This window comes from Ziziphus jujuba, chromosome 1 (assembly GCF_031755915.1).
Source record: "Ziziphus jujuba cultivar Dongzao chromosome 1, ASM3175591v1".
NCBI classification, from domain to species: domain Eukaryota; kingdom Viridiplantae; phylum Streptophyta; class Magnoliopsida; order Rosales; family Rhamnaceae; genus Ziziphus; species Ziziphus jujuba.
Window position 1 is genome coordinate 32,713,178 of NC_083379.1, and position 58,567 is coordinate 32,771,744.

General features: G+C 28.7%; 5 protein-coding genes across 9 annotated transcripts in view; 3 read left to right on the forward strand and 2 right to left on the reverse strand.

Moving 5' to 3' along the window:
* The first annotated feature begins 15,915 nt into the window (after window positions 1-15,915).
* On the forward strand, window positions 15,916-18,573 carry LOC125423696 (auxin-responsive protein IAA29-like). The gene is made up of 4 exons (XM_048478574.2): window positions 15,916-16,442; window positions 16,724-16,983; window positions 17,157-17,241; window positions 18,143-18,573. The coding sequence occupies exons 1-4, from the start codon at window positions 16,072-16,074 to the stop codon at window positions 18,192-18,194; spliced, it is 768 nt and encodes a 255-aa protein (XP_048334531.2). The 5' UTR covers window positions 15,916-16,071; the 3' UTR covers window positions 18,195-18,573.
* Window positions 18,574-19,648: 1,075 nt separating this feature from the next.
* LOC125423699 (AP-3 complex subunit mu-like) lies at window positions 19,649-20,859 on the reverse strand. Its single transcript, XM_048478588.2, has 3 exons — window positions 20,137-20,859; window positions 19,940-20,019; window positions 19,649-19,812 (listed from the first exon to the last, which is right to left on the reverse strand). The coding sequence occupies exons 1-3, from the start codon at window positions 20,290-20,292 to the stop codon at window positions 19,686-19,688; spliced, it is 363 nt and encodes a 120-aa protein (XP_048334545.1). The 5' UTR covers window positions 20,293-20,859; the 3' UTR covers window positions 19,649-19,685.
* Window positions 20,860-20,995: 136 nt separating this feature from the next.
* LOC125423698 (Golgi apparatus membrane protein-like protein ECHIDNA) lies at window positions 20,996-23,631 on the reverse strand. The gene is made up of 6 exons (XM_048478583.2): window positions 23,477-23,631; window positions 22,420-22,476; window positions 22,124-22,327; window positions 21,943-22,002; window positions 21,515-21,641; window positions 20,996-21,355 (listed from the first exon to the last, which is right to left on the reverse strand). Exons 1-6 carry the CDS (start codon window positions 23,489-23,491, stop codon window positions 21,267-21,269), a joined length of 552 nt encoding a protein of 183 aa, XP_048334540.1. The 5' UTR covers window positions 23,492-23,631; the 3' UTR covers window positions 20,996-21,266.
* A 10,445-nt stretch (window positions 23,632-34,076) lies between these two features.
* On the forward strand, window positions 34,077-38,515 carry LOC107428371 (uncharacterized). Of its 3 annotated transcripts, XM_016038901.4 has the most exons (3): window positions 34,077-34,301; window positions 36,553-37,769; window positions 38,222-38,515. In XM_016038901.4, exon 2 carries the CDS (start codon window positions 36,646-36,648, stop codon window positions 37,735-37,737), a length of 1,092 nt encoding a protein of 363 aa, XP_015894387.1. In that variant the 5' UTR covers window positions 34,077-34,301; window positions 36,553-36,645; the 3' UTR covers window positions 37,738-37,769; window positions 38,222-38,515. The 3 variants fall into 3 exon arrangements, with proteins under 3 accessions (XP_015894387.1, XP_024924821.1, XP_048334526.1); XM_025069053.3 differs by lacking the exon at window positions 38,222-38,515 and having other exon boundaries at window positions 34,079-34,301; window positions 36,553-37,957; XM_048478569.2 differs by lacking the exons at window positions 34,077-34,301; window positions 38,222-38,515 and having other exon boundaries at window positions 36,611-36,980; window positions 37,070-37,957.
* Window positions 38,516-52,658: 14,143 nt separating this feature from the next.
* Window positions 52,659-58,567, forward strand: part of LOC107428444 (topless-related protein 4-like) — a 10,843-nt gene continuing 4,934 nt past the window's right edge. Inside the window, exons 1-17 of one of the 3 annotated variants that reach the window (XM_016038982.4) lie at window positions 52,659-52,856; window positions 53,046-53,174; window positions 53,309-53,488; window positions 53,638-53,751; window positions 53,851-54,009; window positions 54,105-54,282; window positions 54,387-54,507; window positions 55,079-55,194; window positions 55,833-56,001; window positions 56,093-56,202; window positions 56,307-56,376; window positions 56,557-56,630; window positions 56,792-56,887; window positions 56,963-57,058; window positions 57,657-57,784; window positions 57,918-58,152; window positions 58,424-58,567. The exon at window positions 58,424-58,567 is cut by the window's right edge and continues 21 nt beyond it. In XM_016038982.4, coding sequence (XP_015894468.3) covers window positions 53,095-53,174; window positions 53,309-53,488; window positions 53,638-53,751; window positions 53,851-54,009; window positions 54,105-54,282; window positions 54,387-54,507; window positions 55,079-55,194; window positions 55,833-56,001; window positions 56,093-56,202; window positions 56,307-56,376; window positions 56,557-56,630; window positions 56,792-56,887; window positions 56,963-57,058; window positions 57,657-57,784; window positions 57,918-58,152; window positions 58,424-58,567 — 2,070 coding nt within the window. In that variant the 5' untranslated portion in view covers window positions 52,659-52,856; window positions 53,046-53,094. The remainder of the gene's footprint in view (window positions 52,857-53,045; window positions 53,175-53,308; window positions 53,489-53,637; window positions 53,752-53,850; window positions 54,010-54,104; window positions 54,283-54,386; window positions 54,508-55,078; window positions 55,195-55,832; window positions 56,002-56,092; window positions 56,203-56,306; window positions 56,377-56,556; window positions 56,631-56,791; window positions 56,888-56,962; window positions 57,059-57,656; window positions 57,785-57,917; window positions 58,153-58,423) is intronic. The other 2 variants (XM_025075871.3, XM_016038975.4) reach the window with 2 other exon arrangements.

Sequence of the window (58,567 nt, forward strand, 5' to 3'; positions counted from 1 at the left end):
TTAGAATTGTAAAAAAAAATTTATTTATAAGAGATATGTAATTTTGGTATGGTATGAATTAAGGATATTTTAGAAATAAATAATATTGCATTAAGTAATTTTATATTTTTTATATATTTATATAGTAGTATATAAAGAATGGAACTGTAAAAAATTATTTTAAAATTGTAAAAAGAACCACTCTTTTTTTAATTTATTTTTAAGATTTTTCTATTTAAAATTTTTTTAAAAAAATCCAAGAGCCCAAAAAAAAAAAAAATACTTAATGTTGCAAAAATATCCAAGAGCCTAAAAAAGTAGTAGATGGTAAACAAAATTTTGAATGCATGATAAAAAATACTAAATGTTCAAAAAAATTTCAAGATCACAAATAGATACCATATGGTTAAAAAGAATTTTGCGTGCTTAAAAAATATCATATATTCAAAAAATTCTAAAAACCCCAAAAAATATCATATGTTAAAAAAAATCTAAAAGCCAAAAAACAATTTCAAACAGTAAAAAAATTCTGAGTGCAGATAAAATTATTAGATGGTAAAAAAAGACTGAAAACCTAAAAAAAAATACAAATATTCAAAATAAATCTAAAAGACTCAAAAAAATATCAGATGATTAAAAAGATTCCAAGTGCCAAAAAGAAACCAGATATTCAAAAAAATTTGAGAAAAAAAAATAGATATTCAAAAAAAAAATTAGATGGTTAAAAAAAAAAATTGAGAGCACAATAAAAATACTCTATGGTAAAAACAATTCTTGAGGACCTGAAAAAAGTACAAGATAGTTAAAAAAATTTCAAGTACCCAAAAAAATAATATCGTAAAAAAAAAAAATTCCTAGAGCTAGATAAAAATACCAAATGTTTTTTGGACTCTCAATATTTTTTTTAACATTTGATTTTTTTTTTTAAGCTTTTGGAACTTTTTTACCATTTGGTATTTTTTCTGACACTTGAAATTTTTTATAATCATTAGGTATTTTTTTAGGCTCTCAAATTTTTTTTTTTTGAACATATGTTTTTTTTAGCTTTGAGAATTATTTTTTCCAAATGAGTTTTTTTTGAGTACTCAAAATTGTTTTGACCATCTATTATTTTTTTGGGCTTTCAAAATTTTTTTAAAGATCTTGTATTTTTCTCAGTTTTAAAATTTTTTTTTTTATTATCTGGTATATTTTTTGGGCATTCGGAATTTTTTTGACCATTTAGTATTTTTTTGGGGTTCCCAAAATTTTTTTTATACATCTGATACTTTTTTTGAACTCTTTGATTTTTTATTGAATATCTATTTTTTGGGCTTTCAAAATTTTTTTTAAACATATGGTACTTTTTCTCGCTCAATTGTTTTTTTAATTATCTTGTATTTTTTTCCTAAGTTCTTAATTTTTTTTAAATATCTGATTTTTTTATTGTGCATATATATATATATATATATATTTTTTTTTTTTTACATTTGGTATTTTTGAATTTTTTTCAAACATCTGGTATTTGTTTTTGGATTCTTATTTTTTTTTTAATTTTTTTAAATGGGAAAATTTGAAAAATAAATTAAAAAATAAAACATATTGGAAGTAACATAAGCTGCACATAACCCCTATTTGATGGTTTCCATCAATTTTAATCGAATTAGGCTAGTTTGTAAGAATTTTGAAAATAGAGAGTATTAATGTGATAAAATTGATTTGAAAGCACTTAAAACAAAATTAGATGATTTTAAATGGTATTAAAATGCAATTATCTTTTTAAAAAATTATTGATGAAGCATATTCTAGACTCTCAAACACAATATCAATAAGTTTACTTGTCTTTTCACAAGATTTTTTGCATTTAGTATTGTTTTTGACAACAACTTCTCCAATTATATCTTCAATAAAATTGAAAAAAAAAAATCAGTTATAAAGGCATAAATCGTTGCATAGTCAACGTTATATTTACCAATCAATTCATTTCTATTAAGTTTAACCACACTCAGAATACTAGAAACATTTGAAGATAAAATTTTGTGTTGGAGAACTTTCATCCATAACATTTACAATATTAGTCTTTTGCATGACACCTATATTTATGTCAATATTTTTTTATACACTTTCTTTTTTTTTTTCTTTTTCTTTTTCTCTTATCTATATTTTTTAGCCTTTTCCATTATTTTTCCAACCTTTTTTTTTTTTTTTGGGCTTCCCTTCTATTTATAGAGGTGAAAGACTCCGGACAAAACATAATTTTGAATTTAAAGTTGATTTTTTTTTAAATTTAATTTTTTACTTTTGAATTTTAATTTTTCAAATTTATATTTTGAAATATAAATTTTTATCTCTCCATCAAAATATAAGTTTCAAATGTAATCTCTTCATATAAACGATTTAATTTGATAAGATAAAGTATTTGATTTAAATGGAATTATTATATTCCACTAAGTTTGTTTCATTATCTAATCACTATTTTTCTTTTAATTTTAGGGATCTTTCTTTTAATATATATTTTAAAATGTTTTTATTAAGAATAATTATTTTCATGACACTGTACAACTTATTGTTTCTATTTACAATTATTTGTACCATATATAGAATATCTTACATTGTAGACATTAGTCAAACCCATGTATTAATATGTATATCTATTATTAAAAAAATCATGTCTTGACATATTTTTCTTAAAAATCTTTAATTCTCTCTTATATTAAATATTAGATATTTAAAAAATTAATATTAAGAAATATCAATTTGTAAATCTAAATTTAAATTTAATATATTAAATTTAATAATTATCATTCTAACTCGAGTTTATCCACTTTCAACATTGAGAATATAATAATATAATTATAAATAAAAAGACAAAATAATTATTTAATAATATTGTTATTCTTGTTAAGGAAATAAAATTAGCATATAATAGCAATCAAAATTCGAGATTGAATTAAGATCACAGAAGTCAACACAATTATAATTTCAAATCAAATTGATGATCATTAGTCTTATACAATTTACATAACATTGTATAACTCATTGTTTCCATTTACAGTTATTTGTACCATATATAGAATATCTTAATTTGTAGGCATTAGTCAAACCCATATATAAATATGTAACTCTATGATTAATAAAAGTTATGGCTTGATATATTTTCTTGAAAAATCTTCAATTCCCTTATATATTAAATATTAGATATTAGATAATTTAATATTAACCATTAAATATTAACATTATAGATTATTATCCAATTTTCAATTTAAATTTTATATATGAAATTTAATAATTATCATTCTAACTCTTTTATATTAAATATTAGATAATATCTAATATTTAAAATGAAAATTATAGATTGTTATTAATTTTTCAATTTAAATTTCTTTATTCAATTTTCAATAATATTATCTACTATTAATTATCTATATTGGAACTTGCATTAAAAAAAATTATAGATAATATTTAATATATTAAATGTTATGAATACTTATCAGTTTTTTCAATTTAAATTTCCTTATTCTATTTTCAATAATTAATATTATCTTCTATAAAATATTGGAAGTTGACATATTTTTTAAAAAATTATAGATAATATTTCATTTAAACAGTTTATTATTGATTGCCATTTGATAAAACTATCCAACTTTAATATATTATATAGTTTTTAAGGAAAAACAATTAACCATTGATTGTCATTTGGCAAAATACTTCGACAAACTATCTTACTTAAAAATATTAATAAGATAAGTTAAAATAAAGAGATCCTTGGAGTTCTTTTTAAATGCATAACTTTTTAAAATAAATAACATGATAAATTTAAAGAGTCATTTAGAGATGCTTTAATCTTAGATAATCTAAAGGTGTGAGTTTCTTTTTTGTAATATCTTAAAAAAAAAAATTTTCTAATATTGATATCTAAACATCCTCTATTTAAAGTTAAAAACAAAAAAAAAGGAAAAAAAAAGATATTTATTTTCCCACAGATAATCAATCTCTAATCATATTTCTCTCTCCTTCCATTTTAATTTTTTTTTTGAATGCACATTTCAATTATTTCTTAACCAATTGAGTTTCTTTTTTTTTTTTTCAACAAAAAAATAAACAAGTTTCCTTTTATTTTTTTTAATTTTTTTTTTATGAAACTCTCAAGCAACAGTTATTGAAGAAAAAATTACAAATCCTTAATGATGTTGATTTTCAAAAAAAAAAAAAAAACTTTAATTCGCTTCCCTCTCCATTAAACACATTTATCTTTCAAGTTTCATCATAATTTTTTTTTTTTCATCTTACAATCTTTATTAGAATTTAGGTTTCTTCAAAAAATAAAACTAAAAACTGATCCCTAAAAAGAAAATATAAAAGTATCAAATTATATATCACTATCTTTTTCTTTTTCTTTTTTTCTCCTTTCACTAGAAAAGAAAAATTAAGCTATAATTATTATAGATTTGTTCATCATGTTCCAAAAGCAATAAAACACACAAAATTGAAATTCATAAAGTTTTTGTTTTTTTTCCAAACCATTGCTTAAGATTGTTTGAAAACAAAAATGTGTTTGCTTAAGAGGAATTAATATCATTGGGGAGTGAATAACTTCTTTATACACACTCATTTTTCCTCCCAAATCTTTTCTTTTAAAATCATACTTGTAGCGATTTTCTTTCTGTTAAAAAAAAAAAAAAAAACAAAAAAACTCATACTACACCACTTAAATCATGGAAGCTCAAAAAATGAAAAAGTAATGTTTGTCTCTCTTTTTTTCCTTTTTTCATTTTGCATTAATTAATTTCGTTTTGGAAACTTTAAAAAACATTGGGAAGTACAAGATCGAAGTCCAAAAATATTCAATTAAACAATTTAAGGCATTCAAAATTATTGATCAAACGCACCAAAATAATATATTATAATTTTAAAAATATTCATAAATATATAATTAAACAATTTTAAAAATATTTAAAAATACATGATTAAATATTTTAGAATTTCTAAAAAAGTCAAGGACTGAATATTCTAAAATAATATAATTTTAAAAATATTAAAAAATACATAATTCAAAAATTTTAAAAATATACAACTGATTATCTTAGAAATTATTTAGAAATTTACTACCAAAAACTAAAAAATTTGATCTCTGACAACGTTCTTAATGTGAAGATAGTCAATATCAATAGAAAATCCTTGACGGAGAATCAATGAGAAAAGGCCTTTTTTGGGCTATCAAAGGAGGAAGAATAGTTTTGATTGATTTGTAAAAGTAGTCAAAAGAAAAATATATATACATATATATTGGAAAAAGTGTACGAATCTAGGGTATTGGGTATTTCGATTATTAAAAATATTGTATAAAATTTTTTTATATTTTTTTACATATTTTAATGATGGTGTGTAAAGATATTTTGGAATTGCGAAAAAAATCGCTCAAAACTTAATTGGAGATTTATTTTGTGTATAAAAAAATAAATATCAATTATGATTTTTTTTAACTTAAAATAAATAGTGTTTCGATACGACTATAAAGGTTTGAAGCTATTACTTAAAAACAAAAACAAAAAAAACAAAAAAAAAGTTTGAAACTATTTTAAAAGAATAATTTATACCGTTAGATTAGAAAATTTTAAAGCCAAGATCGTTTGTCAAAAACTTTTGTATAGGAAATGTCTCTATTTATATATAGATATACATAGGAAAATGCTCATGCCGAAACGATATGACTTTTCTAAAATCAATTTTTAAAGTTATGACTTTTGATTTTTTTACACTTTGATCGAACTTTTACCCTTTTTTTCAGCTGAAGTGACAGAACCAGATGTCATGATTTAAGACTTGATTAAAAATAATAATAATAATTTGTCTTGACCTAAAATTAACTAATTATATACATATATTTATATATATTAGAAATGGAGAGATTTAAACTAGGATCGTTGTCAAAAAAACAAAAAGAAAAAAGTTTTTTACCATTAGGCTTCATAGGTACAATCAATATGTTATTTATATTTAAAACAATCACTTTTATTATTGGACTTTGTCATATCTTTTTGGGTCATTCTTTTTACATGACTAAAATTTCTCCTCCCACTGTATTTTTGTGTTTACATTGCTTTAAGAAGTATTGGGTGATACTATTCACAATATAAAAATTCATAACCACATTGCATTTTTAATTATATTTTTATATTTCAAACTACCTGTTAATAAAAGGTCATGAATAACCTTAATGACTTAGACGAAATAAAAATAAAATATTATGTACACATTTTACAACTTAGGAAAAATAATAATTTCGTACAATAGAGTTTAGCGATGAAGAGGAAAGGATAAACAAGAATTATTGGTAGATCATTATTTTCAATACTTAAAATTTTTATGATTTATTTTTTTCTTTGCTTTTTATTTTTTGTTTTTATTTTTTTAATATTCATGCCATCTCTTCTTCACATTAGTTGCTTTCAAATTCCTATATTATCAAGTTTATACAAAGTCAGTATACATAATTCAAATGTTTTAAAGTTATGTAGGTTAGTAATATAGAATAACTAAAAGGATCTTGTTTATAAAAACCAAACAATAATTCAATAATAAGTGAGGTAGTGCAGTATACATAGTTTGAATGTTTTGAATTCATTTAAATTATATATTGGATAATATAATATATATTCCAAACAATAATTCAATAAGAAGTAAAGTAGTTCCGTATACATAATCTGAATGTTTTGAATTCATTTGAATTATATATATTAGATAATACAATATATATACATAATGCAGACATTTTAAATTAGTCTAAATTATGTATATCCAAGAAGATATTTGGATTTAGTTTATATAAACTGAATAGAAATTTAATGATAAATGAAATTATTTGGAATACAAAATATAAACTTTTAAAGTCGTATGAGTAGAGAATATAAAGTACTTTGATAGATATAAACCGAATAGAAATTCAATAATTTATATAGATGTCGTTGAAGATGTATATATGTGAAGAGTCATATGGGAATAAGGCGTAAAAGGATGAATGACAAGGTTGTTGAACAGACTAGACCAATTTCAATAGGAGGCCACTGATTTCAATGGGAATTAAGGGCACAAAATATATAGTGTATGTAATTTTATTTTATTTTATTGTAAGAGTAAATTAAGTATATTTTGTTGGTGTAAAAAGTAAAAGTTAAATTAAACACTACATGTGTATTTAGAATATAGTATGGCTATTAATTTTTGTAGTACGGATAGAAACACCCAAAGCTTTTACTCTAAAACATCTATTCACACTTCTTTTAATACCTGATAAACCCCTAAAAACTCCCTTTAAAAGCAAAAAGCACATGCTTTTTATACTTTCATTTAAAAGTATTGTGCGAAGTACATAGAAGGAACGAATTGTGCAAAAAATACAGAGGGGACGAGTGACAAAGAAGCTTTTTCCATTTCTAACTTTGTGTTTGATACAAATATAATTTTTAAATCTTTAATTTTTATTTCTTATTTCATGTTTTTTTTTTTCCTTCATATTTTTGTTAATTTTTTTATGTGTTTAAATAAGATTATGGGCTTTAGGTTTTAATTTTGGATGTTGATGGGATTGTGATATATTTTTTGATTTCTACTATTGGGATTCTCCAACTGTTAATTTTCCTTCTCATTTTCAGTTTTAACATAGTATTTGTTGAGTTTTTTTAAACGTAATTTTAGATAAAATTTTGGATTTTGAGTGTTAGTGAGATCGTGATTCATTCTATCAACGCTAGTTAGGAACGATCTAGCCTTTGTTTTTTGAACAATCTACCCATAGAGATGTTTTTTTAATTTTTTTTTATTTTTTATCAAGTGTTTTGTTGAAAAACCCCAAAGAATGTTTATGATGCTCAAATGAGTACAATTGAACGTCATAAAGGTTGTTTAGATGTGTAAGTCCAAACCCTTATAATATTTGAATGTGTGCAACTAAACATTCCTTGATTATTACATTTAAACAACCAAATGTATGTAATAATAAAATAATAAAATGAAAAAAGGTCCACAAAGAAGATAGTTTTAGTAATTAAACATCTCTACCTCTACCTATATTACAAGAGCATGGAAATGGAATTTGGGATAACTTTTAAAATGTCCCTTTTTTCAAATACAGGAAAAGAAATCATTTAAGGTGTATAATAAAAAAGAAGAGAAATTCTAATTTGTAATGCAAAAATAATTCTAAGCAATCCCAAAAAATTTATATTATCACAAGACACTTATTAAATATTTTTTCTACTTTTAACTTTGAAAAGATCAAACTTTTAATTTATTCTGGGACATTGGCATTGTTGTATCTCAAACTATATCAAATCTTATACATTGCATTTTAAACAATATTTACTAGCATTTTGCACCCCGAATTATTAACATCCTTGCACTACTAGTTCTTCTGTCGAAATAATAAACAAAAACAATCGCGTGCTATGCCTCAAAGGCTAAAATAGGATACAAATTGTAATTTTATATAGTTTAAAAGTGTAAAATATCTAATTTTCCAAATGAAAATTAATGAAAAATGAAAAAAAAAAAAATAAAAAGGATTATTATTTTTTTAATAAGTGAGTAAAAAATGTTAAAAAAAATTTGCAAATTTGATTTTTCAAAAATAAAAAATAAAAATCTTTACATATAATAAATACTCTAAAAATAAATAAAGAAAGAATCAATAAAAAATTTGAACATGTAAAAGAAAATTTTGGAAAATTATTTATATAAAACATGTTCTTTAATTTATTACATTTATTTTTTATATTTACATTTATTATTTTAAAAATTACTTATAAGATTTTCCTATATGAATTTTTTTTCATAAACTTTTTACTTTATCAAATTTGTTATGTATTTTCTAATGCACGTCCAAATTTATTTATTGGTATTTATTTATTTATTATTTTAGAATATCTATTTTTTGAAAAATTACATGTTCTAATTTATAATTATCTCTAATAATTTTTTTCCTTTTTTTTTTTTTTTTGAAATTTTTCCTTTTTGCACCATGAATTATACAGTTGTATTTTGTACCCTCACTTTAGCCTCACCGTGTAGCACATAATCATCTCCACTTAGTACTTTGACAAAAGGGGTAACAGTGCAAGAATTATCTAAGTTTAGGATGTAAAATATCAAAAAAATTATTTAATATATAATATGCAAGATATGATATAGTTTATGGTGCAACATGCTAATTTCCCATTTGTTTTACAAGACAATGGAACTACTAGAGGTAGCCGTTAGGCTCGACTACGTTGTCGGTGGTTTTCTGTTATCGAAATATTATTATTATTATTATCATCATCATCATCATCATCAGCATGAGCATCATCATCATCAATTTGTTTAAGTTTTAAATTTTTGGCGTATGCTAACCTAGTTAGGATGCCTTCATTTTCTCTTGTATCACAAATAATCTATTTTGGTTCTTATCATAATCATCATATAAAAGTTTAAAATTTTCAATTTTCTTTTAAAAAACTTTTAACTAGCAGCGGTCGCTTACGCCATCAAAAGTTGCGGGTGACGGTCGATGGTTCTTAGATGATCTAGTTGGCAGCCTAAGCGAGTAAAAATAGCTTCGGCTAGCCATAGTTCTTTTTAAAAATAGTAATAATATTAATAATTAAAATTTTCAAATCTTAAAAAAAATAATAATTATAATAATAAATAATGGGCACTCAAGAGTGTTGAAAGCCTGTTGGAGGTTTGGTGGCTAACTCAATAGGTTATCGATCTTCCTTTGGCGTCGACAAAGTGATTTTCGTTTTAAAAAAAAAAAAAAGAAAAAAAAAGAAAAAAAAAAGTGTTATTTTGGTCCTTTAGATGCCTATAGGACTGTATAAGAGTTTTTTTTTGCATTGTAAATTAACTTCTCAAATAAATATTGGAGAAATAGTCCTTTTAACTAAATTTTATATAGGATAAGAATTGCAAATGAAAAAATTAGAGAAATTGCAGTGAGGAAAGGAATTGTGGGTCAAAAGAACCATCCTGTCTTATTAACACTTTTTGGACTTGGTGTTGGCTGATGGGCTTGACAAAACTTATTATACTAAAAAGGCCTTGATGCAAACCTACAGCAAAAACAGGATAGGAGCCTAGTTTTTGGAGCCGCATTTTCACTTCTCTTTATTGTGGGCCCATAAAAATATAACAAAATCTTTGCAAACAGAATTCTTGTTTCATCTATAAAAACAAGAGTAATTCTTCTCGTAAATATAAAACAAAATTAACTTTATAGTATACTCCAATTTTTCTTAAATCTTTATATATTAGGAAGAATCCGAATGCACAATGGTGTTTTATTTTTTTTAATCTTAAAATTCTTGCAAAATTATTGCACAAAGGAAGGGTGATAAGCAAAACAAAATACTTTAAAACATTATTTTTGGTTGGTTTGGAAACCTAGAGGCAAGCTATCATGTACAGTTGGAGATGGATTAACAAGTCTTTCCATTTTGTTTCATTTTGATCTGTATAAGATTATGGAATTATAACAAGTTAACATGTTTCTTTTTATTTTACATTTTCTCCCCAAAAATAAATAAGGAAAATGATCATCATGAATTTTTTTCAAGTTATGTTTCCTTTTATTTTATTTTTTTCCAAACTATAAATAAATAAATTTTGATCATCATAATTTTTAATTTTTTTTATGTTATATTCCAAAAAAAGAAGAGTTCATCTTGAATAATGAATCACCATGGATTATTGGCATTTGGATATTAAGATTTTCAATAACAAAAAATGATAATAAATAAAAAGAAGAAGAAGAAGAAGAAAAGATAATGAAGAAAAAGAAAACCACTGATCGAAGAATAACCAAAAGAGATGCATTTAGCTCCAACAGCATGTAGCTTTATGCTAGAATTAACCTATGTATTATATATGAATGAGCTAAATTAGACAGCTATGCCTAGCCTAAGGTCTGGCCCTTATTTGCACCACTTTCGTTTCATTATTGATGGTCACAGAAACACCACCCAACCCCCATGAATATAGACCATATCTGACAGAACAGATCCAGATGGTCCATTTTTTCCAAGTTTGGCTTCTCTATTCAAACACACAGAGCCATAAAATCATGATTTTGATCTTTGGCCATTATGGAAATACTGACAAAAACTCCAGCTTTTGAAAAGCTTTACTGTCTCTAAATTTATGGGCATGACTAACCCATTAATTGTTTTAGCTATCTTGCCTACATTCTCACTGCTATATGTTTGAATCAAATGAAGGATTGGCTCCCCAAAATGGGCTTTTGAATTATTTCATTAATTGGGGGATTTTTTGCACTTTCCTGGAAGCCCCATTTTGAAAATCATAGTTTTGCATTGGATTCTATCAAACAAGTGGTGTTTTCGGACAACTTGGTTTTGTGACCATTGTGGTGTGGTTAGAAAAGGGCTTGTCTGAAATAATTCAAAGTTGAATCCTATTGAGTATAAGGAGAAAAAAAGAAAAAAAAACACATAGCTCGGATTCTACTTTCTACATTTAAACAAAAAGAAAGAGACAGAGGAAAAGCAGGATTGAAAAAATGCAAATCAATGCGTAAGCAATTCTAGAAATTAAAGCTATTTTTCTAATTTGTGTTGATATAAACCCCATTCTGACCCACAAATGAAATTATTCATTAGAAAAGACTCCAAGTTACAAGTTAGATCAGATTGGACTTATTTGGTAAAACCAGAGAGGACCACATTGTCACGAGGAAGGAAAAAAGAAAAACAAAAAAAGATTAACTTCCCATCTAAAATGATGGAAGTGACTAACAATTCCGCTTTATTTTTAGTCCTACTTGGACCACTTTCCTCACGTGCGTTGCAAATTGCAATCTAGATGGAAACAGTACAAATTTTTTTGATTAATTTCAAAGTGAATGAGTGAAAATGAATGATGAATATAGTGTTATGTGTGTGTGTGTGTGTGTGTGTGTGTGTGTGTGTGTGTGGTGGAGGTCCCCATCTGATGAGAGACTTGCGTATCTTGAAGGAAAATAAAAAGCGCTGTGAAACTCAACCGACAATGAGATTTTAGCCATATCCACCACAAACACACATACCAAGGGAGGGAAAAAAAAAAAAATAGTTGTGAATCAAAAATTAAAGTAACTATTCATGATGGCTGGCCGATATGTATAATTCAACCCAGTAGTAGTGTAATGAAAACTCAACTGAAAAACCAGCTATTACTTAAAGTGATCTGGGTTTTATTGTCTGTTGAATATCCTTTATAATTAGCAATCAAATTGATAAGCCAATAAGCCTCTTCAACTAATAAACTACTGACATGTGATGTAAAATTACACCCTTCTCAATGAAGACAAATTAATTTTAGATTGGCAACCAAATTCAAATTAGTGAGTTTTTATCATGTAAAATTATCATTGTTAAACAGGAAGGGATCAAAAAAACATTAATAAATAGGATTTGGAAAATTCAACCCCGACCCATTTGTTATGAATGCATTTAGTACGTGTCTAAGTTGTATCGGTGTCGAATTTCTTGAGCATGTTCAAAAGCATGGGAAAATCATGAGACTATTAGGTTGCTGATAATAATTAAAGGTTATTAATATTATTCCTTTGTTAGCGATATTATGAATTATTCCAAAAGTCTAATCTAAAACCACGTGTTTGGCCAAGGTGTTTTTGCTTCATCAGACAACTTTGGCCAACAGCAATATTATCAAAGAAAACAAAAAACTTAAAACCATGTCCAGCAGGATTATCATGGTGGCCCTTTTAGCGGACGACCCAAATGACAGCAATACCCACTCCATTTGAAAAATCCCACGTCTGCACGTGTACGTACTGCAATCAAAATCCAAATAATAGAGAATAATATTTTGGTGCTATATAATAATCAGAACGAGTGAGATTCAGTGAAAGTACTGTTAAACAAACTATTTAATAACGAGGGAGATTCAGTGAAAGTACTGTTAAACAAACTATTTGAATCAGACACTGCATGGATGAGTCTCTTTCTCTCTCTCTCACTCTTTCTTTTCTCCCTAAGAGACATGCCATTTCTTATCTCAAATTGTTGGGAAACTCAAATCCGACAACTTCATTTTGACAATGTTTAACGTGTATATACATTAAAATCAAAGCAATAATATGTTTCTTCTAAATCCAGCAATATAAACAAAACTTTTTTTAGAAAAGCTTAGTATATATTAAAATTCTATTCCACATTTTTATATATATATATATATATATATACATATAGTAATTCTCTTACAAACATATTTTTATATTAGATTATTCAAAACAAAATAAATAAAAATATGGTGTTATAGCAAAATTTATACATCATATTTAGTGTGATGTTATTTTAGATGATCATGAATGAAAAATTCATAATTAAGAGAATTTCTGTATATATATATATAAATTTCTGGCTGATGTTGACCACCACATTAACACGAGTCTCATAATATATATATATATATATATAAAACCGAATCACATTTTTTTCTCGTTGATAAAGATACGATGAATCCCTACCTCAATTAGAAGGACAAAAAAAAACTAGGCTTAAGCATTCATTTTCACTAGACTGTCCCCTCCCTAGCTACAAAATTGACTCATTGAACCAAAACGTTAACAGCTTGAACACCATTAGCCACGCAATCTTATAGATTTTGAATGGAAGAAAATTCCATTCCATTCTTCACCATACAAATTTTTATTTCTCGAAAGAAAAATATTATACTATTTGGGTACTATTAATTTAGACTCGGTTCATTGACATTGCTAGCTCAACATAGCGTGTGGTGGGTTAGAAAACTCACTCTTTGTTGGGTGAGTTGGGTGTGGTCCTGTCTAGTGTATTTGGACCAGAAACACTGAAACACACACACACACACACACTGACTCGAACGTTGCAGAGAGAAAGAGAAATAGATAAAGACAGAGAGAGATGGGACTCATCGTGCTCGAACAGAGACAACAAAATGGTTGTTAAGAGTGAGTAGTTGCAGAGAGATTGGCACCACAACAAAAAACAATGCCTCTCGTGCGTGTTGCCCGGAGAAAGTTCCTAGTGGCTTTGCCGGGCTTATCACGTGAAATCACCGTGGCTTTTTCTTCAATTTTTTTATATCAATTTACAAAAACTTAGGACAGGGTACAGAAACCTGCAAAGGAAGGCAGTGTTTGTTTGTTTGTTTTTTTTTTAAGGTTTGAATTTGTTGGGACTATAGTTTAGATTTCAATGGTGAATAACAGACCATGCAAAAATTTTAAAAAATATATATATTTAGTTTATTTTTCAATATAGAAATGCTTCACAAACATGACCAAAACAAAAACTCATAGGGAACATACATATGTTTTTCTTTTTTCCAATTAATTTCGTATTATTTTTTGTGCTTATCCGTATCTTTTTGGGATTACCCATATCAACATTATTTGTTTTTTTGGTTGCATCATAGAGAATATCTTTACCTACCTTGGTTAATTTTTATTATTTGTCTCATGAGTTTCACAAACCCACAAACAAAATGCATATGATAAAAATATTTCATTGTTGATTATAAATCAAAGACATATGATATGGTTCTAATATGTCTAGATACATTAATTCTAATTTCAAACAATACTTTATAAAATAAAAAAGCTAGTTTTGTCACTTTGAGTTGTTCCCCTTAAGACATATCCATATAGAATATGTTGTTGTATTATAAGAAATTAAACACAGCTTTTTTCGTTTGGTATACTGTTCAGAATTAAAGCAGAAAAAAGTAAAGAAATGTTTGGTATGAAAAAGCTTAATAAATATTTTTTAAGTTTCATGGTCAAATCAGATTCCTTACAAATCTTCTGCTGAGTTTATACCTTCCATCTTTAATTCAGTGCCTACTCCCAAATAGAAAACGAAGAAGAAAAAAAGAAAAAGTAAAAACAGAAAGTGAAAATTCGTATAAATGGAAACCCCCCAAAAAACTCCAAAGCAGATCATGCTGAAGATTTTGAAAACAGAGACGTTAAGTAAGTTGTCCTTTAGGTTTGACTATCATGTGTCTGGTACCCCACTAGGGAAGTTCAGCTCCTATATTTACTTTTCTCTGTAATGGACCCCACATAGACCCCACCATACGAACATAGAATAAACAACTCTACTGGTATCGCACCACCATTCACGCCACGTATAAACCACGCTCTATGTGCTAATTACTATCTTCTTCTTTTTTTTTTTTTATAGTTACTAGCTCATTCAAAAGTTTAAATTTTGCTTCTTAAATTCCATGCAACATCTTTAACTATTTACATTGACTTGAGATAATATTACATGCATTTTTCAATATATCTATGAAAAATACAGATATTATTATATTTATATTTTCAAAATTTATTTATCTATTTTTAATTTTAAATTATATTATAGGGTGATTTTTTTTAGATCTTTTGATGCATCCATTTGATATAATTTTAACTATATATATATATATATATATGATGATATTTTTGAAATTAAAATGGTGGATTTGAATTTAAACCAATTTCTATATGAAGGAAAGAGAGTGGGATAATTTATTTTTATTATATGGATGAGAAAATGGGAAGGGAGAATAGAAGGCGTAAAGTAAGGAGAGAAAAACTAAGAAAATAAATATGAAAAAAGAAAAGAAAAAGAAGGTAAGAGGAAGAGGCGCGTGAGTAGGGGGGTTAGAAAGAAAGGAAGCGTTGGAAGGAAGGTTGAGACGATGAGAAAACAATGAAAGAGAGAAGGAACAGGAGGCCAAAATTGGGTCGGCAAAAAGGGTGGCAATGATACGGACACATTAGCTAATGTTCCCCCCAACACACTGTCCCACTCCCGCCCACCCCGGGGGCTCTTCTTCAATCTTTCACCACCCTCTTTGTCCCTCCCCCTATTTTGGATTTTGGGCCCCACTCACCCTTTCTCTCTATTAAAACCCAAACACCCCTTTCCACTTTCACCACCGAGTTTAGCTTACAAATAATTTAAAAAAAAAAAAAACACCCAAATCCCTTCAAACCCAAAGCTCAATCTCTCTCTCTTTCTTTTATTTTATTTTATTTATATTTGTTTGTTTTGTTGCTGTTTGTTTGCCTTGGTTTTTTACACCATGGAGCTTCAACTGTGTCTCGCTCTTCCAGGCATTAATCCCGTCAAGAAATTCGACCTTAACAACAACTTTGTTTTCGATCCTCAAGACCACCACCTCATCACCAACCAATCCTCCTCAAACCCATATTGCTTTCTACTACCAACACACACTGCTACTACTACTACTGCTACTACTACTACTGCTGCTACTTTTGAAGACGTTAACACCAAGAAAAAACGCAGCTTTTGCCAAGCTTTTCTCGACCACAACGAAACCGTGCCTCCTCCAACACTACCTCTGCTTCCCTGGAACAACCATCCTAACGACGATGAAGACGACCTCCCCAAACACCTCCATAACTTCAGCTCCCAATCTTCCATTAATATCAAGTACGTTTATTACAATATTTTTTACATACAAAAATTCAATTTCTACTAGGCATCATTTATTATTATTATTATTTTCTTTCTGTATTCTAATTCTATTGCCGATAATAAGATGCTGAACCCTAGCATAATCTAGATGACGTACAGCACCCAGTAGAATAAAATAATTAATTAATTATGTATATATGTTAAATTAGGATTTTGATTTTGGAATTTTAATTATTACCAAAAAATATATATATAGAAATTGATTTTGGAATTTTATTATTGGGTGGTTTGAACAGAGAGGAGGGAGATGGAGATGGTGTGGTGGGTTGGCCACCGGTTAAGCCGTGGAGGAAGAAATGCGTTTGGTGGCATGGGTTTAACAATGGCAGTGGAAGGACGACGGTGGGGAATGGGTGTGGGTGTGGAGGTAGAGTTTCCAACTCTATGTACGTCAAGGTCAAAATGGATGGAGTAGCAATTGCAAGAAAGGTTAATTTGAGCCTCCACCATTCCTTTCAAACACTCTTACACACCTTGATGAACATGTTTGCAAAATGTAAGGTTTTTTTTTTCTCCACAAATTCTATAATATAATATAGTAATATATTATATTATTATTATATACATTTATTGATATAGTTTCTGAGTTAATTTTTTTCAAGGTGGAAACTAAACTTTGTGATTCCTTTGTTTTTTTTTTTTTTTTTTTGGGGTTTTGTTTGGGAACAGGTCAAGAGGACTCCGATAATTATAAACTCACTTATCAAGACAGAGAAGGAGACTGGTTATTCGCTGATCAGGATGTTCCTTGGAGGTATATATATATATATATAATATATGTATGTATATACAAAATTAATCATGTTATTTCATTATGTTTTCTCTTTTAAAAAAAATTACTTAATTCCCTAATAATTAGTCTATTTCTATATAAACAATTAAGCATATTCTAACTATATAAAAAAAATACCAAAAAAAAATGTTTAAATTATTGATGGATCCATACAGCATCAAACAAAGAATCCATCAATGCCGCTTGAAATTAACTTGAGTAATTTTTAATTCTCTTTAAATATGTATCTTTTTTAACAATATTAATTAGATTCACTTTCAAAACATAGTCTAGAATAAAGAATCAACCTATGTCTCACTTGAAATTTTAGTTTGTTTTTATTTATTATTTTCCCTTATGTATTTGAGGTCTAGAAGATATAGTATTTTAATATAGAAAATTCACAACAAAAAATGAACCCCAAAAAAATTGAAATAATGCATGAATTTTCTATTCATATATATTATATCCATAGATCCAAAATTATAAAGTCACATAAGATTACTTGAATTTAAATAGTCTAGCCGTATCCCGTTTAATATAATACAACCAATACTTTTATATATACGATTACATCTCATGATAGAGATAATATAATAAATTGGTGTAAATAAACTTAATTGTAGTATTAATTATCTTTTACTTAAAAGTCTTTTTAGTGTTTTTTTCAAAAGCCAAAAAAACAGTATTTTTAGAACATATGAAAATGAAACTTCATTGTTTATTAATTAGATATGCCATTATTATTATAAGACTAAAAAATTGAACAGAATGAACCATCCAAAAACTATGAGCCACATCATATGAACATATACATACATATATATATACGCATAAATTTAAAATTTACTAATTGGACCCACTGAATATTTTGATTATGTAGGACATTTACAAGGTCGGTGCAACGTCTGAAATTGGTGAAGAGGAGCCACTGATATATGAAAGTGACACAAGTAGCTAGTGCCGGTTCATCAGATTCAGCTCCTTTAATTTGCTCTAGCTACATTCCTTAATATTGGACCCATATTATATATATATATATATATCTATATATATATGGGGATTACTTAATCTCCTTTTTTCACATGAATTTTGAATGACTCTAGTATTATGTGTATGTAAAATATAGGTTACCTAGAAATCCTAATCATGTCAGTTGTATTGTATATTTATATTTATGTTTACTACCTTTCTAGACTATATAAGGGCAACAATATTAATAGAATTAGACTTGCTTACATTGTTGCTAACCATTTTCAGAGCATTTTGTCAAATAATTTATTTATTATTTATTTTTGTTATTATTATTATTCTTATTATTTTTGGAAAAAAAATTTTTTCCTCTCTAATCTATTATATATATTAATTTCGGAGAAATCTGATAAACAAGGGTGATGGATTAAGCATACCATATATATAAAAATATATATAATATATATATATATATAATATAAAAAGAAAAATATACATTTTGTGTCAGCAGTCACTGGTAAAATTTCTGCAGCAATTTGGTTCTCAGAATATTATATATATAAATTGAAGGAAAATTAATATTAAAGGTAAATATTAATGACAAATAATAATGATAACAACGTAGTTATAATCTATAATTTACCCAAAAAAAAAAAAAGGTAGTTATAATCTAAAAAATAATAAAAGCTCTAATTTTTCTGCTCAGCGGCTGAACGCAGCATGTCCAAACAGCTGAATGGAGTGGCTTTTTCTTTTTTTTTTTTTTTTTTTTTTTTTTTTTTTTTTTTTGGTGAGTAACAACTAGAGATGACAATTTAAGTTATGACACGACGACACGATTCGAAAACGATTTGAAATAAATGGATTTGGGTTTATCATAAATGAATTTGGATTATAATCGGATCAACCCGTTTAACATGATTATTAATCGTGTCATTTTCGGATTGATCCATTTAACTCGAAATTGACCTGTTATGATCTATTTATTAAACGTGTCAATTTCAATCCGACACGATTATATAACTATTACAATCCATTTAAATTATAATTTTACTCATAATATAATATTTAATAACTAAAAAATATTATAAATTAAATATTTTATAAAAATAATTTTCTATTATTAATTTTTTAAAGATAAAAAAGAAATTTTTAATAAAATAAAAATAAACAGATTAATTTTCGGATTAACGGATCAATTTCAAATTAACAGATTAATAGGTCAACACGACCCGTTAAAGTAATCGTGTGAAACGGATTGTGTCGTGTTAACCTATTTATAAACGGATCGGGTTACTATTTTAGGTACTTGACACGATTAATAAATATATCGTATTCGAATTAGATATTTTTGACATGATTATTAAACAGATTGACACAAACATGATCCATGAACACAAATTGTTAGATCTAGTAACAACTGAATGGAGTTGAGAACACGGCTTGTTATGCCATTATGTTACTGAAATGGGCCTACAATAAACAATCCACTGCTTCGAAAGCCCAACAAAAATACACGACAGATATTGTCTCAACTTGTCGTACGATTTCCTAGCTATTTTGCAGCAAGACTTGAATAATCTGTAGTTTGTTTTTGTTCTCAATGAATGCAAACTTAGCATTGACGAAAAGTGAGAAAATTAAAAAAAAAAAAGACAAATAAATAAAAAGATTATCTACAAAAGTAAATATAAATTGACACAATTACCTCATAAAGGTATCTTTTATCAAGTCTTCGTTTAGTCTTCGAAGGTAATCAGACAGGACATCAGCCACCCTGGAAAGGAACTAGACATCAAATAGTTAGACTGTCAAGCTGTTCAATCATGTTCAATGCATATATATATATATATATATAACACAATCTTATCTCAACTGCAAAGCATATACGAATGGAACTATTACCTCAATAGCCATCACAGGTGTCATTTCAACTTGGGTACATGCTAAAAATGCGATCCCCTGTCGAAGAATTTGGAAAAAGATAAAATGTGTTGGTGAAGCAATTACAGGTTGTAACTCTATCAAAAACCAGCAGAAACAGTAGAAAGAATTTGACATGCCAGTGCTGACTCTACAGAATTAACAAACTGAAGGTAAGAGGTCCAAAATTCAATTTTAAAACGAAGCAAAGACTGAAAAAAACACCAAACAAAGAGATAACTAACAGAATATACCAAATTCAACTTGAACCTGTAAGTGAAGTGAATTACAAATATAAAACACTCAGGATGTTAAATCTATCAGCGAAGTGAATTACACTTTCTAGATTAAAAATAATAATAATAATAATAAATAACAAAGTATTATAGAGAAAATAAAGGGAAATCGTTATCTCCCACCGAGAACCAAAAAGAGGAAAAAGAAAAGCATTGGATACTGTATACCTTTGAGAAATCACCATGAATTGGCAAGTTGCACTGATCGTTTCAACCTTCAAGGATTCGCTTATTTGAAGTTACATTAATTTTTCATATAATAAAATAATAATACCCTCATCACAAATAATCTTAAAAGAAACTATAATTACTAAAAATTTATAATTTAAGAATTATTTAATTCGCTTTTTCTCCCCCCCGGGAAAAAAAAAAAAAATCTTCAAATTATATTTGAAATCTCTTACATATAAAGTCAACCAATAGAAATAATTACTATTCTAATTAGCCCAATTAATTCCAAAGCATATGATCAGAAACAGAACCCTAGAGGAATTAATATTCTCTTTAAGCAGAGGAATATCTACTTCACCATATTAACCTTCTCATTGTGATCAAAATATAATATATAACATACAAAAAATAAGCATTTGCCAAGAGCAAGTATACAAGTAGTTAATTGGAACTTCACCGTGTCTTATCAAAACAAAAATAGAACTGTAAAAATGTCTTTGGTACAAAAACTGTCTAGTCTGCCATCTTGTATTCCCAATCCCTACAGAAGCTCAACAACAACTCAGGTTAAAGTTGGCCAATATAGAGTCTGATCATTTAACATTTACAGGGGACCATAACTGCGCTTCTTCCATCTCGTATGTTTTAGACAACACTAAATGCTGATTGTATGGTAGATGAGAACCGCGATGCAATAGTTTGTGAGGCAAATTGTTGGAACTGCTTCTTAGCATCTGAAACAAAATACCAAACAGAATTTAGTTTTGCATATCATTTTCAGAATTACTAGATACTGCGCTTGAGGTAGGTACCCTTTTGAATAATTTGCAACATGCACACATATAACAAGCTAATATTATATATTGATTTGATCAAGTGAACTGCTTACAAACCTTTGCGGCATTTGGTAAAGCCAACAATATTTGCTATGCTGAGAGTCAAACAAACTCCTATGACAAGGAGATAATCAGCTTGAAATCTTATGAGAGAGAATATCCCCAGCACAACCCATGCAACAGCCTACAAAACAAAAGGAGCAGCAAGTTTATATAAATGATAACACAATTCAATAATCAATTTTTAACCAGATATGCAGATTTGGCTAAAATTTGGAAGTTATGCTTAGAAAGATGCATCCTCATCCAGCTTCTTTTAGAAACTTTTAATGACATACTTTCAATCTAGCTCCAACTTATCTAATTTGTTTATTATGTATTGCATACTTCATACTGGACGTACTGTGCCAGGTCCTTACAAAACAAGAAGTACAATAATGAAATTGGTGGGTTTCACATTCTACGAGGAAGCAATATGAGCTTACCGCAAGGTAAAGTGTCCACCAAAATAGCCATGAATCTTTCTTGTTCATCCGTGCCAATGACTAAGCCAAATCAAGAATCAGCTTGCATGAGATCAAGCAAATAAAGAGCCAATGGTGAAAAAATCTAAAACAAAGTAGTACTACAACAAAAGCAAGTTGATACTGATTTGATTACACTAACCTCTTGGTCAAGGCATTCAAATTTCCACACACTCTCACCAAGATCATTTATTTCGTTCCACCACCTCAAACCAACTAAAATACGCCCACTCACATTCTTGACAACCCAAAAATCTAGAGCAGCAAGAAGAACAGTCACGACAAAAATGATAACAAAGTTATCAAAAAATATGGCAGAAAGTATGTAGAAAGCCAATGCTCCAGCCTGCAGAAAAGAAGTTATAAAATGTTACAACTTATGAAGTGAACAAAGCTTGAAGACATATTAAAAACGCCAAAATAAAAAAAACAGGGGACCTTGAAGAGAACATGGAACAAACATGTTTTGGGGTTGGCGTAATTTTCCCCTGCAGGCTGCAAATAAGATGAAAAATTCGATATTAGGTACAAAAAGAAGCAAGAAGGACAAGCAATAATAATTATCAAGATCCAAATAATCTGAATTGGACTTTATGAAAATCTTGGCCTATATCACATGATTGTTGATCACCAATAACAAGAAGCCTGTTGTAGTAAACCCAATTACCACTGTTTCAAAAAGTTAGAAAACTAGATGTGTTTACTTATCATTTTCAAAACAATACTTTAAAAAGATAGCAATTCCACGTTATCGTTTCCTTCTCATTTTCAAAACAATATTTTAGAAGTTTTTATTACAGTTACAAGACTCTTTATGTTGTTGATTTTTATTGTTTGCTGGAAATGAAATATTTAAATGAATGTTGAATTGTTTCTTCATGGATCTTAATATAATAAGATTTCACTTATTTTTTTCAGCAAACAAGGATCCAACACATTTCGTTATTTGAGGTCGCGTTCAACATGACCCATACATCAATATTTACTTAAACATGAATTTGTTAACTTCAAATATTATTAATAAGAATATGTACAGCAGTAAGATAAAAATTTAAGCTCAACATAAACCTTCACTGTGAATAAAAAGAAACGGAAAGAACGGTAGAAAAATTGATTTTATTTCTCAAACAATTTTCTGAACAACCAAACACCTTATAAACTGAGAAACCAACAACAAGAACAACCCAGATCGAAATCCAAAATTTTCAGATCTAGTAATCATCCAAAACCATAATTAGCACAGAATTCAATAATAGTCACGAAAATGCAAATTCCATTCAAACCCCAACAATTTTCTTTCAGTGCCTATCAATTTTCCAGAACCATAAAAAAAAAAATAAATAAATAACTCAAATTTTTCTTCTGCTATGAAATTATCGATCAAATTAAATAAACGCACCTACCTATATATCTCATCCTCGAGCCTAAATCGTATAAATCGATTCATTAAATCAAAAACATTTACAAAAAATGCGAACATAGAGACTGAGCTTACCTGGTTGAGATCCATATCTATTCCACAAAGTTTATCGAATTCTTACAGATTTCCGTTCTGATACAATGATATGAAATCCTGAGTTGAGTCGCAGTCGTAAAAGAAATGGGAATGGTGGAGTTTTATAAAGACAAAATTACATTTAGACCCCCAATGTTTTCCATAAGGCAAATTGAGCCCTTAAGAAAGGATGGCACATCGATCTTACGAAATGATAAAAACACCCCTAAATCGTGAATAAGATATTTAACTTTTAAAATTGCATTAACCATTCGAATAATATATTATTTTTTTTGGCTACAAATAACAACAATTAAGTTGTAATTATAAAAATACTATGAATTATTATGTTATTACCATAAAAAAAAATTGCATTTTTCTGTTTATAAAGTTATAATTTATCTATAGAACTTATTAATAATAGTACTCAATAATAATAAATTCATCAATAATTAACCTAACAAGTTATTCACATTATTATCATCAAAAAAAAAAAAAAGGGGGGGGGGGGGAAGAAATTCACATTACCAGTTCCATGTATATGTATTTATTGATATGGTTATTTTCTTGATTTATCAAAATAAATAAATAAATTAAGGAAATATTTCATCTAGATTTTTTAAGATTTGTATTAATTTTAATTTGGTTTTTCAAATATTAAAAATTATAACTAGCACACTTAAAGGATGTAGATGAAATTATTTTGAATATGAATGAAATAATAGAAAGGAAAATGAGGATTGTTTGCAATCTGAAAGAAGGTAAATGACATTTTTAAAATCATAAAAATCAAATTATATTTAAATCAAATTTTAAAAAAATATGACGAAATTAACCCAATAAATAAATGTGGACATAAATATAGTCATTTGAGTTAATTACTTTTTCCTATTCCTAATTAATTAAATTAACATGGAAAACTGCCTAGTAAATTTACCTCCTTCCATTGGGTGCTTCCAAGTCCTACCCCTTGAATTCTAATTTCAATTTCACAATAAAAAATTCCTCCTATCCCAAATATCATTTCTTCAGCGCAAACTAACCACTTGGTTGATCATTGGTTCCTTCTCAGGGCAATGTGATAACAACATATGAAAAAAATAAATGGGGGTTGATCTTAGTGCCCAACTATGTGATGATGGATCCGCAAGCCAAATATTTGTTATAATTTTTTTATCCAACTGACAACAGATGGTAGATTCAAAATGTTTAATGGGGTTTTTAAGTGGGACTAGCATGGTCAAGACAAAAATCAGTGTGAGGATCTCACTTATTTACATTAAATAGACTCATTTGGGAGTTTTTATAGTGATAAATAAACAATAGCAAACTTCGGAAAATATCTTATTTGATCATTACATTTTTAAAAGAATAAGGCCTAGTTTGATCTGTGTGATTCTTACAGAACCTATTTATCTTTAAGCCCAAGTTTAGGATTTAGCCCATGTCCAAGTCTCCTTCAATTTAAGCCCAAATCTAAGTCTCATCAGCTTTGTCATAAAAAACAAAAACAAAAACAAAACAAAACAAAATTAATTCTTAAGCCTTCCAAATATTTCTTATGCGTGTTTTCCTCTTGGAACTCTAGTAAAAAAGTACTCATCTTGCATGCCAAAGACTAAAAACCTAGTTTAGCATGCCAAATACTAAAAACCTATTTTATCTTTACCCTAAGAACCGCTATGTCACATGGAAATAGCATTTCATTCCTTTTTGTGAGTCCTTTGAGCTAAATTATAAGCAAGGGGATCTCTCTTTATTGTCTAAAAATGGGGACAAAAATTAACTTAGCTTTGCTCTCTCAAAGGACTGTTAAAGTTAGCTTAGCTTTGCTCTCTCAAAAGACTATTACTGTTTATTGCCTCATGGGTAATATAGAGAAGAATCATTTTTCAGTGGGAAAGAACGGTGTCTCCCTGCAAATTGGTTTTGGGATAAAAGTGAACCATAAGTTTTCAATTAAAAGAATTGTTATGTTTGAAGGCAGGAGGATATCCCATGGTATATTCCCAAATTGGAAAAAATTAAGGAAGATTTATTACCAAATTAAGCAAAAAAAGAAGGAACAAACAACTCAATCCAAGACATTATTGATAGAGTCTGGTATTGTCTTTACCACATGGAGTGCAAGTAAAATGTGATACTTTGGTGTACTAAAGCTTATGTAGGAGTGACTGTATTGTATGAAAACTCATATGTCTGTGTTAGTATAAAACCAGTCAAGCTTGTATCAGTTAAAGTGATGAAAATACAGAAAAATAAAAAAACTTCTCGAAACTTCTTTTCCTTTCTCTTTCTTTCTTTTCCTTCTCTTCCTTTTCTTTTTCCTTCTAGCCAAACACAAGTTATCTGTGATTCTAGCATGGTATCAGAGCTGAAACAGAAAGATCCTAAAAGTTCAACAATGGCAGATTACTCCTTCTCACCTGTGGATAATGAAGTTGTGCTAACCACGACAATCAAGGTGTTAAAATTTTCTTAGAAAAACTATATGATTCTTTTATTACAATCTCGCCCTTTCCTAGCAACATGATAAAACTAGATGATGAAAACTATTTGATATGGAAATCACAAATTTTGTCAATTCTTCGAGGACATAAGCTTGACAAATATGTTCTGTGTGAGGAACCACATTTCTTGCGTGAATTTGTTGCTGACAATAAAGAAGTGACCCAAAAAAACCTAGTTTCTTATAATCTTGGGCAGCAATTATGGATTTTCCAAGACCAAGTTATTCAACGATGGCTAATCTTTGCAATTAATATGAGTGAGTTTGGGGATCTTATTGGATTGAGAACTTCTCGAAGCATCTGGACAACAATAGCAGAGACTTAGGTTACTATGCTTCAACTTCGAAATCAATTACAAATTATGAAGAAAGGCTCAATGAAGGTCATTGATTTCTACAAGAAGATGAAAAAGATTATCGATCAATTAATTGCAGGGGGTTTTGTTGTTTCAAAGAAGGAATTGGTAATGTGCATTTTAACAGGGCTTGGTCCTGAATATGAAATAGTTTATACAAATTATACTAGTCGGCCACTACTGCCAAGTCCTCAAAAGTTAAAGAATTATCTAGTGCATTATAAATCTAAAATTGAACAAAATAATTCTGCAGCTATATTCAATTCTGCAAACTTAGCCTATGCTTTCAATGCTCAAATGCAATTGATACAATTTGCACCTCAAATGCATAGTCCTTCCTCTACAACAAACCATAATACTTCTATTGGTTTTCAAAATTCAAAACATATCTCAAATGACAACATGTTTGATAATGGTGGTTATGAAAGAAATGTTCATTATGATAATAGAGGAAGGTTTTATGGTCAAGATCGTGGTAGAAGCAGAGGTTGAAAAAATTTCAAAACAAAGTGTCAAACTTGTGAACAAATTGGACATACAACAAATATCTAGTATTATATCTTTGGAACTTCTATCTTTCATAATGCTGGTTTTCCAAGTAATACTGGTTTTCAGAATGTATATAATGGCAATATGGCTCAGAATGTTTTCAATCAGAGCAATAGTAAATAGTGTTGGTTCTGGTGGAATGAATGCTCAATTTACTCAGTTTCAAGATCCAGCTCTTGATGGTCAATATCTGTTTGGCAATATACCACATGGAAGTTATAGTGGTTTTATGTCTGGTACACAAAAAGGAATTGGTTGTGTAAATCAACAAAATTTTAGAAGATTTGGACCACATGGTTTTGGTACACAAAATATGTCCTATGCCCTATCAATGATTCTTAATGCGTCATGTTTTTCTCATAATGGCAAAAATGATAACTCAGGAAGTTTATTTGCTCACCGTAATACTGTTATTAGTAGCTTACTTAGGTATGGTCAGATTTTCAGCCAACTACGCAACAACATCAGTTCTAGTTGGAGACCCTGATTGGTATATTGACAGCAGTGCAACAAATCATGTAGTCTCCAATGGTGATAATATGTCTCAACAGATTGACTATAATGGCAGCAACAAACTACTTGTTGGAAATGGATAGGGGCTTAAAATCACAAGTATAGGTAATACATTAATTACCTCTTTAATCTCTCCTCAATACACTTTGTTGTTAAAAGGTGTGTTAGTAGTTCCTAAGATTGTAAAACATTTGCTCAGTATTTTAAAATTGACACTGGATAATAATGTTGTGGCTAAGTTTAATAATATTCAATGCTTGATTAAGGACAAACAGTCGGGGATAGTGGTTCTCAAAAGACTACTTGAAGATGGATTGTATAAGCTGCAAGCTTCATATCAAGATACATCAAGGTGGTTGCTGAAAGCAATTCAACAATCTAAAGAGATGCATAACAGTCATCCTTTGACAAGTTGAAGGAGAAGAATATTAACACTTTATGTGTTTTGTCAGGAATTTTGGATTCTAATCATCAAAGATGTTTAGCCAATAGTGAAAACAATGTTGAACTTAGCAATGATCATGTTAATAATGTTGAAAGTGTTAGTAGTCTTAATAAAGATGTTGGTAATAGTGAAGATGTTCATATTACTAATAAGAACTCTGTAAATTTAAAAGTGTTACATCAAAGGTTAGGTCATACTTTTTCTCTTGTAATAAAGAAGATGATATCATTGTATAAACCACAGTTAAAGATCAATAAAGATTCTGTCTTTTATGAAGCTTGTTAACATGGAAAAAGTCATGTGCAATTTTTTTTTATCTGATACTCGAGCTAAATCACCTATTGAATTAGTCCACACTAACATTTGGAGTCCAACTCCTACTGCCTGTAAAGAAGGATATAGATATTATATCCATTTTATTGATAATTTTTCAAGGTTCTTTTGGATATAACCTTTAAAGTTGAAATCTGAAGCAATTGGTGTTTTTAAGCAATTTCATGCTATGGTTGAGATAATGTTCAATACAAAGCTAAAATGCTTATTTTCTGATTGGGAAGGTGAATACAAGATTTTTCTACCATATTCGAACAATCTTGGAATTCAATTCAAACATTCATGTCCTTACACACATCAATAGAATGGGAGAGCTGAAAGAAAACATAGACACATAGTTAAAGTTGGTTTGTATCTACTATCTGAAGCTCATATGCCTTTAATATTTTAGTGGGAAGCTTTTAGTGCAACAATTTATTTGATTAACAGATTGCCTACTTTAGTTTTGGATTACAAAAGTCCATATCATATACTGTCTGATAAGATCCAGATTATGAATATCTCAAAGTATTTGGATGTGCTTACTTTCCATTATTAAGAGCTTACAATAAACACAAATTTGGTTTTCATACTTCTAAGTGTGTATTCATTGGGTATAGTGACAGTCATAATGGCTACAAATGTTTGGATAAGTCTGGCATAGTATACATTTCTAGAAGTGTAAATTTTAACGAAGCTGATTTTCCTTTCAAGAATGATTTCTTTTCCAAATCAACCAAAGTTGAAAAAAATTTAACTGGTTGTTCCAGTGCTCCACTCATATTGTTAAGAAATATTTCAGGAAAATCATGGGATGTTCCTTCAGTTTTTGAAAATGCTAATATCAATCCTACAATTGCTGTTTCTCTTCAAGATAAATCTAATAATATTGATCAAACTAGTAAACTCAATGAAGCTCTTCAACCATCACTAAGATCTGAGTTAGCAAGTCTTACAATGCAACAGGTAGAAAGTGACTCAAGATCTCAAGAAATATTTGACAAGAGTTTTGGAAATTCTAAAACTGAAGAATTGTAATCTGGTTCCATTACTCAATCTGACAAAACTTCAAAAAGTCAAAGTGCTTCACAAGGTCAAGTGAAGGATTTTAGTTAAGATTTTCTAAATCATGAATAGTCCAATTCGAAAACATATTTGTCTATTAATTTACCATTTGTTGCTGATAAAGAACAGTTGTTTCAATAAGTTGAAGATGCTGCCACAAGGATAACTTCAAAACACAGTTCAATTCATCCTATGCAAACAAATCCAAGAGTGGCATTTTCAAATCAAAATGTTTGGTAGTTTCATAAGTTCCGGAGTCAACACATTGTGACGATACAAAACCTACAAATGTTCAAGAAGCATTGAAACATTCAAAATGGAAGGAAGCTATGGATCTTGAATATAAAGCTTTGATACAAAATGGCATATGGTCTTTAGTGCTTTATTAATCACATATGAATATTGTTGGTAATAAATGGGTTTTTCAAGTTAAGAAGAATGCAGATGGTTCAATACAACGATACAAAGTTCGGCTGGTTGCAAAAGGGTTCCATCAACAATTAGGATTTGATTTTAATGAAACTTTCCGTCCTATTCTAAAGCTTGCTACAATAAGGATGGTCTTAAGTCTTGTAGTTTCTTTGAATTAGCCAATTAAGCAATTGGATTTTCACAATGCTTTTTAAATGAAGATTTGCAAGAGCTGATATACATATCACAACCATAATAATATGAAAGCAAAAAAGCAACTTCATATGTATGTAAGCTACACAAAGCCTTAAATGGATTAAAACAAACTCCAAGAGCATGATTTGATAAGCTAAAAAGAGTTTTGATTAGGAAAGGTATTGTTAACTTAGTAGCAGATTCATCCTTGTTTTTTTTTAAAACACAAACCGAGTATATTCTTGTTCTTGTTTATGTGGGTGGTGTTATAGTAACTGGACCAGATCTGAAGTCAATACAAAAAATGACAACAAGTTTAAATGATGATTTATCTTTGAAAGATTTGGGAAATCTGAATTTCTTCCTGGGCATTGAAGTAACAAGGAACCAGGATAGTATGTTATTAACTTAGTTTAAGTACATAAGGGATCTACTTAAGAAAACAAAAATGGAAGGAGTAAAGAGTTGTCCTTCTCCTACGATGGCCAGCAAGACTTTGTCCTTAAGCTCTGGTGATTTTGAGTAATCCTGCGATCTATAGGAGCACAATTGGTGCCTTACAATACCTTACTATAACAAGGCCAGACATATCCTTTGCGGTTAACAAATTAAGTCAATATGTAAAGGCACCAACTTCAGCTCATTTTGAAGTTGTAAAAGATTGCTTAGATATTTAAATGGAACTATCACTCATGGTTTGAAGATACAAGCTTCAAAGAAGTTGTGTATTCATGCATTTGCATATTCTAATTAGGCAAGTGATAGAGATGACAGGAGATCAACGAGTGGCTATTCCATTTTTCTTGGTCCAAATCTCATTTCTTGGAGTTCTAAAAAACAAGTTGTTGTAGCTAGATAGTACTGAGGTAGAGTACAAATCTATTACTCATTGGACAGATAGCATAAGTGCAGTAGCTTTAGCCTGTAATCCTGTACTTCACCAAAGAACAAAGCATGTTGAAATAGATCTTCATTTTGTCAGAGATAAAGTGTTGAAAGGATTCATGGAGATCAGATATGTTCCTACAGAGGAAAAAATTGCTGATTTGTTTACAAAAACTTTAGGAACATCAAGATTTCTTTATCTGCAATAAAAGTTAAGAATTACAAATGTTCTGAATTAAAGTTGTTTCAATTAATACTTATTAAGGGGGAATGTTTCATTTGAGCAAACTTAAAGATTGTTAATTTAGCAAGCTTTAGTTTGAGGGGGAATGATAGAGACTGGTATTATCTTTGCCACATGGAGGGTAAGCAAAATGTGATGCTTTAGTGTACTAGAGCTTATGTAGGAATGATTGTATTGTATGAAAACTCATATGTCTGTGTTAGTATAAAACTAGCCAAACTTGTATCAGTTAAAGTGATGAAAATACAGAAAAATAAAAAAACTTCTTTTCCTTTCTCTTCCTTTTCTTTTTCCTTCTAGCCAAACACAAGTTATCTCTGCTTCTAGCAATCATCTATCTAAACGAGAGCTTTGCTCTTTCATGGAACAAGATTTATAAGGGAAGGATACACTCTTCAAAAAGATCAATATTCTTACCATAAATTGCTATCATCTATCATTCCTTCCTAATAACCCAAAATAAATACCTTTCGTCATTGATTCCTTAATGGTCCACTTGCTATCCAAAGTTCATCTTGATTTTTACTCTCACTGCTTTCTTTCACACTTATAAATCTCAATCTGCTTGTTAGTAAAACTTATTGTTGTTATACTTTTGTTTAAAGGTTATTTATTGGATTATTTATTGTGAGTTGTTGTTTTTGTATTAGGTACACTAGTAAAGAATCAATGGCTTGAGAGGTCCTAATTCAACACTCTTACAAAAGAATCCAAGGGGGAAAACTTATGGATCTAGTTCAAAAGGAGTTGCATCTGTACTGGGCCAACTCAAAGTCCAACCTTGTTCCCTAATAATTTACAATTTTAAATTATATCGTTTTTGTTTTTTTTTTTTTAATTGAAATTTAAAATTTTGATTTCATAATCATTGCATAGGAAAACAATATTAACATTACAAAAAAGATTAAATTATATGCATTTAACTATGGTTTTCACACCCTTTAAATTATGAATTAAGCTAGAATAAACGATAACGTTAGGTAATTAAGAATTCATACGCTTTGTTTCTTGAACTATTACACTTTTTTCACTTTATTATTTAAACTTTAAAATTGTCAAATTACTTCTAAATTATTATTTTTGTCACTTTAGTCTATTTTTTGTTTCTTAACTGTCACTTTAGTCTAATTATGTCATTATAGTAAATGAATTTTATAAAATTAATTATACATAATTAATGTTTTCAAAAACAAAAAAAAAAAGTGACTTAATTGGAAAAACAATGTTATTCTATTTTATTTCAGTTTTAACTAATGTTTATGATCTAATTTACCAAATTTATTTTTAAAAAAATTGAAGAATTATACAAAAGTGACAAAGAAAAAAAATAATACAGCAAATAATGTGATTTTTTTAAAATTTAGATGGTAAAGTGTAAAATATATAATAGTTCAAGAATAAAGTATATGTAACCCTTTTATAATATAATCAAACAATATATTTTTTTATCCCAATGAACAAGTGATTAATCGATGACAAAAAAGAACAGAAAAGTGACATGTTTTTTGGATTTAGTGGATCATGATTCATAATGCATAACTTATTTATTTTTATTTTTTTTCATTACATTATCCTATACCTGGCAATTCGGGTTGGTGGGTCGTGTTCGTGTCAACCCGTTTAATAATCGTGTAAAAAATGCCTAACCCGAACACGACCCATTTATTAATCGTGTCAGGTACCTAAAATACTAACCCGACCTGTTTATAAACAGGTCAACACGACACGACCCGTTTAACACGATTATTTTAACGGGTCGTGTTGACCTATTAACCCGTTAATCTGAAATTGACCTATTAACCCGAAAACTAACCTATTAACCCGTTAACCCGAAAATTAACCTATTAACTCGAAAATTTTTTTTATTTATTTTTTATTTTTATGTTTTTGTTTTATTAAAGATGTATTTTTTGTTTTTAAAAAATTAGTAATAGAAAATTATTTTTATAAAATTTTTAATTTATAATATTTTTTAGTTATTAAATATTATATTAGTGATAAAATATTAATTTAAAATTAAATTTAAATGGGTTGTAATAGGTATATAATCGTGTCGGGTTGAAACTGACACGTTTAATAAATGGGTTGTAACGGGTCAATTTCGAGTTAAACAGGTCAACCCGAAAATGACACGATTAATAATCGTGTTAAACGAGTTGACCTGATTATGACTCGAACCCATTTATAATAAACCCAAACCCATTTATTCCGTGTCGTTTTCGAATCGTGTCGCCGTGTCATGATCCAAATTAACAGGTTATCCTATAAAAGTACGTAATCTACGACTTTGGGGTATATTTGTAGGTATATTTGTATTGCGTGTTATCCCATAAAATTCACCGACTCCATCATTAAGATAAAGTTATTTTTTTATTTTTTTTTCCTTTTTTCTTACTTTTGATAAGTATTTTAGGGATATGTGGAATTTCAATCACATGGGCATTGAATAAGATAAATAAATTATTAACTCTAAGACAATCCTCACCTTGATCAGCCAAATAGCAAGTTACTATTTTAGATAATTAATTTCAAATTTAAATTGTCCTTTGCTAATGATCCTGAATCACCCTGTACCCAAAAAAAATATATATATATATATATTTAAATTTAAATTCTAGCTGGATCATTCTTGAGGAACTTTCTCCTATTATATCCAATGATGTACTCCTTTAACTTTATTACCAAAAGGTCCAAACATGCTGCCCTATGTAGATACAAAAAGATTCTATATAATTAATGACATAATGGTCATTTAGCGCTACATGTACAAACATTCAACGGATATTCTAAAGCAAGAGGTACCAAAAAATTTCCATGTTCGGTGATTAATTCAGTATGTACATCAATCAAGGCGACCAAAATTCACACATAGTCACAGTCAAAAAGAAAAAGGAAATTAAAAAATAATAATAAATAATTTTAAAATAAAAATTGTAAAAAGTCCTCTGCGGGGTGCATTGCAACACACCGTGTTCCCTCAAAATCCGGCGCTTAGAAAATAAACAGATGCATCTAACTGAACACGTGGCGGTCGAATCAAGTGAAGTGCCAAGGATCAACACAGAGATCTTCGGTGCAGTGCAACTGTAGAGGATTCATTTTTTATGTATCCAAGTATTCCTTCCTAGGTTTACTCTGAGTCTGACCGTCAAAAACGTCTTCGCAGGTTATTTGGGTATTTTATTTCACTCTCACCCTTTCTTTGTCTCCGAGCTTCACTCCTGCTCTCTCTTTCTCTCTCTCTCTCTCTCTCTCTCTCTCTCTGTGTGCGTTCTCTATCGCTGTAGAACTGGCGGGAATGCTAACAGGGCCAAATGCTTGGCCTCTGCAGCTCCATCAAGGTAAATTTTTTTTTTTTCCTCTTTTTCAAACTTATAATTATTTTCTGATTTGCTTCTTTTTTTCTTTTTCTTTTTTTCCTTTTTTTTTTTTGTTTTGTGAGATGTATCGTTGATTTGGTGGTGGTTTTTTTTTTTTTTTTATTATCCCTTTTTCGGATTTTTTGAATTCCAGTTTTGTTGATTTTGATAATGGTTTTTTCCTAATTTCTGATTTCTTCGTCTTTTTTTTTTTCCCCTAAAATTATTACCTTTTTTTTTTTTTCGTTTTGTTGTTTATTAGAAATATGTTGATCAAGTATGGAAAATTCTACATGTTAATTGTGTTTATGTGGTAGGTAGTTTTTAATGGAACAAAAGTCATGTTAATTGATGGTTAATTGTCATAATCATGACTTTTAGGTGGAAATTCCTTTTCATTTTCTTATTTGGTAAGTATGAAGCAATGAAAATTGTAGCTTAATTCTAGAGCATCAAGTACGTGGCCTAAGTAAGCAAAATGTGTTTATTTTGGTAAGAAAAGATTGTTTTGGTGGAATGGAAATATAATACATTGATGTTAATATGTATTTAAACTACAACCATTTGGTGATAATGGAGTATGTTAAAAGGATTTTTCTAATCATTCTTGATGAAGGATGTCTACCATGGTCAACATCTTCTACGTGATTGCATATCATTTTATTTGAACTTTCGATTAGTTTGAGTTTTTTTTTTAAAAAAAAAAAATTTTAACCTTTGTTTTTCTTCCCCAAAAATTTTTAACCTTTTGCGCCTTCAGTAACTTCTGATCAGTCTATATCTCTACTTTGTGTCTTGCAAGCTCTGCAGCAGTGTAATTCTTTTCTTTTTTGGTCTGATCCTGTGGGGTAGATTTTGAAAGTTTAGATTTTATTTGAAAATCTAGTTGGTATTCATATTGATTATTAAGCTGTTTTCAATAATTTTTCTGTGAATTCATGTTAAGGAAGGATTTTTCTTTATTTCCTTCTTCATTTTCCTTGGCACTCTATTTCACTTGCTGCTTAAAATTTATAGTTCCTTTGCTTTATTTAACATTAATATGTCTATAATATGATAATTCATTGTCAGAAAGAAAACATTCTGGGGATAAATTATGTACACATTGGTAGATTAAAAATGTGTTTAGGCAACTTGGTGGAGCCTTGTATCAACCACCAGTTCACTGTGCATTAATCATGTATGTATTGTGAAATTTATTCAATAGCTTGGCTTGTTGTCGATAACAATGTTGTGATCACAAATTGAATTGAAACAACGAATAACAATGATTAAAGTGGATGTATAACGGAAATTTTGTCGTAATTGTTTATTTTATGCAGATAGAATCATAGAAATTTCACTGGAAGATCACTAGGAAATAAAATGACTTTCTAGAGAACAAAATGAGTGTTTGGTTGGATCAATTTGATGTTGGAGTGAACAACAAATCCTTTTATTACGACTTTGCCAAATTTCCTTGTATTATTCATGGGTGTTGGTTTGAGTCCCAGAAAAGAATGATGTTTATATGTGTGTGTGTATATATATATATATAGTTCTATGTTTGTAAACTAGAGATGTTCTTTCATGTGATGCACTGTTACTGCATTAGGAAGCTGAATTACTTAATAAAAAAATACAGATGTATGCGTTATAAATAAGTTCAGAACTATCTGAATGGAAATTCCTAATAAATACTTTGATGATTCGGTGTTTCAATTTGTAACTGTTATTATGCTTTGGTTCCAGAGCTGCTTATTTATCTTCTCATGTGATGGAGCTTAAGTTATACCAGGATTTCATTGATATTAAAGGGGACAATAACATAATCAAAATCTTTTTCTTATTTCTAGAGGCTTCTGGTTAGGTTTGGGTATATGAATTATATGCATTTGTCATTTATGTGTATACTCTGTTGTGTTTATCACTAGATATTTGTTATGTTGGTGAAATTAACCAAAGTTAAAGTAAAATACTCTGTAAAGACAAAATGCATATGGAGGTGCTATAGGGCCTCAAACTCTAGAAAACTGCATCTAAATGTTTGATTAAATAACTAGTAGATGAAGTTATGGTTTTCCTTTCATGCAATATAGTGTTAATCGGTCCTATTTTTATATGTAGTAACAGCCATTTTTATGATTGCCTAGTTCTGGCTACTTTTTGTTGCTTTATTTCCTCTATGTGAAAGTAGTCCATCAATAATGTTAAATTGTCCTTAATGTCTAACCTACTTGCTAATTTTATGCAGTTGATCAGGAGTGGTAGAGCCATGATTGCTATGGCAGTTAAATTGGGACAAGCATGTTAGGTGCTTCACGTCCTGATAGTCTTCCCTCAAGGCATGGCAATACGACCACTTCGTCATACTTCAAAAATGCCGCCACCAAAGTTCCTCTTCATAATACTATTGATACTTGTGCCTATTTGTGTAATAGGAATATACACCCATGGCGAGAAAATTTCGTATTTATTCCGTCCACTTTGGGACCATCCACCACCTGCATTTGAACGCCTTCCACATTATTATGCAGAAAATGTATCGATGGACCAACTTTGCAACCTTCATGGTTGGACGATGCGCTCCCAACCCCGTCGTGTATTTGATGGCATCATCTTCAGCAATGAGTTGGATATTCTTGAGGTCCGGTGGAAGGAGCTTCATCCATATATCACAAAGTTTGTTATCCTTGAGGCCAATACCACTTTCACAGGCATACCAAAACCTCTCTTCTTTGCTTCTAATCGGGCCCGATTTGCCTTTGCAGAGGAGAAAATTGTCCACGATGTGTTTCCTGGAAAAGTTGCACACCCAGGATCACAAGAAGACCCCTTCATACTTGAGTCAAAGCAACGTATAGCTATGAATTCATTAATTCGCATAGCAGGGATTTCCTATGGTGACATCTTGATAATGTCAGATACTGATGAGATCCCAAGCCCGCATACCGTGAAATTACTGCAATGGTGTGATGGAATTCCACCAATAATGCATCTTGAGCTGAGACACTATATGTACTCATTTGAGTTCCCGGTGGACTACAGCAGCTGGCGCGCAACAGCCCATGTCTTTAGCCCTTGGACCCGCTATCAACATTCACGCCAAACTGATTATATCTTTTCTGATGCAGGATGGCATTGTAGCTTTTGCTTTAGGTCTATTCAAGAGTTTGTGTTTAAGATGACAGCTTACAGCCATGCAAACCGTGTTAAGCGGAAAGAATTTTTGAATTATCCAAGAATTCAGAAGCTCATATGTAAGGGAGATGATCTTTTTGATATGCTACCTGAAGAGTATACCTTCAAGGAGTTGATTAAGAAGATGGGACCAATACCCCGTTCGGCTTCTGCAGTTCACCTTCCTGCCTATCTGATTGAGAATGCAGATAAGTTTAGATTCCTTCTCCCTGGAGGCTGTTTAAGAGCACAGGATTGAAGTCTATTATAAATTAGAGAAGAGGGCACATGGTAAATTTTAATTTTTGGTAAACAAGATAAGCATCTTCAATAGAGTTGTAGGTTTCATTGCTCCGGAAGATAGTAAAATCTTTAATTGACAGTAAACTATAGTAAGAAGCATTTTTCATACAGATGCAAATGTAGCTTCAATATTGTGTTTTTCTCTTATTTAACTTTTTTTTTCCCCCCTTTGAAACTGAGAACGAGTTAATTTTGTTCATTATGAAATGATTATCAGCTAAAAACAAGAAGAATAGGATGGCAAACGCTAGATCTCCTCTTGAACGGAAAAAACAAATGTCAATATTAAAAGATAGAAGAGTCTGGAAAAAGAACACGAACTGCAAAATATTTTGTGTTCCTTGTGAAAAAATCTTTTGCCAGTTGAATTTGGAGGCTATTCCTGCACTTTCTATTCCTATCCTTCAAAACAGGGTTGATTGTTGTTATTCTGATTGCAGTTCTTTAAAATATTGACTTGGAGTTGAGACATGTGAAAGCGAAGTGAGGATGAAGATTTATTGGTACCTACCGAGTGAGAGATAGAGGAAGGGCTTGGAGTTTGCTAGATTTTGCTTTTTCACGGTAGGTAGAAAAAATAAGACAATATAATTCTCAAGAGGAAAAATAATGATGACAATGCATAATAATAAATGCACCCCCCTGTGCATGATGGTGTTATTATATCAAATCAAGGAAATAAGTGATTTATTTTTCTGTCTTATCCTAATGTAATATTTATTTTTTCTTTTGGAGATAGTTGAGTCGGAAGGTTACTGTGAGATATGAACTATGGTAGAAATAATTTTGCGGATAATCTAGTCAAAAAGTTACCAGGAAAAAAGGTATATTTAATCAAATTGATCAATTACTAGATATATTTAATCAATTACTGGTCCATGAAAAGTGAAAGGAAAAAGGTAAATGCAGGCAGTGCATTGACAACGGTGAATCTTGTCCTTTGGATAAAGATTAGTCCGTTCTTAACATCTCAAAAATATTTCTGTAATTGAAGAAAACAGAAAAAGTAAATAATAAAATCATCCCTAGTGCTTATCGGACCATCGGATCACTTCTACATTGAGACTGCTAAAGTTTTTTTAGTACTTTCAATGAGTGCAATTCTTATTAATGCAACCTGGGTATTAGTTTTGGTTCTTGGGAGGTCAAAACCATTTTGCTTTTCAACTTTTAATATTGCCATTTTTTTTCATGCTGAGGCAGGCATCATAATGTTGGTTTTATACTTATACAGAACCCTTCTTTTTTTTTTTTTTTTTTTATAAATAAAAGATAGAGAGAGAGAAATTTTTATAGTTTGGAATGTTCATTAGCTCTGTCCATCTAGAAAAATTTTTGCCACATCAGATGGATGGACAGATAGCTTTTAAAAAAAATATTCTTCAAAAGTTATGTTAAGGTGAGATGGCAACAAAGCTATCTAACAAACTCTCTACTTAAAGAAGATCTACTAGACAGTATGACTTATAGATTCAATCTATTCTTTCTCCTCTCTTCTCATCAATTTGTAATTTTTTTCTCTCTCCTCTTTCCTCTTTTCTCCTCTCTCAATATGCTAACCCATTCCATTTTAAATTTTAAACAAAATTCATCGGAGAAAAATTTCAAAATAGACATTGTTTATTGATAGATACTATGCCATCTAAATTTTAATACCTTTCAAATCTCTTAACACATAAGATCCAATGAAGAAAACCATTAGAGATGCTCTTATAATTTGAGACTCGCTGTTTAAATATAGAAGGTAAAAGGGTCACAGTCAAGAATGTCTATCATCGACTTTAAAAGTTAAAAAGAGAAGTTTTTTTTATAATTTTGAAAAAATTATTTATACATTATCATTTAAATATATAAAAAAATATAAAATATTTTTATATAATATTTTAATATATAAAATATCCATAATTTATAATATATATATTTTTTACAAATTGTTTATAAATCAAACATCACTTCATGAAAACTCTTTACAATGCATTTGGATGAAATTGATAGTTATGAAAATTTCACAAAATTTTCTTTTCGGTTAGAAAACTTTTGAACAATAGAAAAATGTATTCGTTAGAGTATTTGATTTGAAAATTATGAATGTCTGTAAGGATGTTTGTTCATATACATTTGAACATATTTGAAATGTTTAGTCATATACTTTTAAATATATTTAAAATGTTTGTATATGAAGATATTCAGTCTCATACTTCTAAATACATTTTAAATGTTAAATCACATATTTCTAAACATATATGAGATATTCATATTGAAAAATATTTGATCACATACTTCTAAATATATTTAAGATGTTCACTTACATATTTTTGAACACATTTGAAATGTTCAATCTTATACTTATGACTACAAATATGTTTAATTACTAAATCTCTTTAATATTAATTTTAAATGGGGATAAAAATATAAATTTATAATAGGACGATATAGCATTTGTTTGGTAATATAACTAGAACTTCTTGAGTTAAAAACGTTCCCCCAAAAGACATTTAATTAGGTTATTAAAATAAAATTTCACTACTTATCAATTGATGAAAACTAGTTTGTATGCTAAATTTTAATTGGAACATCTAATTTCATTATTTATTTATATTACATCTTTGAAAATAAACCCTTTAATAATAATTATTCAAATTGTTATATGTCATATAGATTTAGTTGTTCACCAATGATGATAAATAGCATTTTTCTTAAAATAATTCCAATTCTTTTGGTTTTTTTTTTATTTTTTGGTAGAAGACTCTAATTCTTTTGGTTAATAAAAATTTGTAACACCTATTATGAGTAAGCTGGCTCGAAAATGGGAAATCATTGTCATGTATAAAGGAAAAGGGAGCATTAGTGGTGAATAAGAAAACATAATCATTTTATAAAATCTATTTATATATTTGGCCTCTATGGCAAAAATATAAGAAAAAGAAAATCATCTTGAACTTAAGTAAAAGGTGATATACGCGACAAGAAAAAACAAATTTAGGCTTAACTTGCTATTATTATAACTTCTAAAAATATTAACCTTAGTTGTACTGCAGAACTAACGAGTTAAGTATTTGGGAAACTATTATTTCATAATTGTTATATAATTCAAAATCAATATTTGATTGTTTGGTAAATAATAATGTTTAATTGTTGTTACAATATATAATAATTAAAAATAACAATTTTTTATCATCTCTTTGCTTATAGAATTATGTTCTTATTATTATAACATATATTACTAAATATTTTACATAATTTCTTTTATCGCAATTATATTATAGTATATGTTGATCTAAAAAAATATAGTAAATGGAAAAATAATAAAAAATAAAAGATGTGATTATCAGGTTGTTTAGTAGAATATTAATAGATTTATGGCAAATATAAATTAACTTTTTAATAAATGTTAAAATTGATATTTTAATTTTGTATTAATTAGAAAAGCAAAAATCTAAACCTTAAAAGCTAGAATTTTGCTAATTCTGAGACGCAGCTGTAAGAAAATATAAATTCTTGCAAAATTAGAATGTGAAAATTTATTAAACATTTAAAGTACTTTTAGATTCTTTGATAATCAGTTTTGAAGTTCCAAAATCAATTCCAAACAAAATCTTAATTAATTTCAACCTAACTTTTGGATCAATAATCAGAACAATTTAGTAACAGAACAATTATTTTAGTAGACAATATATTTTTCCTTGTTTAAAACAAACACCCAACTCAACTAAATAACATTGTTTTATTTGAAAATCAAAATTCAAATGAAAAAAAAAAAAACCGAAATAATGAAATAGCCAGCAAATTTTCCTAAATGTCGTTTAATAACACATTTGAGTTTTTTGTTTTGGTTTTTTTCTCCATAATTGCTTATAATTTACTTATTTTAAATATTTATTAATATTGGTTGATATAATTTAAAATTTGTTAAGTATCTTAATTAACTATAAACTTGAATGTGGAAAAAAAATCAAAACAATGTAAATTGGTTTTTAATTTGGACTTTTACTTTTTTTTTTTTTTAGGATTTTTTATGTTAAATAAGGTGGCATTATTCTATTGGTTTTACTTTCTATGATTTTAGAGCAATATCAATTTATCAATGAAAAATAATATTAAACATTTGAATTAAGGAAATTAAACATAATTTAGTTAAAAAAAAAAATCAACCTGCTATCAAACACCTCAATATCTCACTTGATTTTCATCAACTTTCTATTCTTTTTCTCTCAAAATTGTTCATACCTGTAATATATATTCAATTTTTATAAGGTTAATTTCATCCATCTCTGATAAAATTTGATTTAAATACAATTTGATCTTTTTAGTCTCAAAAATATTATCCATATTTTCTTAGGTTTCAAAAAGTATCATTGTTCTCCTTTATTGTTTTATTCGTACCCCTTAAATTATTAATCTTATCCACACTCTATAAGAATATTGGTTTTGACTTAAATATAATTTGATCTTTTTAGTTTCAAAAATATCATTTTCCTCCTTTATTGTTTTATTCGTACCTCTCAAATTATTAATCTCATCCATACTCTATAAGAATATTGGTTGTAATTTTTAAAATGTGAAAGATTATATTATAATTAAGATAAACTTGATGGGGTGAGCTGGAAATATACCCAAAGTTTATATCAAATATACTTTTTCAAAATTTTACAATTGCCATAATAATATTGTTATATGTCCAATGAATGATATAAATGAACTTATTCCTTAAGGGGTATTAAATGCAGCACGTATAAAGGCAGAGACAAACCCACCTAAGTTTGTTTTAGCTTGTTAATATTTCCATCCTGCATTCCAATTCATAGAGTTTGCCATTGCTATATTTATAAAGGAAAAAAGACAATTTCTAGGAGAATATTGACTTGGATCTTACCAGATATTCACCCTTGTCTTGATCAATCGGCCCAAACAAGCTTCTTTTGTCTTATGCTTCAAAAAGAAACAAAGAAAATTGAAGGAAGAAAGATAACAGATGGTGCTGTTGGTACCACCAAACCACTGAAGCATCCAAGAAAATTCTATTGAAAGTGATATTAGGTTTTGACAGAAATACAGACTAGATGTGCTGTTGCTGCATATTATCCCATATTTAGCAAAGCGGCTGTCCTATTTATAATGGAATTTTCTCTCTATATATGTAAACGAAAATTATAGTGAGTCCCTTATCATGTTAATTTAATTTGATAATATATTCTAAAGACATATCATATCACTATTTTACATTTAATTTTAAAAACTAAGTCCAACCTAATTATATAAATCTAAGCAAATCCAATTGTTGATATTAGAATTCTCAAAAGTTACACTGGATGGTTGAGGGCGTCTTTAAGGAAATTCTTCTGCTGAAAAACAGTTTTACTGAAGTTAGTTTTAATTGGTCCCCTAGAAAGCATAACTTCTTAGCGCATTTTGTTGGGCAGTGATGTAGTAGGAAAAAGCTTTGTTTGGGATTGATTTTTGGATATCCAAAATTGGTTTTCAATTCTACTTAAAAATTTTGATTTATCAGTAATTTATATTCTCGAATAACTGTTGTTGAGAAGTGGTAAAAGATTAATTCTTGAGATTATGATTTTAGGATGTGTTGGGAGGTTGCTTTTAAACCCACATTTTAGATTATAGGAGAATTTTTCATCAAATAAAATATTTGGCAAAGTTGATAATCAATCCCCTTTAAAATCTAAAATTTGAAAAGTAGTTAGCATTAACTTTTTTTGAATCTCCTTATAACATAATCAAGATTTTAAAATTAAAATTACTGTTATATCATTTAATCAATAACAAAAATCCTTTTACCCATTTATGTATAGTAATAATATATAGAAATAAATAAATAATCATCCATGTTTATTTTGATTATTTAATACCATTATAGCTGATTCTTTGGTCATTTTAAGCAGTTTTTTTTTTTTTTTTTTTACCAAACACTCAAATTTCAATTTTATTTTTTTTAGCAATTTTAAAATAAAATTTATCAAATATTAATTAAATTGTCAGAAAAACTATTCGTTGCGTTACTAGGATTTTTGCTGATTTTTTCATATCGACAGCGATCCAACTAAGATATAAAATACTAATTTTAGTAAAAATTTTCAATACGCATTGTACACGCAGCTTGACTTCTAAAAGTACATATATCCAATAAAAAATATGACATGTGTACAAAAAAAAAATGACACCACCATCCTAGAGACATTGACAATTCCTTCTCTGCATAAGCGTCCAACTTTTTAAAGCTCTTTTGATGATTTTTCTCCAAAACAATTTATTGTAAAATGGTATGCAGACCCCTCCTTGAAGCTGAGTAGTTTTGGAATTCGGATAATTCAGAGGAATTTTAGTGGTTTTGGAAGATAAATTTAATCTTTAAGTATTTAAAACTGTATTCACATATTAATCTCCCATTTATATGAACGCCGGAATTCTAAGAGGATCGAAATCAATGGGATTCTCCACATCAACGAAAATGGATAAGTAATGGTGGTAAACGGGTTTGAATGTTTTTTGACTCATTAATTTGAAGCGTCATTTTTTTTAACACATGTCATGTTTTAATTGGATATTTATACCATAAGATGTCAGGCTTTCTATGTTCTCAATAATTTCGTCAATTGCTATCCTTTCTTGGTAGCTTAGAAAAGGCATTTGGTTTTTACATTTTTGAATTTAAAAGTTAAAGTTTGAGTTTTGACAAATTTTATTATTGTTAAATTTCATTATTAACTTGAATTGTCTCATGCCGTATAACACAAAGTTATAATACTATCAGAAACTGTCTTTTCCTATTTACTAAAAAAGAAAAAAAAATTGCCAAATTTTAAAATTTGTTAAAAAGTTAGTATCATTTTTATCCTAGATTTATTAATATTTTACTGAATAACATTATAATTTTTTTTTATTAAATATATCACGCCAATAGATTCATTTTAAACTTTTTTTTTTTGGGGTAATTGACAAATTACAAGAAATATGTATAATCAACTTTTTTTTTTTACTATAATTTTTTTTTATCAACATTTACTTTATTAATGGTAATGAAAAGAAAAATTGTGTTTAAATATTTAATAGTATATGTTATATATAATATAAGAAAAATAATACTATAAGGAAAGAGGTTAAAATAAATGTACTTTTTGGTCATTTTATACCATAACAGCAATTAAATATTATTATTTACCAAGTACTTAAAATTTGATTTTAAATCATACAATAATTGTGAAATAATAGTTTATCAAATACTTAATCAATTATCTTTTTGCAATATAACTACAGTTGATTTTCTTATAAATTACAATAATATCAAACTAAATATCATCACAATTAATGTCTACATTTAGAAACTATGTCAAATATGGCTAGCTTTCCTGAAAAGCAAATTTTCTTTTTTTTGGTTAAAAAGCTAAAAAAAAATTATATGTTATTGATTAAATAGTTTGGGATTCATCAACTATGATAGAAAATAAATATGAAGAGCAATTTTTTTATTTTTATTTTTTTCCGTTCTTTCAATAACCATGTAATATACTGTATTTTCTTTTAATTCCTTGGTGGATTGTAAGATCTGAACTAATTTACATGTTTGAATGAATATTTTAAAATAGTTGTATCGAATCTAAAATTCTCTCTTCGCTCAACAATAAAAAACAAACCTTTCCCCTCCCCCCCCCCCCCCCCCCCCCCCCCCCTTAGTATACAGGTTCCTAACTTAGACTTAAAAATAACAATAGTTATAAATTATAAATATAGGATAAATTATAAATTCATATATATATATATATGTTATATTTGCAAATTAAAGCTTCATGGACCGTTATTATTTATTACTGTCAATTATCAGTCCATGGATCATGGTTCATATTGTAGTTTTTATTTTTATTATTTAATAATAATAATAATTAATTAAGACATACCTTTTTTAAAACCAAAAAAAAAAAAAAAAACCTTTTTTGCTGAATGTGGTACCTAATCAACTATGCTATATAATTAAAAGTTTAGATAAAAATATCATATCTTTATGAAAACTTTTTGCTAACAAAAAAGGATCATACAACTAGATTTACTAAATCTACATGGTAATTATTTCAAAAAAAAGACAAAAGAAAAGAAGGTATAGTAATTAATGCAAATGCATCAAAATATCGGAAATCATGTTATCCATGGTCCATGTCCCCATACGGTAACATCTAATGGAAATAATAATAAAGTCGAGAAAAAAAAATGGAAATAATAAAATAACAATAAAATTCGAGTGCCTTCAATCAAGTAATTTTGTCTCATACATATATTTATTCGAGTGCCCTTAATCAAGTAATTTTGTCTCATACATATATTTTTTTTAATGTGGCTTTGCGTGGTAATCTAACTTGTTCAAATAATTATATATCAATTAAATATTTTTTAAAACCTAAACAATTTTTATCTTTGAGGCATCATTTATCCTAAGGTGCTTGATGACCCCTAGTAAAATATTTTTGGGGAAAGAACAATTATAGTTGATTTTTCTTTAATGTGGCAATTGACATCATAAACTTTTTTTTTTTTAAGCTGTTAATAAATTCTTACAGTATAAAAACTCATATAAATATATATAATTTTAATTATTTTTATCATATAATTTTAATTAGTTGGGAGCATAATTTCAACTAAGTAAATGTTAAAAGTTTTTACTTATTATTTAATTTTAAATTATTAATTAAAGTAATATTTTAGTATTGGAGACCTTAGTATGCTTTCAATTTATATCGAATATATTTCTAATTTATTATAATCTTATAAGAGATGATTTTTTTTTTTTTTGGAAAATATCCTATCAGAGATTATTGTTTTCCATGTTTTTTTGAAACGGTAATATTCATTGGAAATATTACAATGTTGATAATACATCTTTCTTTTTCAGAGACAAATTGACAACACATCATTATCTTTTTACTGATTTGATTAAAATCACCGTTATTTGGAAAAATAAAATAAAATACAATTGATGGAACATTTATACTAATTGATAAGACAATTGAATTTATCTTGTATTATTTTCATTCATATATTTGATTTATCTTAGACCAAATAAAGTTCGATGCATTTTTACTAGGCCGACAAAAAAAAAACAAAAACAACAATAATAATGATAAAGGTTGTTTATTTTATTGCATTATTTATATATGTCAAAATACTTAATTACACGTTAATTCCTCAAACCAACGGCCAAGATTTGTCCGGTTGTTCTACGTCATCGTAGTGGTGTCACAGTCAACGGTTATAGAGACGCCACGTTTGAGGTTTTGAAATCTGTTTAAGGGAATTAATGCGGCTTCCTGATTGGATGTTACAAGGAGTCCCACGTTACTCTACAGTGAAGCTCTCCGTATTGGATATTTCTTGTAGATAGATACAAACTTATCTGATTAGAACCGTTTAAATTGTCTTGCGTCAGAATGAATTGACGTGTAGTTGATTTCGCACGTGAAAATGACTCCAAAAAAACGATTTATCGCAGATCACGAAAAATTAACGACGAGAAAATGAAGAATTTAAAAGGCTTTTTCTAATATGGATTATGGAAGGACCTTCTTTTTGTTTTTTTTTTCCTGGAGGATTATGGAAGGACCTGCTCTTCCACTTTCGTCCGAATTTAATAAATAGACTTGTGTCACAGAAGGGTACGCATTTTGCCAGATGATAAGTTGTGCCTTTACTCTACCCTCTCGAGTATGCAACATCTTGTACTCGCTATAATTACCACTCACGTGTTTTACGCGCATGTGTCAAGCCCTAAAATGACATTTCATTTAATATATATATATATATATATATTTTTTTTTTTTTTCGATTAATAATTTAATCTTAGTAATAGTGGATCTATTTTTATCTTGCAAAATATCAGAATTCAAATTTGAGTAGTTGTTATTGAAAAAGAAAAGAGTAGGGGGGATTAAATCTATATTCAATTGAATATAAGAATATCTTTTGGTCAAGGCATAATAATAATGCATCTTATTCATTTTATAATATTTGCTGCGTTCTAGACATATTCATATTTCAAAAGGTATAACATTTTACTTCCTATAATAAGTATAATTAAAATTATTGTGCTATTCAATCCATGAATGCCCCAGTTTTTACATCCAATGCAATTGGTAAATAAAGGTGGAACAAGCAGCATTTGATCGGTGATGTTGAAATTGAGAGTTGAAAGTGCCTTGGTTAGAAGTTCATCTTAATTCTGCTAAAAACTTGGATTTTTTTAATGGATCAAAGTTGATGCTCCTTGTACTGTGGACCAAAACAATATTTCTGAATGTAAATTCAATGATAGATAAATTGTTTAGTATACATATCCTAAATGTTTTTAATCTACCCGAGTTATGCATTCTAGACACGATATTAAGCTCCATGTTGTATAAATAACTTAGAAATTGTTTGATAGATAAATTTGTCTTAGTATATATAATCTAAATGTTTTGAACTTGTTTGAATCATGTATACTGAATTTAATAATAATTTTTTATTTATATAATTGAACAAAAATTTAATAGAAGTGAATTCATTTTATACATCGTTAGAACAATTTAGATCAACAACATATATATTGAAGAAAACAAAGAATTTGGGTTCATATAAATCATATAAACTGGATGACAAATTAATAATAAGTTAAAATTGCTGAATATACATTTTAAAGTAATAGATTTTGTCTACCATATAAGTTTGGAATATATGGATTACAAAATACCATAATATATATATATTTTTTATTTATATAAATATCTATAAATCTACATTGTTATAAGATTTTGGGTTACATATTGGATCAAATATATCGACAGGTATATCTAAATAACAAAGATATATATATATATATATATATATATATATATATATATATATATATATATATATATATATATATATATATATATATATATATATATGTATATATGTATATATATATATATATATATGTATATATGTATATATATATATATATATGTATATATATATGTATATATATATGAAAAGTATATGTATATATTATATATATATATATATATATGTCTATATATAAAAAATATATATTATTACCAAAAAACATAAGATATCTGTTATATATATATAGAGAGAGATAACAGATAAAAAACATGGAAACAAAACAAATAAAAAAAGAGAGGACAATTTGCAAACCATTCTTTGATATCTTTTTTTGTTGTTTTCCTCATATATCGTTAGACTTCATTATTAAGTTTTATCTTCTTTTTTTTAAACGACAAATATGTTGTAGTGTATGTTATATTTGATTTTTTTTTTCTTTTTTTAAGTGTTTGAAAGTATTGTTGACCTTTTAGCAATGACGATTCTCAAGAAAATATCATTAAAATTTTAATATGTGTAGCAACTTTGTAGTGCCAAAAAAACCACCCTATATATTAGTAATTTTACATTTGTCATGTTAATAAATTATGAAAAAATAAAATAAAATGGAAACCATATTCATAGTAAATTAAAATTCATCACATGTTCAAATAAACTACTCTATAAAATATTAAGTATTTTTATTTTATTTTTTATTATAAGTGGCTTATTATATAAATTATCCTTAGAATAGTTAAATAATTTTTCTTTCCACAATATTGTGTACAATCCCCTTCAGCGTGTGGTCGTGTGGACATCTATGGATGAACATTATGTAATTTTGTAACTTATGGACGTTCACATTAGATAATTATTCCTATTGTATAAACATTTAAATGCTTAATATATTAACTTACCTAACCAAAAAAAAAATAAAATGCATAATATATTAAAATATCCTCTCTTTTTTATTTCTTTACGTAAAGTGGGGGTCAATGTCAAAGGTAAAGTCAGCCAACAATCCCTAATACAATCATCTACTTAGGAACTAATATGTCGATGGTAAAGAACTAACACACCCAAAAAAAAAAAAAAAAAAAAAAAAAACTAACATGTCAATGGTAAAGTCGACCAACAATCCCGAAAGTTAACCAATATCTCTTTTTTCTTTCTTTTTTAATTATTGTTATCTTATACATGTGAATTATATTAGCATACAGCTTCCAATTATTTTGTATTAGAATAGTAATAAAACTATTTTTTTTTTTTAAAAATCTACAAATCAAAATTGATTTTATACGAGTAAGATATTTAGCAAAAAGAGTAATTAACTATCATATGATTTGTTTTTGTAAGAAAGTTTCAAGATTCTTATTTAAGAAATTATATGTAAACAAATAAAATATACGAAGCTATGAAGTGTATAATCTTTTTTAAAAAAAAAATATTATTTCAAATTCTCTTTTAAACACTTTAACTTATACAAAATTGGTTTATCTAGTTGTCCTTTGCAGCTCCAGTTATTGTAAGTTTGAAATATCAAATAGGAAATTTGTTGTAAATAATAATAATAATAATAATAATAATTAACCATAAGAAAAAAAATTATTGTAAAAAGACTTTTGTCTTTATCCTTTTTTTCCATAAATTATCCCCTGAGTTTGGCTGGTTCAAAAGTTGATGGGCACTTGGCTATTGAATAAGGTTTGTGTTGAGATACTTGTTTCTATTTCAAACATCATGCGACCAAACCCCGGAACTATATTTTCCCTCACGCCCTTGTGCCACTTCCTGTCATAGCCAATCTTATGTTTTCCTTGGCACAATGCATTCCAGATCATGGTGTTCATACTTGTACAAACCAACATTTACATGTAATTTTTGTTCTTTCTTAAAATAAACACTCTATATAAGATTCCATTTTCATAAAAAAAGATTATTGTATTGAAAGACTTTTGAGAAGCAAATGATAAATATTAAAAGTTATCCTCTAGAAAATTAGATTTTTTTTTTTTTTTGTTTCAAACTACTAATTGAAGTGATATTTTTAGATATTGTAACACATCATAATTCTGTGGACATATATCAGGAATGTTTCAATATACCAATGTTTTTAACAAATTTTCATAACAGTTGAAATGGTCTAATCTAAGAGACAAAAGTGGATAAAAAATGGAAAGTCAAATTTAAATTCATTGTTGATCATAGTTTATATATTGTTGGATTCTATCATTCCAATGGCCATGATTATTTATTAAAAACTTTGGTTCATGGAACATATAACATTTATTTATCCTGATATTTTTTTATTAAAAAATTTAAATTTATAATTATTATCTTTAAAACTGAGTTATCAATATATAGTAAGTAATATATTGATTTCGTATAAAATAGAAATTATATTCCAAATAGATTCCTATAAAAGTAGTAGTAGTTTTATTATTAATTGTCCTTTTAAGAATTGAGTCAATATCATATCAGGACAATTTAATAAATTTTCAATTATAATCTTTCTTACCAGTTTTTTATTTTTTTTTTAAATTTTAGTATTTTAATAGACTCATATCAATAATAAATAAATCTTTAATTTAAACCCCTAAAACTGTCAAAAAACTAATAATTAATAAAAATCTTGATAGAATATACTGATAGGGGATTGACTATATGTATATAGATTTTGATAGAAAGAGGACTAATGTATATAGATTCTTTGATTAATTATTTTTGTAAATTCTATCTTAATTTATTGGTTTGAGTTTACACTCGAAGCCTAAAAAAATTGCTCAAAGAATATGTTCTTATTATAGAATTTGTAAAATTTCATTTAAATCGCTTTAGTTGTATTATATTTAAATCTTACACTTTTGAAAACTTATCACTAACCTTTCTTTAATTTTAATAAATTATCAAAACAAACTTTACCCATTATTTTTGACCAATTAATTTTAATAGTCAAAGCTTAAATTGTATTTTCATAAAATTATTCAATTATATAACATAGATTTTTTTTCTCATTTTTTTTTCTCTTAAAAAATTTGAAAGAACATTTAGATTTGACGTTAACTTTAAAACTAATGTATAGGTTTATTTTGATAAATTACAAAAATTAAAAGAAAGTTAGTGTTGAATTTCCAATGGCATAATGTATAAATGTAATTAAAATGGAAGAAGCGCAAATAAAAATTTTCCAATAATAAATCAATAATTGTTAACACTCGTGTTTTAAAAAAATTGTAAATAATTTGATGCTTGTATTGTTACTATTTCAAATATATATAGAATCAATAAAATTGTTTTGTTTTGTTTTGTTTCTTTTTTTTTTTTTTAATGTATTTGACTATTATAACCAACTTTTTTTTTGGGTATTTGATTAATATTGATTAAAGATTACATCGGAAAAAATATTACAATATACTAATAAAAAATAATATTAGAGTTGTTAAAATATTTATTAAAATTATTTATTAAATGATATAATATTATTTAATTAATTTTTTAAAAAGATATTAGCACTGTTGCGTCTATATAGCGTCCATATAACATCTTAAATAATTTTTTAACATTTAACATTCCCAAACCACAAAATCCTTGCATGTTGGTTAATTCATAAGGGTGTAAAATGCTATAAAAAAAAAAGTATTTAGAGTGTAATATACAGATCTGATATAATTCAATGTGCGACATTGCCAATTTTATTTATTTATTTATTTAAAATTTAAAAGTGGAAAACTTTGGCATTAGTTCTAGAGAGTTCTTAGAATAATGATTACATTAACTATTATCGGAAACCTCCACAAATCTGAAGTCGTAAGGAAAAATAAAAAATAAAATAAAAAATCCATTTCCATTTCCAATTCCATTTCCTAAATCCAAAGCGAGTTAATGACCTGCATAAGTCATTTGACTTATCACACAATATAAGCACGATGAGTTTTCATTTATAAGGACAGGTTCGTATCACATAAGTTATGATGGCAATGCATCTCATCTCGTCCTCGCGCACGGTATTTAATTTGTCTGATACATTTGTTTCTTGCTTCAGACCTCTCTCTCTCTCTCTCCCAAATCCCTAACCCTTTTCTCTGTATAAATACTTAGCAGAAGCGCTCCATAAAGATGAAATGCTAGAGAGAGAAAGTAGAGAGAGATAGCTCTGAACCTTTCCCACCCCTTTCTTCCTCTTCGTCTTTTCCGAGAAACTCTCCGATCTGTACGATTAATCTCTTTCAGGTACACGCTGTTTCCTTCTCATTGCTCTCAAATTTTCTTGCTCGTTTTCCTTGCGTTCCTTAATTTTTATTTTTTGTTGTTCCAGTTTTTTAACAAAGGCTCTTAACTCTTTTTTTTTTTTTTTTCCGGTTTTGGTTCTGTCTTTTTCGAATCGTAATTAAGGGATTTTTATTTGTTTTGGTGATGCAGTATTGTTGAATTGATCTGGGAGGGTTTAGATCCTTTTGCAGAGAGAAAGATGTCTTCGCTTAGCAGAGAGCTTGTTTTTCTCATACTTCAGTTTCTGGACGAAGAAAAATTCAAAGGAACAGTTCACAGGTATGCTCAATTTTCACATTTCTTGTTTTCTTTGTGATTTTAATATATGCTGTGGGAATTTTGTATTTTTTTTTTCATTTTAGATAATTATTTAATTTGATTTATTTAATTTGATTGTGATTGTGGTTGTGGAGGTTGGAGCAAGAGTCGACTTTTTACTTCAATATGAGGTACTTTGAGGATATGGTGACAAATGGAGAGTGGGACGAGGTAGAGAAGTATCTCTCTGGTTTCACAAAGGTTGATGATAATAGATACTCTATGAAGATCTTCTTTGAGATTCGCAAGCAGAAGTACCTTGAAGCTTTAGACAAGTAGGTGCCTTATCGTTTTCTTTAAATCCTAACTGCGAACTTTCCGTTAGTGTTGTTTGGTTTAGTTATTGTTATGTTTGTTTACTCAAATTTCTATTTTTTACCCGAACACATGCTAAAGAAATGAATAAAGTAAATAATTATTGTAGGCGGGATCGAGCTAAGGCCGTGGATATTTTAGTCAAGGACTTAAAAGTGTTTGCCGCATTTAATGAAGAGCTTTTTAAGGAAATTACACAGCTACTGACTCTGGAGAACTTTAGGTATGGATAGTTTTTCTTATAATGGTTGTTGTTGGTGGCGTTAATTATCGTATATTTGTGGCATTTATTGCATGTTAATGGGTTTGTGTTAATTGACAGAGATAATGAACAGCTATCTAAATATGGAGATACTAAGTCTGCAAGGGATATAATGCTTGGCGAACTGAAAAAGTTGATAGAAGCTAACCCTCTATTTCGTGATAAGCTTCAATTTCCTGCCTTGAAGAACTCAAGATTGAGGACACTAATAAATCAAAGGTCCTTGCAAAGTCTCTATCCCATGTATTTTAGACTTTACGGCTGTGTTTGCTTTTAGTTTTACGAAATTTGATTTATTTAATGAAATATTGCAGTTTAAACTGGCAGCATCAGCTTTGCAAGAATCCAAGACCTAACCCTGACATAAAGACCTTATTTGTGGATCACAGTTGTGGGCAGCCCAATGGTGCCAGGGCTCCATCCCCTGTCACTAATCCCTTAATGGGAGCTGTCCCAAAGGCAGGGGGTTTCCCACCATTGAGTGCTCATGGTGTAAGTGAAATGGAATGAAAATTACACTTTGTCTTTTCGAGGCAGTTAAGCTCTGTTGAAGTTTGAATTTCAAAAAGTTTGATTCTGTCTATCTATGTCTGTAGCCTTTTCAGCCCACACCAGCTGCTCTTCCTACATCTATTGCTGGATGGATGACAAATCCATCTCCTGTCCCTCACCCCTCACCTTCTGCTGGGCCTATTAGTTTGGCAACTAACAATGCAGGTAGTAATGTATATATCTTGCTTATTGGATATTCTGGAGCTCTGTTTTTAGGTTTAGATGGGCCTAATGCAGCAATTTAACAGGATGCATTGTTATTATTATTGTTTTGTTTCGAATTGTGGCTGTTCTCCACTTACAATTCTTCAATACCTGATCAAGGGTATCCCTTATGCTCTTAATTTGCATTGGCTGTGGGTTTCTCCTCTTAAAATGATTGCTCCCTGTTGAGCTTAATTGCTTCTAAATTTCTACCTTACGCATTTTTCTTTCCCCCCTCTCCCTTTATAGAAGCTTATGCTCGAATACATTTGGCATCTTGTAATGATGAATCATAAAAAGAAGTGATATGTTATGGTTCAGTAATTACTAGAACTCGCTTTTTTAAACCATCCTGGTGTTATTCTTTTGGTGCATCATCTCTTGCAAACTGATATTATTCTTTAAGTGCGTCATCCTCTTGGAAGTGTTAATAATTCCTTTTTTTTTTGGTTTTAAATTATAATTTTAGTTTGGGTATTATGGTTCTCCTAATCATCTAATTTTACTTTATTAAATGTGCTTTTCATGATAGGAGCCCTCTTGAAGCGCCCTAGAACCCCTCCAACCAATAACCCAGCTATGGATTATCAAACTGCAGATTCTGAACTTGTTCTGAAGAGATCAAGACCATTTGGAATGTCAGATGAAGTACATTTCCATCTTATAATTTCTGCATAGAACTTTCTATGAGTTATTTCATTAAATCAAAAGCTATGCGTATCTGATATTTGAATTTATTTTAATGACTTTGAGATGTTTGTTATTTGAGGTTTTAGATTTATAGTTATTAAGTGTGTTTCATGGACTAAGAAATTGAATGATTTTATGCCAAGATGTGGGTGTTACATGGCAATATATCATTCAGAAATTGATTTATAATATCAGGATGAGCATTTTTCCTTTGTGCATTTGAATACCCATCTGACACAACTTAAGAAATAGAGCATATGACTTGTCAAACTTAATACTCAAATGAAGCAAATAGAGGGAGGGTGAGGGGATAATGGGGACTTTGTGCAGTTTTCTTCATCTTTAGGTTTGCCATTTCTGTTCCCTTTTAAATGGGATTTGAGTTGTGAACCATTCGTTTTGAAACCCTTCATCTTTCTTTTCCCCTCAGTTCAATAAAAGGTCCATGAAGGTATGTTTTAGTTGGTTACTCCTGCATTTAAATGACTACAATTTGGCTAATAATCGACTTGAGGCCATCTGGATCTTGCCTTTATTTCAAAGGAAAATAAAGTTGATTTTTTGGTACATGTGATTGATCCTGAATTTTTTAACAGGCCAATAATCTACCAGTGAATATCTTGCCTGTTGCATACCCCAGTCAGAACCATGGTCAGAGCTCCTATTCTTCTGATGACTTGCCAAGGTCTGTTATTATGACTCTAAGTCTGGGTTCAGGTGTAAAGAGTATGGATTTCCATCCAGTGCAACAAACTCTACTACTTGGTAAAGCTTTTTGTTAGTTGATTTATTGATACACCAGTTTAGCTGTTTTTTGTTATATTTTATTTTTACGTTGGCTATGTTTTAATTTCAGTTGGGACAAACATGGGTGACGTCATGATTTATGAGCTACCAAGTCATGAAAGAATTGCCATGAGAAATTTCAAAGTTTGGGATCTAGGAACATGTTCAGCAGTCCTGCAGGTTTTTCTTTCTATTTTAATTTATTCATTCAAAATTGAATATCAAGTAGATGCTTTTGGGGGTTAACATATGTTGGGTAATATTACCCTTTTATTCTCCTATAGGCATCTCTGTCCAATGATTATACAGCATCAATCAACCGTGTGATGTGGAGTCCTGATGGAACCCTTTTAGGTAGTTTAAGTGGTTTTTGATTATCGTATATCATGCATTTTATATCTTTTCTGTTCTGTTGAAAAGGTATTTTGTTTTGTTAATTAAATACCTGATAATTCAGGGCTTCACAAAGGAAAGAGTTTTGAAAATAGATTATGGGCTTTAAGCTGGTTATGATGATTTTTATATTTAATTCAGGTGTTGCATACTCCAAGCACATTGTGCACATATACACCTATCAGGGTGGTGATGAGTTACGGAATCATTTAGAGGTTTGTGCCATAAATCAATCTTTTTTCCCATTGTCTTTACTAGCCATTTGACCTTTCCAGTCTCCAATTCATGTTTGTTCTGAATTCTAAAGATAAATGGATTTTAACTTTAGGTGCTGTAAACATTGACTTAATCATTATCATCAATTTCATTTTTGCAGATTGAGGCTCATGTTGGCAGTGTCAATGATCTTGCATTCTCATATCCAAACAAGCAGCTCTGTATTGTCACCTGTGGCGAGGACAGGGTCATTAAGGTCTGTTTGGTTAGGCACTGATTTTGATGTGCTTGTGTATGTTGAATATCATTTCTAAGTGTTCAAATTCTACAGGTGTGGGATGCAGTCACAGGGGCTCTGCAGCATACTTTTGAGGGTCATGAAGCCCCTGTATATTCTGTTTGTCCACATCGCAAGGAACGTATTCAGGTGAATATCCTTATTTATCAACTAGATAATGTGTCAAAAAAAAACTAAAGTATTTTTTATTTTGGCTATCATTTTCCCTTTATTTTCTATTTTTTTTTTAGAAAGAATTTTGTGATATATTATGATGGAAATAAAAATTAATGATATTCTAACTCTGTTCCCTTTAAAATAAAGTATGGAATTGGGATCGTCTTTATTCTTAGCATATAATTCATCCACAAAACTGAAATCAAATATAATCCTTCCTGTTGTAATTCTTGAATGCATGCTTCTCATGTACACCGTTTATATTCAAACTGCACCTGTTATTTTCTGCTTCAATGTGGTCTTGCTAAAAGTTACGGACATCCATGCCACCATATTGGAAATATGGATGTTTATGTAGATAAGTAAATTGTACCTTGATTTTTAATTTAACTCAATCAGGCAAAGAGGAGGTGAGGAACCAACTTATAAAGTTATCCAGCAGGGTGTAAACCCACAAGGAAATTTTTTTCATGTTCTATTTATTTGTTACTCCAATTTTTTGTCTCGTAGGTTGTGTAAGTATATGGATGTTTGGTTTAAGAATTCTCTTGTCCCCTTTCTCTTTTTCCAGTTTATATTTTCAACAGCAACTGATGGGAAAATAAAGGCATGGTTGTATGATAATGTGGGTTCCAGAGTTGACTATGATGCACCAGGTCATTCATCTACTACGATGGCATACAGTGCTGATGGAACAAGGTTGATACATAATTTTTGCAATTATTGTTTTCTAATTTTGTTTTCTTATATTCTTATTGGTCATGGGTGTTTGACTTCTTTTTTACTTTATGATAATGTGATGGAATTGCTTTGACTGGGGTGTACCTTATAGGCTGTTCTCATGTGGGACAAATAAAGAAGGAGATTCGTACTTAGTGGAATGGAATGAAAGTGAAGGAGCTGTCAAGCGTGCATATCATGGTCTTGGAAAGCGTTCTGTAGGGGTTGTGCAATTTGATACCACTAAGAACAGGTTCTTGGCTGCTGGTGATGAGTTTATGGTCAAATTTTGGGACATGGATAATGTCAATCTATTGACAAGTACTGATGCAGATGGCGGATTACCGGTAGGTGTTATTTGTTGTTAATGCTAAAATATGGCAAACACTTTGGTATGACGTGCACTTTGAAGTCCTATCAGTCTTTTCACTCAGAAAACCTAAAATTTTCTAGCATCATGGAATGAACTATAATAAAGGGTAATTGGTAGAACCTTTTAAACCTCTGTACTATTGCACATTCTTTTCAAGTGCTGAGTTGACATCCACCTGAGTCGGTGCCTGACACTGGTTTTTGCCCTCCTGCTAACTAATTATCATGATGTGATGCAACTTGCAGGCCTCTCCTTGTATCAGATTTAATAAGGAAGGAATACTATTGGCTGTGTCAACTAATGATAATGGTGTTAAAATACTAGCAAATACAGATGGCATTAGGCTTCTACGAACAGTGGAAAATCGTGCATTTGATGCTTCCAGAGTT

Excerpts from the sequence above, each read along its gene's own strand:
- LOC125423698 (XM_048478583.2), bottom strand. Across the intron at positions 22,328-22,419 it reads TGTTCCATGTTCTCTTCAAG|GCTGGAGCATTGGCTTTCTA; the intron begins GTCCCCTGTTTT and ends TCTTTTCTGCAG. Across the intron at positions 21,356-21,514 it reads CTTTACCAAATGCCGCAAAG|ATGCTAAGAAGCAGTTCCAA; the intron begins GTTTGTAAGCAG and ends ATTTTGTTTCAG.
- LOC125423696 (XM_048478574.2), top strand. The coding sequence starts at position 16,072 with ATGGAGCTTCAACTGTGTCTCGCTCTTCCAGGCATTAATCCCGTCAAG. Across the intron at positions 16,443-16,723 it reads CAATCTTCCATTAATATCAA|AGAGGAGGGAGATGGAGATG; the intron begins GTACGTTTATTA and ends TGGTTTGAACAG. Across the intron at positions 16,984-17,156 it reads GATGAACATGTTTGCAAAAT|GTCAAGAGGACTCCGATAAT; the intron begins GTAAGGTTTTTT and ends GTTTGGGAACAG.
- LOC125423699 (XM_048478588.2), bottom strand. The coding sequence starts at position 20,292 with ATGTCAAATTCTTTCTACTGTTTCTGCTGGTTTTTGATAGAGTTACAA. Across the intron at positions 20,020-20,136 it reads CACCTGTGATGGCTATTGAG|TTCCTTTCCAGGGTGGCTGA; the intron begins GTAATAGTTCCA and ends TTTGATGTCTAG. Across the intron at positions 19,813-19,939 it reads ATAAAAGATACCTTTATGAG|ATTATTCAAGTCTTGCTGCA; the intron begins GTAATTGTGTCA and ends AACAAACTACAG.
- LOC107428371 (XM_016038901.4), top strand. The coding sequence starts at position 36,646 with ATGGCAATACGACCACTTCGTCATACTTCAAAAATGCCGCCACCAAAG.